Here is a 72,089-nt window from a genome sequence, read left to right on the forward strand (position 1 = left end):
AGGTTGATACAAACTGCAATCTCTTCTCCACCTCTTTGTCCCATCACAGGTCAAAGCCACTTACTGCACAGACTTCCCTCCAAAGCCCAGTGTGTCATGTGCTCAGGCCAGGATTCCTTGATGCAGGAGACACTGGACCAGCAAATATTCTTCCCCTTTATTCACCCTCTTCCATTCAAACAGTTTCATCAACAAATCCCCCAACATCCACAGCTTCTCTTCTGAGTGAAAATATAGGCAGAAATCATTTTAAATTGTCTTTACAACTACTCTTCCAACTCGGAATCAAAGTAGGTAATCCTTAATTTCTTTACGTCTTCTTAAGCATGTTCTCCACATATGCTTAGTTTTTACATCTCTGACATGAAATTTAAATTCCTTTCTATTTCCTGATAGTTGTTGAGTAATGGATTTCAAATATTAGTGGCTGAGTGGGTAACCACTACGATAACCACAATGCATTTTGCTATAACTCTGGGAAGCATTACCAGGGAAGTTAAAATTTTAAGAAAACAATTATAGAAGTGATGATGGTTACACAAGAATCTCCCACAAAGCTAGGAAAAACTCAGCTGCCTGAATCTTTATAATTGATAGATATAATATGTATGATGGATAGATAGATTGATAGATACTCAAATAATTTATGTATGGAGGACACTTTACTTCTACAACATCCTTTTTCATATGCCTTACATACATGGATCATTTGACTTTGAAAAAAACTCACAAAAGTTTAAGGAAACTATGGAGCAGACAGTGTAAATAGGTTACCCACATCCAGAGGGTAGGTGTGTGTGTGTGTGTGTGTGTGTGTGTGTGTGTGTGTTTATGCAGGCAGATCTAATTCTTAAATTTTGGACTTTTAACTTCTGAACTGATGATCTTTCCCTTTAACTATGCTACAAATCTTTCCTCATATGCAAAGCTGCCTTTAACATTAGGAAAATAAGTGAAAAGAAACTTGTATAGAATTCTCCATAGCCTACTGTCCGATAGGTTTTGTGTACAGATTTAAGATTTGCTCAACTTATGAAACTTAAAATATGACACAGTGACTTTTGTGTAGTAAACCTAAGCAAACAATTATGAGAGCCATTAAAAGCCCTATTTAAGAAATATGGGAGGAGGAGTTCCCGTTGTGGCTCAGTGGTTAACGAATCCAACTGGGAACCATGAGGTTGCGGGTTCGGTCCCTGGCCTTGCTCAGTGGGTTGAGGATCCAGCCTTGCTGTGAGCTATGGTGTAGGTTGAAGATGTGGCTCGGATCCTGCGTTGCTGTGGCTCTGGCGTAGGCTGGTGGCTACAGCTCTGATTTGACCCCTAGCCTGGGAATCTCCATACGCCGCAGGAGCAGCCCTAGAAAAGGCGAAAAGACAAAAAAAAAAAGAAAGAAAGAAAAAGAAAGAAAGAAAGAAAGAAAGAAAGAAAGAAAGAAAGAAAGAAAGAAAGAAAGAAAGAAAGAAAGAAAGAAAGAAATATGGGAGTATGGGAGTTCCTTTTGCGGCTTAGCAGGTTAAGAACCCGACATACTCTCCATGAGGATATGATATGATCCAGGGCCTCACTCAGTGGGTTAAGGATCCAGAGTTGCCATGAGATGTGATGTAGGTCACAGATGTGGCTCAGATCCGGTGTTGCTGTGGCTGGTGGTGTAGGCTGGAAGCTGCAGCTCTGATTGGACCCCTAGCCTGGGAAATTCCATATGTCACAGGTACAGCAGAAAGGAAAGGAAAGGAAGAAAGAAAAGAAGAGAAAGAAAAGGAAAAGAAATATGTATATAAAATTAAGACTAAAGAGATAGAAAGGAAAACTAGTAAGATAAATGGATGGCAAGTATAAAGAATATTGATATTTTAAAACTTCATCCTTGGAGTTTCCATCATGGCTCAGAGGTCAACAAATCTGACGAGCGTCCATGAGGATGCAGCTTCCATCTCTGGCCTTGCTGTGAGCTGCGGTGTAGGCCATAGACATGGCTCGGATCCTGTACTGCTGTGGCTGTGGTGTAGGCCAGCGGCTACAGCTCTGATTCGACCGCTAGCCTGGGAATCTCCATATGCCATGGGTGTGGCCCTAAAAAAAAGACCAAAAAAAAGTTCATCCTTTATTATAAAGGTTAAGTACACATAATTCTGTTTAAGACAAGAAATCTGAATGGTATGGATTTATATAGTGTTTGTAGGTTTGTAAACACATGCACTTTGTGAATTTTTATATTTATATATTCATATTTTTATATAGAAACAAAATAGTATTATTTGATGCTAAATCCATTGGCTGATTGATACTAGCTTACTAAATTGATCAATTACCAATAATGGGACAAACTTACATCATATGTCTATTAATGTGTTGCATGTGAAGAACACATCACTGAAAATGTTGAAACTGAATCTAAGAACAGGAAAAATAATAGACAAAACAAAATCAGATTAAGGGTCATGCTGTAAACAACCAGCCTAAACGCCTTTAAAAAAAAAAAAAAGCCATCACAAAAGACTAAAAAAAAAGAGAGAGAGAAAGAGCTCAACCATTTTATTGAAAACTAGATAGAATTGGTAACAAAAGGCAGTGTGTGGTCCTTGTTTGATTTCTGGGTCAAAAATAAAGCAGTTTTAAAGGACATTATTGGGAAAAGAGGGGAAACTTTAAATATGAACTATATATATATTAAATAATATTGCTGTATTAGAATTAATTTTTTGTGTGAAATGATGGTGTGCTTATTTGGAGATTCATATGAGATACATGCTGAAGTATTTAGGAGTGAAGTGTCTTAAATGCATGATATCTGCAACTTTCAAATTGTTCAAAAAAAGCATTGAGTGATAGAATTGAAGCAAATATGGTAAAATGTTAAGAACTGGTAAAAATCTGGGTGAAAAATATAAAAGGGTTCATTATATTACTTTTTTGCTTTTCCGTAGGTTTGAAACTTTTGAAACTACTTTGGGAAAAATAACACCAAAGGAAATTCTTCTTTAAATTCTTTATTTCATGTGCCCATTTCGGAAATACTGAAATACAGGTTTAACATACACGTACTTACTATTTTTAAAGATTTAAAAATAGAACATGTTGAATGAATGTTACAAATTATAATCAAAATTTACCACAAAGTACTTTGATAGTAAGACAAAATAGTCAAAAATTATGTTAAATTTCTAGTGCACATTTAAAACAAGAATAAAGGATATGAGTGACATTATTGTTCAGATGAGGCTTTCTCTATCTTAATTCCTCTGCTCCCTTCCCACTTAAAATCTTAAAAAATATTCATTATAAATTGGAAGTATAGATTTCTTAGAAAATCACTGGATGATGAGTTGTATGGTTCTCCTTACAGGTACAACCTACTCTTCAGTAACCTGTAAGCCATTGAAAGTGTAACTCCATATCCCAGGAAAAAAGCCAAACCACGATTTGGCTGGGGAAGGGGTGTCAAATACGCAATCGTGTGGTAGATTCGCGCGCCAACAAAGAGTCTGAAGTGCAGGATGGCCGTAGAGAGATCTGGACCACTCAAGGAATACAGAAGGCCAATGCCAAGGAATGGCACGATATTTTCAAGGTCATTCAGGTGGGCTCTGTGGAAAAGATGACTTATAAAACACTAATTTCAAAATCAACAGAAATACATCCCTTTTCCCCTCTCTTCTGAAACTAAATATGTGTTAAGGAATCATAAACATGTCAAGTAAGATTGATTTAGGGAGTTCCTGTTGTGACTCAGTGGAAACGAATCCTACTAGTGACCATGAGGATGCGGGTTTGATCCCTGGCCTTGCTCAGTGGGTTGAGGACCCTGCATTGCCATGGGCTATGGTATAGGTTGCAGATGTGGTTTGGATCCAGTGTTGCTGTGGCCGTGGTGTAGATGGACCACTGTAGCTCTGATTGGACCCCTAGCCTGAGAACGTCCATATGCCGCAGGTGCAGCTCTTAAAAAAAAAAAAAAAAAAAGATTCATTTTCATTCTCTTAAATTCCCTTGCTTCCTTACCCACCTGGCTTTTATTTAAAATGTCTCATTATTTTTGTTTCTTTTATTGTTAGTGTAACTTAACATAGAGAAGGCATCTTGCATTTTTAAGAATATCCAGACTGCATCTATCTAACAAAACTCACTTCATTTTTTTTTTGGTCTTTTCTGGGGCCACTCCCGCTGCATATGGAGGTTCCCAGGCTAGGAGTTGAATCAGAGCTGTAGCCACTGGCCTACACCAGAGCCACAGCAATGCGGGATCTGAGCCGCGTCTGCGACCTACACCACAGCTCATGGCAACACCGGATCCTTAACCCACTGAGCAAGGCCAGGGATCGAACCCGCAACCTCATGGTTCTTAGTCGGATTCTCTGACCACTGCGCCACGGCGGGAACTCCCAAAACTCACTTCATTTTTATAGACATAAAATACCTTTTCTTCTCAGGTTCATACAACAGCAATTCATGATTCTACTTATAAAATCTCTTCTTCCCAAAAGCAGAAGAAGAGTTACAGTCTTTCTTAAGGCTCCACCCTCACTTCTGCTAGTCTGCAAAACGATTACTGACAACAGCCTTGTCCACTCACCCAAACCACCAGGCTGCCAAGAATCAATTTACCAATTTAATATCAAGAATTTCATGCTCTCCACATCCAAATAACAGGATACATAACCAGTCTTTCAAAAAATGAGAAAAATCTGAGCCAACCTATCCTAAAATTACAAAAATGATTAAGTAATAGCTATGGAACACTGTACAGAGTACACACAAAAATGATAGATAATAAGGAGAAAGCCATATTTCCTGCATTTGAATTTTATACCACAGCTAGAAAAAAACAGAAAACATGGTTTAGACACAAGTTTTCCTCCAATTCATGGCACCTCTGGCAAGGATCATGATTAGAAGGCACATCTATTCTTGATAGATATCTATGTCAAAAATTTCTTGATATAGACACCTTGATAGATGCCTATATCAAGAATATCAATAATCTAGATCTCTATTCTTGATATATAGACTTGAGTTTTTTTAGAACTTAATTTTCATATCTGGTATCTTGGTTTAAGACTCTGGACTAAAAATTGAGATTCTGAAACATATTTCAAAGTGAAAAAATATTTATGTTACTCTATTTTCTTTTAGCAAAAAAAATGTTAATTATTACATATTGCCTGCTCAATGACCACAATTCTCCTCCCCTCCTTTCCTTTCTCCTCTTTTCTATAGATTTATCTTGAAAGCTCCTGAAAAATATGATAACAAAAGCTATGAAGAAAGTAATGGTAACCTAAATAAGCAACAGTTTGGAAAGATTTAAATAAGCAATGATCTGTTCCTGAATAAAAGCCAAGACAGAAAGGTATGAGATTTTTTTGTCCCTTCTCTTTCATGGGACAATCCAAGGGTTACTAAGAGTGAGGTGAGCAAGAATGGACAGGAATATTATTTTCTGCTAAAGAAGAGCCTGCTTCACAAATTGCACAAAGAGTATTTGGTTTTTTTGAATTCTCTGCTGGAGTGCAGATAAATCTTCATCTACCACATTGGCCATGTTAGTTTTTGCCTTCAGAACATTTAGAAGGACAGACATTTTAAAGTTGGGAAAGAACCTATAATAGGGAGACCCTTGGAAAACAATGCTTATTTCTAAGCCTACATTAAGCAACTGGCAAATAGAATGTGGTGTTAGCAGTTCCTGTCTGACTAGCATCCATGAGGACGCAGGTTCCATCCCTGGCCTCTCTCAGTAGGTTAAGGATCCAGTGTTGCTGCAGGATGTGGTGTAGGTCACAGACGCGGCTTAGATCCCTTGTTGCCATGGCTATGGTGCAGGCCAGTGGCTACAGTTCCGACTGAACCCCTAGCTTGGGAACTTCCATATGCTGTGGATGCAGCCCTAAAAAGATGGAAAAAAAAAAAAGAATGCGGTGTTAAAACAGAGGAGAAAGTCAAGGAAAATAAGGAGTAAAGAGCTTCAGGGGGGGTGGGGAGGTAGAGGGGAGGAAGTTCAAAGGCAGGGCTTCCTTGTACCTTACTGGCCCCTCTATTCTTTCTGTTTTCCTTCTTTATTTCTTTTTTTCAATTCTCTTTCCTTGTTCTCAGCTCTCAAAATGGTCTCACAAATAACAATCCTCATTGTCCTGGTAAGGCCTGTTTTCAACAGAGCTTTATACACTACGTTAATTTATGACACTTTATATACTTTTCTCTTTTATATCCCACCCCAGGCACATGCTTACCCAGCTCTCCAGTGGGCAGCATCCTTCCACTCCAACCCTTTCTCTGCTTGAATAATAGGAACTCTTCCTAGAAGGGCTGCTTCCTTCTTTTTTGTGTCGTTTCCCACATTGAAAAGCCAGAGTCTGATCACCAGGGGGCATTGTACACACAGTTGCTGCACCTCCTCAAGGATCCTGACTCCTTTCTGAACAAAGGTCAATTGGTCTTCCCAAATTTTATTTGTTGTTCACAACCTTTTGAGATTGCCTTACATGATGGCTTTCTCCTCTAGAAGTACAATCTTGTGGGCATGGAGCGGTAAAAGTGGGGCTTGGAAGGAAGAGTGGGAAGGACTATAAAAGCTTCAAATAAAATACCTTTTCTAAGTTTTCATACATGAGACTTAACTTTGATTTTCCTTTCACACTTACTAATGCTGCCAAAGGTTTAATTGTTGTCCCTCTCAAGTTCTGGGCCATTTTATGACTGTAGGGTCATGATTAGCATCATGTATGCAATTACCTTCCCTAAAAGGGATGCACAAATAGGATCAGACAAAGCTTTAAACTGCTTACTGTCTCTTTAGTAGTTTTGATAATGCCACAAAGCTTTATTCACCTTTTCTAATTTTTATTCTTTTTCATCACGACACTTAGAATTTTCCTCTGATACTGTCTGAAATTTTCACATTGATTCTTTGTCCTGAGACTATTTTAGATCCACATTCTCAGCACAATTCATTTTCATATCTGGCCAGTTAGCATAGTAGGGTGGCTGAATTAACAAATATATAACTAAATGAAATCAAAGATAAAATTTTGTACTATATGGCAGAGACTTCCTCTTAGGAAAAAAATCATTCTTGCTCGATAAAGAACTTGAGGTTAAACTTCTTTGCATAAACAAAAAATTTAATTTAATTTTAGTATCGGAAGAGCAGAAAAGTATATAGGGCAAAAGAAGAGCCTGCACAATGGCATAATGCTGGCATTTTGTGAGGTGCAGAGGAGACAGTGTAACTTCCCCAAGGAGAGGATGCTGAAGGACATAGTCAAGGCCCTAACACATGACCTGAAGTACTTGTGTGCCATAGTGTAAACTCTGCACCTCAGTTTAGTTAAGTCTATTTTTTTTGGCCATGTCCACAGCAAATTAAAAATCCAGAAAATCAAAAGTGATCATGCAAGTATGGTTTAGATTCTAAAAGGATTAGCTGCTGCAGCTAATACCTGAAGTAAATTTTTTTTCTTTCAGTCTCATTTTTGCTATCTATCTACACCTACCAAATTAAAGAAGTGTAGTCAAAAATACTCATGATGTTTCTTATCTTAACTATTCATCACAACACTAAGTATCTGTATGTCTAAGTTTGGTTATGAAAACTCTCCACTGATTCTTTAATTTTATATAATTTTACTTATTCCATGAAATGTATCTAGAATTGTACTACAGTTTGGATGTAGCATTAGAAAGTACTATATGAGAAGAAAGTACATAAATTTAATATTCCACGTGTTAGAAAAAGGTAACTAATGGATTGGCAATGGAATCTCAATATAAAAAATTTTGCATTGGGGAGCTAATTGACCAAGATGGTTACATAGAAAGCTCCTGAACTCCCCTCTTCTCACAGATACACCAAATGTACAGTTACACATGGAGCAATTATCTATGAAAGAAATCCAGAAACTAGATGAGCAACTTCTATACATTGAGAGAATAAGAAAATATCCACATCGAGATGGGGAGGAAAGGCTGAAACATAATCTTGCCATAAATCCCACCCCCAGCACAGCACCATACAACTGGAAGGGAACTTCTAACTCCCAGGTTATCCTGAGGAGAAAAGGGTTTGGACTCCACATTTAGTGTTCCAACCTTTAGAACATTCACTGAAGAAACAACCCTCAACAAAGCACTTAGCTCTGTAAGTGAATGAGGATTGTATCCTGGAGGTCCACAAGACTACAGCAAACATAAGAGAGGTTGTTAACAGGTGCATGAGACTTGCTGTAGTTCTCCCCCCAGGGCTCAGCACTGAGGGAGCAGACAAAATGTCAATCTCCCGGTCTTTCCCTAAAAGGAGTTCATCTGTGTGTGTTAATTTTTTTTTTTTTTGGCCACACCTATGGCATATGGAAGTTCTTGGCCAGGGATTGAATCTAAGCCATAGCTGTAACCTCTGCCATAGCTGCAGTAATACCAGATCCTTAACCTACTGTGCTAGGCTGGGAATCAAACCCACATCTCTCATCAGCGACCTAAGCCACTGCAGAGACAATGCCAGATCCTTAACCCACTGTGCTACAACAGGAACTCCCATCTTTATATTTAAAGGCTGTTGCAAGGAGCAGGCTTCTAATTCAGTATGCATCTGGAGGCTGGCTATAATTCTCATCAGAGACTCTCTAGCCAGAAGACATCACTCTGATCTCTTCCTTCTAGCCCACTCAAAGTTGCCAGCATCTCCTCAGAAGGAGCTTGTACACACTTCTGGCATGCCAACCTTTGCAGATACTACTGAAGGGACAGGCTCCTGGACTGCCTGGCTTGGGACAGCCAGTGGGGCTTACATTCATGAGCTCCACAGGACTATAGCAAACAAAGAAGCAGTTTCTTAATGGGTACAGAAGAGCTCTCTCTCCCAACAGCTATACATCTGGACCCAGCAAAAAGAGATCAAACAAAAATGTCCAAATCCAAGTTTCTCTCTGGAAGAGGCTTAACTACATATTTTCCTAAACAGAGGATCTGGCTTCCAGTGAGCCTGAATCTAAGTGCTGACTGTAATCCTCCCCTTTAGGACACTTGAAAAGTCTTGGCATACCCTCAACAATGTGGAGCCAGTAAAAAATAAAGAAGGTAGTTTGGATAATCATGAAGGTTGGAGAGACAACCAGGAGCTCAGGCAGGCTAACTGACATGGTTCATCTCCCACATGAGACCACTCTACTAAGACTGGGAGAGAAGGTTGTTTTATCTAATGCACAAAAACTAACACAGAGAATAAAGAAAAATAAAGAAACAGGGAAATATGTTCCAAACAAAGAACAAGATAAATCTACAGAAAGAGATCTTCATGAACTAGAGAACTAGAGATAAGTGATTCACTTGATGGAGAGTTCAAAAAAATGGTCAAAAGATGCTCACCAAGGTCAGAACAGTAATACATGAGCAAAGTGAGAATTTTGATAGAAATGGAAAATATTTTAAAAGTACCAAACAGAAATCACAGAGCTGAAAAATACAATGACTGAATTTAAAAAGTCAATAGAGGAGGTCAATGACAGATTAGATCAAACAGAAGAAAGGATCAGCAAACTTGAAGACAGTGCAGTAGAATTCATGCAATCAGGAAAAAAAAGAAAAAAAGTAATGAAAAAGAGTGAAAATAGCTTAAGGGACTTACAGAAAACCCACAAAAAAATATCAACATATGCACTGTAGAGGAACCAGAATTATGAACATGAAAAGGGGGCTGAAAGCTTATCCAAAGAAATAATGGCCAAAAATGTTCCTGAGACACATTATTAAATTATTAAAATTAAAGTCAAGGAGAGAATATTAAAAAGAGCAAGAGAAAAATAACTTGTTTTATACAAGGGAACCCCCATAAAATTATCAATAAAATTATCAGTAGATTTTTTTTATCAGAAACTTTGCAAGTCAGAATGGAGTGGGATAATATATTCAAAGTGCTATAAGTAAAAAGTACCAACCAAGAATACTCTACTCAGAAAAGTTTTCCTCCAGAATTGAAAGAGAGATAAAGTTTCCAGACAAACAAAAACAAATAGAGTTAATCACAGCTAGACTAGCCCTAAAAAAAGTTCAAAGTAGTTTTTCAAGCTGAAACGGAAGGATACTAATTATAAGAAAAAAAATATGAAAGTATAAAACTCACTTGTAAAAATAAATATACAGTTAAAGTCAAAATACTCTAATGTAAGAGTGGTGGGTAAATCTCTTAAAACTCTAGTATAAAAAGACAAAAGTATTAAAGCAACTGTAAATACAATAATTTGTTGATGGATACATAATGCAACAAGATAGACAATGTGACATTAAAAAACATAAAATGTGGGGGGAGGAATATAAAAATGTAGAGCATTTGAATGCATTCAAAGTTAAGTTGCTATCAGCTTAAAATAGAATGTTATAAATATAAGATGTTTTATGTAAGACTTAGGGTAACCACAAAGTAAAAACTTGTAGTAGATACACAAAAGATAAAAGAAGAAGCAATCAAAGCTCACCATTAGAGAAAATTGTCAAATCACAAAGGAAGAAAGAAACAAAGGGAAGAAGGAATTCCAAAACAACCAGGGGAAAAGATTAACAAAAGCAATAAGTACTTACTTATCAGTAATCACTTTGAATGAAAATGGGCTTAAACCATCCAATCAAAAGATACAGAATGATAAAATAAATTAAGACCTAGCAATATGCTGCCTATAAAGAGATTAACTTCAGCTTTAAGGACACACATGGACTCAAAGTAAAGGGATGGAAAAAAGATATTTCATGCCTGTGGAAGCCAAAAGAAAGCTGTAGAAACTATACTTATAGTGGGCAAAAGATATCTTCAGTATAAAACTGTAACAAGAGACAAATAAGGTCATTACATAATGATAAGGGGATCAATTCATCAAGAGGACACAACATTGGTAAATATTTATGCACCCAGCATAGGACACCTAAATATATAAAGCAAATATCTGATCTAAAGGAGAAATAACAATACATAATTGTAGGGGATTTCGATATCCCACTTTCAGCAATGGAGAGGTCATCCAGAAAGGAAATCAATAAGGAAACATTGGACCTAATCTATATGTTAGATCAGATGGACCTAAAAGACATTTACATAATTTTTCATCCAACAGCAACAGAATACAATTCTTCCCAAGTTCACACGGAACATTTTACGGGAGAGATCATATATTAGGCCAAAAAGCAAGCCTTAATAAATTTAACAGGTGTGAAATCATCTATTCCAACCACAACAGTATGAAACTAGAAATCAATTACAAAAGGAAAACTGGAAAATTCACAAATTTGTGGAGATTACACAATATCTTACTAAATAACCAATGGGTCAAACTAAAAATCAAGAGGAATAAAAAAAAAATCTTTAGACAAAGATAGAAATAGAACATACCAAAACTCATGGGATTCAGAAAAGGCAGTTCCAAGGGGAAGCTTATAATGATAAACACCTACATTAATAAAATGAAAGCTCTCAAGTAAACAACCTAACTTTACACTCCAGAAACTAAAAAACAAATAAAAGCAAATTAAGCCCAAAATTAGTAAAAGGAGGGAAATAACAAAGATCAGTATAGAAATAAATGAAATAGAGATTAAAAAGAGAATAGAAAAGATGAATGAAGCTTAGTTGAATTTTTAAATGATAAAATAGGCAAACCTCTAGCAAGGCTTATCAAGATAAAAAGAAAGAAGACTCATATAAATAAAATTAGAATTAAACAAGGAAACATTCCAACTGATACCATAGAAATATGAAGGATCAAGAGAGACTACTATAAACAATTATACACCTAGAAGAAATTATTAAATCCTTAGTAAAATACAACCTACCAAGGCTGAATCATGAAGAAACAGAAAATCTAGACAGACTAATTACTACTAAGATGACTGAATCAGTAATCAAAAACCTTCCAACAAAGAACCAGGACCAGATAGTTTCACTGGTGAATTCTACCAAATACGTAAAGAAGAATTAACGTCAATCCTTTCCAAACTCTTCCAAAACATAAAGGAGGAAGGCATATTTCCAAACTCGTTTTACAAGGCTAGCATTACCTGGATATCAAAGAAAAATGAAAATATCCCTGAGAAACATAGAGGCAAAAATCCCCAAGAAAATATTAGCAAACCAAATTCGAGAGTTTAATTAAAAGGATTAAAAGGATCATATACCATTATCAAGTGAAATTTATTCCAGGGATGCAAGGACAGTCAACAACTGCAAATCAATCGAAGTGATACTCCACATTAACAAAATGAAGGATAAAAATGATTTCAGTAGAGGTAGAAAAAGCACTGACAACTCAAAAGCCTTTCATGATAAAAACTCAAAACAAATGTTATAGAGGGGATGTACTTCAATATAATAAGGACTATTTATGACAAACCCACCGCTAACATTATACTCAATGGTCAAAAGCCAAAATTTTTCCTCTAAAATCAGGAACTAGACAAGGATGCATACTCTCACCACTTCAACTCAATATAGTACTGGAAGTTCTAGCCAGAGCAATTAATTAAGAAAAGAAAAAAGAAAAATGGGCAGAAGATATAAACAGACAGTTCTCCAAAGAAGATATGCAGATGGCCAAAAAACACATGAAAAGATGTTCAACATCACTCATTATTAGAGAAATGCAAATCAAAACCACTATGAGGTACTACCTTACACCAGCCAGAATAGCCATCATCAAAAAGTCTACAAACAATAAGTGCTGGACAGGGTGTGGAGAAAAAGGAACCCTATCACACTGTTGGTGGGATTGTAAATTGGTGCAACCACTGTGGAAAACAATATGGAGATTCCTCAGAAAACTAAAAATAGAACTACTATTCGATCCAGCTCCTGGGCATCTATCCAGAGAAAATCACAACTCGCAGACACATGTACTCCGATGTTCATTGCAGCATTATTTGCAATAGCCAAGACGTAGAAACAACCTAAATGTCCATCAACAGAGAAGTGGATCAAGAAGATGTGGCACATATACACAATAGAATATTACTCAGCCATTAAAATGAACGAAATACCAGCATTTTTAGCAACTTGGATGGACTTAGAAATTACCATACTAAGTGAAATCAGCCATACAATGAGACACCAACATCAAATGCTTTCACTGACAGTGGAATCTGAAAAAAGGACAGACTGAACTTTGCAGAACAGATGCTGACTCACAGACACTGAAAAACTTATGGTCTCTGGAGGGGACAGTTTGGGGGGTGGGGGGGGGTGCACTTGGGTTATGGGATGTAAATCCTGTGAAATTGGATTGTTATGATCATTATATAACTACAGATGTGATAAATTCATTTGAGTAATAAAAAAAACCTGTAAAAAAGAAAGAAGGAAGGAAGGAAGGCAGGTAGGCAGGCAGGAGGGAAGGGAGGAAAAGAGAGAAAGGGAGGAAGGGAGTCATCCCAAAAGAAAGAAGTAAAATGGTCTCTATTTGCAAATGATAATGACATTACAACAAAAATATACACCTAACTCAACAATAACAAAAAAACTGTTGGAACTAATAAATGAATTTAGTGGAGTTTCAGGATACAAAATCAATATGCAATAGTATTATTTTGGAGAGTTATTAAAGCAAAATTCTTAGTCAAATTTCAATAAAACTGCTTCCTACCATGCAATGAAAAAAATCAATTGCATTTCTATACACTAACAATGAGCTATGAGAAAGAGAAAGTAAGAAGAAAAAACAATTCCATTTACAACAGCATCAAAAAGAATAAAATACTTAGGAATAAATTTAACCAAGGAGTAGAAAGATCTATACAGTGCAAACTATAAGACACTGATGAAAGAGAAGAAGAAACAAATAAATGAAAAGATATTCTCTACTCATAGACTGGAAGAGTTAATACTGTTAAGATGTCTGCACTACCCAATGCAATCTACAGATTTAATGCATGCACTCCCTCTCAACATCCCAATGGCTTTATTTATTTATGTATGTGTGTGTATGTATGTATGTATGTATGATCTTTTTAGGGCCATACCCATGGCATATAGAAGTTCCCAGGCTAGAAGTCGAATCAAAGCTGCTGCTGCCAGCCTATGCCATAACCACATAAATGTCAGATCTAAGCTGCAACTGTGACCTACACCACAGCTCACAGCAATGCCAGATCCTTAACCCACTGAGCAAGGTCAGGGATCAAACCCAGGTTCTTATGCATACTAGTTGGGTCTGTTACCGCTGAGCCACAATAGGAACTCCCCAATGGCATTTTTAGAAAAACGGAAAAACCAATTCTAAAATTTATATAAAACCACACATCCAAAGCAATCCTGAGAAATAAAAACAAAGCTGGAGGCATCATACCTCCTGATTTCAAAATACATTACAAAACTATGGTAATCAAGGTGGTATGGTATTGACCTCAAAGCTGACACAAAGTTCAATGGAACAGAACAGAGAGCCCAGAAATAAACACATGCATGTACAGCTAATTAAATTTTGACAAAGGAGCCAAGAATACACAATAGGGCAGGATAGTCTCTGTAATAAAATGTGTCGGTAAACCTAGATTTCCAAACACAAAAGAATGAAACTGAACCTTATCTTACATCATACACAAAAATCAAATCAAAATGGATTAAATATTGAACATAAGACTTGAAACATAAAACTCCTAGAAGGAAAACAGCAGGTTCTTTGACAGTGGTCTTGGCAATGATTTTTTGGATTTGACATCAAAAACAAAAATAAACAAAATGGAACAATATCAGAACAAAAGGCTTCGGCTCAGCAAAATAAACTATCAGCAATATTAAAGACAACTTACAGAATGGGAGAAAATATCTGCAAACCACATAACTCACAAGGGGTTAGTATTTTAAAAATATAATAAACTCATACAATTCTACAGATAAAGATAGATAAATAAATAGAAATAACCCAACTGAAAGGGGGACCAAAATAGCCATTTTTCTAAAGAAGACATGCACATGGCCAAGAGGTACATGAAAAGGTGCTCAACATCACTAACCATCCAGGAAATGTCCGTCAAAACCAAAATAAGTTATCACTTCACGCCTGTTAGGATTATTGAAAAGACAAGAGAGAGCAAATGCTTGCCAGGATGTGGAGTACAGGAAACTCTTGTACACTGTTATTGGGAATGTAAACTGGTACAGCCACTATGGAAAACAGCATGGAAGTTCCTCAAAAAAGTTAGAAAATAGAACTACCACTATTTCAAAGAGATCTCTGCACTCCCACATTTATTGCCACATTATTCACAAGAGCCAAGACATGGTAACAATCTAAGTGTCCATCAGCAGATGAATGGATAAAGAAAACATGGCATATATGTATATATAATGGAGTGTTATTCAGTCCTAAAAAGAGAAGGAAATTCTGTCATTTGGTTGAAATAGTACATCAACTCTGAACTATGCTAAATGAAATAATTAAGACAAAGAAAGACAAATATTCCATGGTATCACTCACGTACAGAGTCTACAAAAAGAAAAAAAGTGTTGAACTTATAAAAACGATGTAGTGGTTGCTAGGTGATGGGGTAAGGGAAATAAGGTGAGGTTGATAAAAGGTACAAACTCAGTTTTCAGATGAACAAGGTCTGAGGATATAAAGTATAACACAGTGACTATAGTTGACAACATTTCACTGGGTTATTGCATAACTTCATTGTAACACTTTATTGTGTTATTGTATTGAAATTTGCTATGAAAGTAGAACTTAGATGTTCTCACCAAAAAGAGGGGAGAGTAGGTGAAATACGTGTGGTGATAGGTATGTTAATTAACTCAACAGAGGGAATTTGATAATGCATATATGTATGTCAAGTGACGTTGTACACTTTAAACACCTTAATTTTATTTGTCAGTTATACCTTAGTAAAGATAAAAAAAAATGTTTGCAATTTACATCACTTTATGACAAGGACTATGAAATCTACTTCCAGAACTCAAGTTCAATGTGCTTTTAAAATAAGTATATGAATGGCATTATTAAGAATCTGTGTAGATGGTATCTGGGCTTATTGCTTTTCATTGTTCATTGAATTCTCAGTACGTTAAACATAATATCTACAAAGGAGAGAGGGGGCAGAGAGAAAGGAAAGGGAGAGATTTCTCAAGTTCATATTTTGAATCTTCTGCAAAAATACCTAGCTCTTCAACCTTTGGCCCAAGCTAACAGTCTCACCTCTGGAGAAAGATGACAAAACTGCAAGAATCTACTGTCCTCACTTCACCTCCTACCTGTCATTAATTTTGATAAATCCCTACACAGAACAAAGTCGTTAACCCCAGCAAAGTGCATAGAAATGCTAAATTAGAAATATGTGCAATCACAGTGATAGTTGGAGACTATTCTAGGGTGCTAATTTTCTCTAATTACATGGCCTAGGTAAAATGATTGACTTTTCTTCCTTCTTCTTCAAGACCTAACATCCTCAACTTAACTTTGTAACCAAAATTCTTGGGTCAAGTAAGTAATTTCAGGAGACAGTGGGTTCACCTTCGTACACGTTCCACTCTTTCATCTGTCCGAAGATACTTCTTGGCATTTTCTCCCTTGCCAAAACTTGAGCAGTCTTCTGGGTTGGCAAAAACCTATCCAAATACCAAGGAGAAAAACTATTTCAAATACAAAATTACATGTGGGTATTCTACCTGAAAAATTATTTGCATTATAATGGAAGAAATACAGGCATTTTATTATGAAAAAAAAAAAAAAAAGGAAGCAACAGATCAAACCCAAGGTTAAGAAAAGGCCTCTATACTTAAAATCTGAATTTTTATTAACAGTGTAAAAATATTTTTAAAGGGAAGCATAAATAAGAACTTAAATAAAAAAGCACTGTATAGGGAGTTCCCATCGTGGCACAGTGGTTAACGAATCCAACTAGGAACCATGAGGTTGTGGGTTCGATCCCTGGCCTTGCTCAGTGGGTTAAGGATCCGGCGTTGCTGTGAGCGGTGGTGTAGGTTGCAGACAAGGCTCAGATCCCATGTTCTTGTGGCTCTGGTGTAGGCCAGCAGCTACAGCTCCAATTCGACCCCTAGCCTGGGAACCTCCATATGCCACAGGAGTGGTCCAAGAAATGGCAAAAAGACAAAAAAAAAAAAAAAAGCACTGTATAAAAATAGTGAAAAGGAAGCAAAAATGGAAAAAAGAGCACAATTCTAAGTCCTCATTGACTACTATGATGGTGAACTGGCATTTTTATAGTGATGTTGATACGTCTTCTCTCAAGAATATTAATATTTCCAACTGAATGGCTCCTGTGAAAGTCGTAAGTTTACTTGGCAGCGATATTAAGAGAACGGACATGAAGCATAAAAAAGTGAGGGGCAGGAAAAGCATGTTGTCCTTTGTTAGAATAAGTGTGCCTCTTTTCTCTTCCCGGATTAACTAAAACTTTGGGTTGAATAATTCTGTGACATAAAAGAAGTTGAATTGGACACAACTTAGAATAGATTTACAAGGAGATCCTGCTGAATAGCATTGAGAACTTTGTCTAGATACTCATGTTGCAACAGAAGAAAGGCTGGGGGAAAAATGTAACTGTAATGTATACATGTAAGGATAACCTGACCCCCCTTGCTGTACAGTGGGAAAAAAAATAATAATAAATAATTTAAAAAAAAAAGAAGTTGAATTGCTTTACTATCAATACCAACTATATGTTCTAGGGGATAAGTTCATATTTCCTTCCTGCGATTATTATTCTGTTTGAAATGATTTCCCCATTTCCTGAAGCTTGAAATATGCATTTAAAAATATTGAAGTATGTTCTACTATTTAATAATTTATAATAAATAAAAACATGAACTATAAAATTAGCCTTAATTTAAGCTGAGATACCTCATAAGTATTATAATATTTTTCTTTATATGACATGAGTATTTATTTCAGATAAAGATGTTCAGGAGAACAGAGAGACAGGGATGTGATACTGTATCAACTTTTAAGGTCAGATCTGTCTGTCTGGTTCCTAACTAAATGCCTTGCACACACTGGATGGTCAATAAATATATTTTAAATAAGTAAACACATGCATTACAATGGAAAGTGCATGAGATTTGATTTTAAACCAATCCGAATTTGAATCTCATCCTCGCCCTTTATTGGTGTGTCACCTTGGGAAAGCTACTGAACCTATCTTTTATTTTCTCACCTATAAAATGGGAAGAGTAATGCTCATCTCACTTGATAATGCTAACAGCTAAAATGCTGCCATGATCTGGCATAAAGGAGAGTGAGGTGGCTCCTAGCATATATCACTGGCACACCCTATAGTTGAATTCCCCTCTCTTTTTCTTTTAAAATCAGGTACATTTCTGCTATCTTTAGTGCCGCTACACTTCCAGAGGAGAGTGTGGACCTGGTGGTAACAGATATTTAAACACATGTGTATGTGTCCCCACTACAATGCAAACATCCTTGGGAAAGAACGATGCCTCAAGACAATAACAAGGGAATACCTTAGGGAGGACAGTGACTTCTAGATAAAAGCAAGTCTCTGGAGGACAAAAACTCAGGATAGGCACTAAGAGAGAAATGATGGTTTCCAGGAAGAAGTTTCTGAATAGTCGTTGGGACCACACCAATGAAAAGTGTTTAACTTTGCCAAGGTAGCCCTGCTGAACCCCTATCACTGTCATCATAAACCCTGCTTGAATACAAGTTATATGTTTCAAAATCATTTTCCACCTTTCCCAAGCCTCTAGTTAAAAAAAAAAAATTATTATTAGCATACTGGGTAGAAATACTATGCACTTAAGAAGTCAGCCACACAAAATCCAAATGCTTTGTCCCAGTCATAAGAGACTCTGCTGATAATATTAACTTTAATTCTAACCCCAAAGGCATTTTCTTGACCTGTAATAGAGCTGAAAACCCCAGATAACTGTCTAGAAATTAATTGTTTTTTAAACTCTGGCAAAATTAACATCAAAATCACAAAAAGTTTCCTTGAAAATGTTGCTATTCCAGAAATCTCATATGCTCGACAGCATGACAAAAGGTAAAAGCTACAGTGGAAAAAAAAAACAAAAAACATTTACTAGTTTCTGGGAGAAAGCACCTATTCTATACATGAGATCCAACTATACCAAATGATTGCATATTTCATTTACAGTATTAAACAATACCCATTGGGCTTTATAAAAAATAAATTAAGAAAATTGCTTTCCAGAATCTCAACTCTTAAAAGAAAATATTGCCTCCAAGGTCTTACCTTTCTTGTCAACCTATAGAATGCAGTTGCAGTACTCATAAACATCATTTTTGAAAGAACGATTGTTGCATAGGAGGCAAAGGCCATGAATACTTCATTTTTCATTAGCTCCGTGAGGTCGGCCATTTTTTCAGTTTTGGTCTAGAATCTTAAAAAGATTTTAGGCAAGACAGGAAAAAGCAGACATAAATACCCTCAAAGAACTCAATGGTCATTTGGTGTGCTTGCATATATTAACCCTACTGTTCTCAAAAATCTCTTGAGTTATTTTCAGGAGAAGGAGTCATTTCGTTTTTCTTCATTTCAAAATGAATAGCACTATGGTTTTTTCACCTAGTTCTATATCATTAAGCTCAAAGACATCAAATAAGTACCGATTAGAAAGGAAAATGTAGGGGCTATGCCAAGCAAAAATAAATAGGCAAACTCCTCTAAAGAGAGAATAAAATCATTTTTTGCATTGAATTGAGCCACAAATTGGACACACAAAAAAGAGACTTCATGACTCTCTTCAGAAACATCAAATTAGGTACATAGTAGTACCATTAATATTTTATTAGAAATGCCTAAATTCTATACTTGTGGTTGCCGAGGGAGAGAGTGTATGAAGCAGGGATGGATTGGAAGTTTGGGACTAGAAGATGCAAACTATCATACATAGAATGGATAAACAACAAGGTCCTACTCTGTAGCACAGGCAACTGTATTCAATATCCTGCGATAAACCATAATGGAAAAGAATAAGAAAAAAATGTTATATATACATATAATTGAATCACTCTGCTGTACAGCAAAAATTAACACATTATAAATCAAATATACTTGAATAAAATAAAATTTTAAAAAGGAAATGCCTAAATTCTAATATATGTTCTCCTTTGCAAACCCAACTTTCAGCCTTTTGTCATGTCAGTATTCAAGATCTCAGCTTCCAGGATTTGGCTACTAACCTTAATTGAGAGATTTAGCCTCTGTGAGACTAAATTTCTTCACTTATAAGACCAGGAGTAGTTATACCTCCTAATACAGTGGGTTGCGGCCAGGATTTAACTGAGATAACATGTGGAATATACAGTGTCTGGCCCATGAAAACCCTCAATAAAGTTTATCATCACTGTCACCACAACCGACTCATCAACACCAACACAGGCACAGAGGGTGGAGTAGGATAATGGAAACGTACAGGAACAGGCTTACAAATGCAAGGTAAGAAATTGGCACTTAGAATATTTTCATAGAAGGGACAAGGGGAGGAGGATTAGCTTTACAGAAATCATTTGGTTATTTCACATTCCATATTTACTTCCTTCTAAAAGCTTCCTTCTTCCTTCTGTCAAGAGTAAACTGAATGTAACTCTCTGAGTCCAGAGTTGGAAGTATAACTGGAAAAGTGCTCAGAAGAAAGCAGAGGCACCCTGGTGATCCTGAAGTCCAACTGGATAGGAATCTAGGGTAAAGCTGAAACTTCACACTATCGGACAGGCATTCTTTTAAACCTCCTCTGTTCTATTCTCAGCCCCATTATCAGCTTCTTCTGTCTCTTCCACATAAGTATGCATTTTTTTCTCATACCCCAGCTTAAAAGCAATTTTATCAGCTTAGCATAGAGTGCCATCTCTTATAGACATATCTGTTCCTGCCTTTAGAACACGACCCCTGCAGGCGACCTAGAGTGACATCTATCAAATTCTAATCATTCTATCCATCTACCAATAATCTACAAACCTATATATCTTTCTACACTCTGTACTGGCCATGTAATTATCTCTATGTTACTGTTCAACGTGACATAAATCACATATATAATACATATATATTTCATTTTATAAGATTTGACTATATATCCAATTATACCACATACTTTGTAGGCATTACCTTACATAATTTTTGTAACTATAATATTATAGTCCTCATAAGTTTATCTATTCTACAGATGATGAAAATGGAAATGAGAGATATTAAGCTGCCCTGCTGGGACGCAAACCCAGGTCTCTGACCTCACATCTCATACAGTAAGCATACTGCACTGTTTCCTTCAAGAGACTATAAACTGCTTGGTTCTGATTCAGTTAACATTGACTGAATGGCCACCCTGCGGCTGGCAGTGCTGGCACCCTTCCCATCTGTTATCGTCATTCTTCTTATGCTACAAGATAGGTATTACTCCCATTTTGCAGATTTAAAAAAAAAACCCAAGGCTTCCTATGCAACCTCTATTTTAAAATGGGGGCTAGGAGTTCCCGTTCTGGCTCAGGGGAAACAAATCTGACTAGCATCCACGAGGACCCAGGTTTGATATCTGGCCTTGCTCAGTGGGTTAAGGATCTGGTGTGGGTCACAGACATGGATCGGATCCCACATTGCTGTGGCTGCAGCATAGGCCAATGGCTACAGCTCTGATTTGACCCCTGGTCTGGGAACCTCCATATGGCGTGGGAGTCTCCCTAAAAAGACAAAAAGTAAAAAAATTTTAGAAATAAAATAGGAGTTCCCGTCGTGGCTCAGTGGTTAACAAATCTGACTAGGAACCATGAGGTTGTGGGTTCAATCCTTGGCCTCACTCAGTGGGTTAAGGATCTGGCATTGCCATGAGCAGTGGTGTAAGTTGAAGACGTGGCTCAGATCTGGTGTTGCTGTGGCTGTGGTGTAGGCTAGTGGCTACTGCTCCAATTAGACCCTAGTCTGGGAACCTCCATGTGCCGTGGGTACAGCCCTAGAAAAGACAAAAAAAAAAGAAAGAAAGAAAGAAAGAAAGAAAATAAAAATAAAATTGGGGCTAAAAATATATTCCTTGGATTTTGGCAAATTGAAATATACAGTTGGAGAATCGTATGGAGGTACCTTAGAAAACTATACATAGAACTACCATATGACCCAGCAATCCCACTCTTGAGCATATATCCAGACAAAACTTTCCTTAAAAAAGACACATGCACCCGCATGTTCATGTAGCTCTATTCACAACAGCCAAGACATGGAAACAATCCAAATGTCCATCCACAGAGATTGGATTAGGAATATGTGGTAAATACACAATGGAATACTACTCAGCCATAAAAAATAATGAAATGCCATTTGCAGCAACATGGATGGAACTAGAGACTCTCACACTGAGTGAAGTAAGTCAGAAAGAGAAAGACAAATACCATATGATATCACTTATATCTGGAATCTAATATACAGCACACATGAACCTTTCCACAGAAAAGAAAATCATGGACTTGGAGAATAGACTTGTGGTTGCCAAGTGGGAGGGGGAGGGAGTGGTGTGGGTTGGGAGCTTGGGGTTAATAGGTGCAAACTATTGCCTTTGGAATGGATAAGCAATGAGATCCTGCTGTGTAGCACTGGGAACTATGCCTAGTCACTAATGATGGAACGTGATAATGTGAGAAAATAGAATGTGCACCTGTATGTATAACTGGGTCACCATGCTACACAGTAGAAAAAAAAAATGTATTGGGGAAATAACAATTTTTTAAAAAAGAAAAAATATACAGTTGATCCTTGAACAACACAGATTTGGACTGTGTGGGTCCACTTATATTTGGATTTTTTTCCACACTAAATACCAAAGTACTAGACAGTCAACAGTTGATTGAATCTGTAGAGGCAGAACCACAGATACAGAGGAACTGTGTATATGGAGGGGTGATTATAAGTTATAAGTGGACTTTGGACTGTGCAGAGAGCTGGCCTTTCAACCCCTTAATTGGTCAAGGGTCAACTACATTTTGGTTTAAACACACACACAAAGAGTAGGAAATTAACCCACCTCCACAAGTTAGTAAACTTGAAAGAAACTATGTTAGATAGATTTGCCAACTAAAGAAGGTCAGTCACTGTCTGATTATATAAGAGTGTAGTTGCTAACCAAGGCAGCTTCTGACTTCTAATACTCCCTGACAGGAGTTCAGGGTGGATCAGAACGAGGCACTCTGTGTTTTGGGGACAACTGCCAGGTCTGCAGACAGTTGGGTATTTTCAAGGGAAAGTTTTATGAGTCCAATTTCTTGCGTCTCCTCATAATTAGAGAAGCACTAAAATGATTAAAGAAGACATCTGTTCCTTGTAACCAGCAGCAACCTTCTACCAAGATGTGTTTACCAAAATCATATATATACTGACCTCCCCCACTACTTCTGCAGAGAAGTTTCTCGGGGCTACTGAGACGCTGTCTCCTGGGCTACAGTCCTTAGAAAGCCCCCAATAATACTGAACTCATCATGAGTCCTTTTCCAGTCAACAATTCTCACTGCAAGATAAAACTTTTAGCAACACTTAATGTGCCTGCTCTTGTTTTAGTATTAGGGCTGGGAGGAGTCAGAAATAAACTGTACTCTCCTCCAGAGTGCATGTAGAGTCATTAGCTTAAAAAGGAATCCCTAAGTCCTGTGCCTCTGGACAAGGACCTGAAGAAATGCAGTAGGGATGCTAATTTTTTAAAAAATTAAAAAAAGTTTATCAAGAAGGAAGTGCCGCCATTTCACAATAATTTTAAAGGTAAAACAGTTTCCTGCAGGTCCCCGCTAGTGTCCTCAGAATGAAACGTATTTTGCCATGGAATAAAAGTCCAGAGAATGATTTCCTTTCAGTGAAAATGGGTACTGAAAGAATAGAGAAAAAGTGGAAGACTTCCAGAACTGTTGGTGGGAAAGGAACACAAAGGAATGAGCAGTCGGAGGCAAAGGGCAACAGGAAACTTTTCCTCTGAAGGCGAACAATACACTGAGCGTGCACTTCACACAAAGAGGGTTTCTCAGTCACCAAGAATGTGCCTTAGCTCCTCAAGCCTGTGGTTCTGGGAGACAGACCAACACTGGGCTTTTGTTATCACACACCCGATGGGCCAAAGAACTGCCCCTAGGGATCAACATGGTCTATTCCCAGCATCTGAGGGCAAAGTCAAGAAAGTGAAAGGTAAGACATTAAGAAATAGGAGTCATTTGCAACATGAAATTAGGCAATACTGATCTAGACTTTCTTTTTCAAGGCTGATTAGTGGATAAGTTACCCTGAACCTGCAACATGGCAGGGCACTGTACTCCAAAAAACATTACTGGAAGCTTTGTACCAGGAAAGGTCTCCAGGAGAGAGGAGAGCAGTATAGGAGTAATAATAGTTCAGAGGGTAACGTGTTTAGTGATTTGAGGAGTCTAGGACGGCAGTAGAAAGAATCTAAGAAAAGTAGGCAGAGCAAAACATGAAACTTAGTGATGAGTTACAGAAAATGAATTATTTCAATGATGAATTCTATTTTTATGGTGTGTTGTTTCCTTTCTTGCCCATCATGGGTTGGCCCAGTAGACAATTTCTCTAACTATCTCACCAGAGAGTGGGGCTCAGTTCCCGAATGTGGAAGTGAAGTCTTTACAAAGGACAAAGTGTGGCGTGTCAGGCTCACAAAGACTCTGGAATAGCCTACAGTACAAGTAGAACCAACTCTGCCATTTACAGCCATGATTAACTTATCTTACTTTAAAATCAGGTTACTAATACTTCTTGCCTCACAGGAATCCTATGAGCATTAAAAGAATAAAGTATTAAGTGCTTAGAAAAGCACTGAGACCCAGCAAATGCTATGTAAGTATGTGGTAAATAAATAAGCTCTTAGCTTGGTACCGTTCTAGGCGCCAAGGATACACTTTGAGTTTTCAAGGTTATCCCATTATCTCACTTGAGGATTGGAGAACTCTAAGGTAGTCAGTGCAAATAATATCTGCCACTACCTTTAACATATAAGGAGGGAGTTCCCATTGTGGCTCAGGAGATTATGAACCCGAATTGTAACCATGAGGACGTGGGTTCGATCCCTGGCCTTGCTCGATGGGTTAAGGATTGGGCATTGCCATGAGCTACAGTGTGGGCTACAAACACCGCTCGGATCTGGCATTGCTATGTGAATAACCCCAATTCAACCCCTAGCCTGGGAACTTCCATATGTTTTGGGTTCAGGCCTAAAAATATAAAAAAACAGCAATCGAAACAAAACAAACAACATATATAAGGAAACTGAGGCCCAGAGAAATAAAAAGAGTAATTTGACCCAACTTCACAGTGGAGGCAGACTGGAACCCAGTTTTCTCAAGTGTTTTACTTGTGGGCTATCTACCATCAAGGCTAAGAGTTCTAGATTGACCTGGCCTTCTAGGAGCCTCTTTCTTCTAAATCCCTTTCCTGTCTTGTCCCCTCATCCTCTGGAATCCCACCCCATCCCTATAGTATCCTTCACCATTGAGTAATAGATTCTATTAATTAAGAAATATTCCTCTTCTCTTTACAGGCTCTTGGCCAAAGAGAGCAAAGTTCTCTTGTCTGTAGTGGCCTTTCCACATCAACACTGTAAAACACAGAAAATGTGAGCACGCACTCTCATGGTCATGACTCTGCAGTTTTCTTCCCTCTTAAAGCAAAAGAACACTACCCACGAGATAAAGAAGAAAAAATAAGTCAGTGGTCTTGTTGCTGTGTGTGAGTTCTAGAATTTACTGAACAGACGGAGGTGACTGCAGACATGGCTTCAGAGCCCAGGTGCTGGGAGGAAAATGCTGCTGGGTCTGGGGAGAGGTGGGGTGAGGCTGTGCTCAGGCGACGGTGCTGACCTCCATTTCTAGTATCAGCAACTGAGAAACAGCACTCTGAAACAAACCCTCAGAAACAAACAGAAAAACTGTACTTGTCTGCCACAGAGAGTAAGACTCAAATTTGGACTGATTTGTCATTTCTAAAGATGACCAGAGACAGTCAGCACACAGAGGCCTCTTATTTTGGAAACAGCAGAAAAAATCAGCAAAACTCAACACCCAGCCTAACTCCCAGGGAATGCAAAGGGTGGGTCTAGTTTGGTATTCACAGCAGACTAGGGCTCTGAGAACACCAGGCTAGACTGGCTGAAAGGCTGTTAGCTGGGGGGCCTGGAGAAGTTTCCAGAGCCGTTCAACATGTTTGATTTCAGCCCACTTGGCACTTTCTTGGAGAGAAAACAGGCAGAAGGAAAAAGAGGGGGGGAAAAAAGTGGTGCCCAGATTACCAAGAGGCCTTGGGACAATTTCAAAGGATGCAGGGAGATGGAGGATCTGCATGTACCCTTGTTCCCACCATCCCAGTCCAGCAATAGCAGTAATAACTGAGGCCTTAATTCTCATGGGAGGTTTCTTTCTCCTTTACTCCTTCCACATGGCTCTCCCCCTCCACACTGCAGGGTGGGGACTAAGAACCTTCCCGGGGAGTTTATCCTTTGCTTTCCAGTCAGCTGACTCTAACAATGTCTAATTCATCTAACAGGGTCTAATTCATGTCCTCCTGCACTATTATTATTATTACTAATTTAACTTCCCGATGTTTCTCTTGCCTGTGGTTTTGAACCAAGAAGAGCAAGTCCTATTCTTCAGGAGGTACAAAAGCCAGCCTGCCCTGGAACTTAGAGCTGAGGCAGGATTTTATACCCTGAGGATGAACACAAGTTGCTTAAACTGCAGCCACTTCCTCTATCACTGTTACTAGCACTTACTATTTATTCCCCCAAAGCTTGGTGGGTTGGGGGCAGGCTTTCAAACCGGATGCTACCTCGGTTTGAGAAAAAAAAAAAAGTGAGTAAAATCATCACTTAAACATGAAAAGACTCGTTCTCTCAAGTTTTATTCCTGGAGTTTGACGACTTACCTACAAGGGGACAGGAATGAGAAATTCCCTTTTAAAAAGTGATGGACCGAAAAGCAAACGCTTAGCAACAAAGAAGTAGCAGGTCCGCAGAGGCCCTCAAGCCTACACCTGCCATCCACGTCCCCTTCCCGCCGCCACCCTTCCCTTACCCTCTGCTTACACACCCCTCCCGCGCACGTACTGTGGATCTGAGCAGGAGGAAGACCGCAAAGCTGTCCCAGAGACGAGTAGCAAGGGCGCTGGGTGACTTTCACCCCTCGGGCTTGGGGGCGGGACGCCAGCGCCACGCCCCCTCTGGTTATTTTCCTATGAATTTGCTCTCCGGTGCAGAAAGCAAGACTCCTACCCTCGCCAAGCCCCTCCCATGAGTCGCCTGATTCTTGTGGGAGTAACTACTGCCCATCTGTTTCCTTGTTTGAGCCCTTCTTTTTAGCTGGCGGAAGCGTAGGTCACTGAGAGGACAATTCCTCGCGTTAGCAGCTCCAGGACGGTAGCAATTGTATAGGAACATTTCGAGGGGAAAAGCAGGTCAACTTTTATTTAGCGGGAAACAAAGGTTTAGAGCATATTTAAATCTCAGGGAGGGGGCAGAAGCGGGGTGGGTGGGGAAAGGGGAGCCTGATTAGAAATCATTGCTAAAATTACCATGTTTTGAACTTCACTTTCCCTGCCAGGGGACAAGTCTTCCCAGAAAGGCTGGCACTGACACAGTATAACGTTTGGTGAAGATCACCTACAGTCTTCCAAATCTGTGATCCCAGACAATTTGCTTCCTCATTCTGACCTGTCCTGTTCAGGGTACAAAATGGAACTGGAAGAGATTAAACTGGGTCAGTTCATTATACAATCGGTTTAGTATAGTTTTTGTTTTGTTTGTTTGTTTGTTTGTTTTTTGCAGGGATATTTAGGGGAGTGTCTTAGAAAGGCATAGTCATTCTAACACCAGTATCTAGGTTAGGGGTATTTCCAAGCTTCTTAGTGAAACCTGACATGGCCCTGTAGGGCTCCTGGGAGCAAGAGCTTTTCTGTGTCCCCCATTTCTTGTTCCTAGGAAATGAGCCTCACTCAGCCACCATGACCTTCCCTGAGTTTCTAGGGACAGGTTCAGACAGTTGCTGATTAGGGAATGGAGGTACAGTCAAGCAGCAATAGTACATCCTTGGGGCAGGATCCTGGTTCCCTCTCAAGGAGTACACATAATAATACAGGCATCTTATACATGTAAGAGAAAAATTATATTCCTTATGATTCTTTTAGGAATGAATACTTTAAAATTAAACAGCTTCGAGTTCTTCCTTGTCCTTCTCCCTGACTTAATTGCACCTGAAACACAATCACCCATAAGCTAAAGATTAGGCACCCTGAGCATAATTGCCTATGGGTTAAAGATTATTAGGACATGAGGTTTTTCAGGAACTTTCCTAGTTTGTTCTCATCTCTGATCAATATGCTCTTTGCTCAAGCACAGTCATTCTAAGCAATAACCCAGGAGACCACTATCATGAACAGCTCCTGACTTCAGCTTTGATGACTAAGATCCCCCCAAAGAAAGAAGACTGCATGTTTGTCCCAATCCTGATTCCTATCTGAAAACCTGTTTTTCTCCCTTTACTATAAAACTCCTTGCAATTCTTTCTAAGGAAGGAGGGCGCACAGTCTTAAAGGCACTAGCCTGCTATGACCCTCCTTTACCTGGCAAAGCAATAAAGATATTTTTTTCTCCTTTACGCAAAACTCTGTCTCTGCGTTTCAATTCAGCACCTGCAGACAGAGGCCGAATTCTGGCAACACTAGTCCCCTCAGCAGTATTTATGAATCTAGCTTCCACGACTTTATCTAAAAATGTGTAAGGATTTATGGTTTCCATCTTTGTTACTTCTCACGCGGTCATCATTCTCACACATTTACCACCTGCTATGTGTAGACTACTTCCTCTTCTTTTATTAGCTCCTTTAGGCTTTAAGGGGTGCATCCGGGACTAGCTATCTAGGATGTGATGGGCAAATTCTTATTCTACCAAAAAAGGAAGTGAGACTTATCAGTTTGCTCTCATAAAGAGAAATTAATCACAGGCCTGAGAACAATTTCTACATAAGCCTTGCAATAGAAGTATTAGAAAACCCAGCATCAGCAGACATTAGTGCTTCATTTTCTGTGTGTCTGTTGGCAACTATATATATATATATATATATATATATATATATATATATATATATTCACCTATCTTGGTAAAGTACACTGGAACCTGGCTATGACACTAACTGGAATGAATAAGACAAAATTTGAGATAATTCTGAGTTCTTGCCAAGGGATTTTAGTACTACAAGTATTTAAAAAACTCTTTTCATTTATTATGAGGTAATACAGCTCTAATCTTATGGATAACATTACAGAAGAGGGTATAGAGACCTATTATTTAAATAATTCAATATGTAGAATTCCAGTTGAGCAGTTCTAACAGGTTTTTGAAAAGAGCAGCTGACTCATCTGAAGCTCTAATTATGAAATGAATTCAAACTATTAATCAATTGATGAATAAATACTGTGCTCCTGCTATCAATAAACTATGTATAATTATTGTCTGTCTGTTACATATGTGGCACTGGCTTTGGCACAATCATCAGGACTAAACTGTAATGAATTTAGTTCTATAGACAGTTATGAAGTGAATACAAGGCATTAGGTTTGATGCTAAAATCTAAAACAGAGATAAATAACATTAAGTAATTGTGCTCAAGGAGTTTACAATCGCATAAACACAAAAGCCAAAAAAAGTAAGAAGCTGCCACTAAATTTAAGGAAGAAAAGATTTAGAAATGAGGATGATTATTGAGGTAAGATCTAGGGCAGTAACAGGAAAAAGGTTGTGAAAGCATTTATACTTTCTGTTCATCTTTGTTATGTGCTTCGGAATGAAGTGAGGAAGAGAGTTATTATTCAGCTTGTTTTAGTTTGGGTAAAGGGAAGACTTCACACTTTGAACTCTTCTGCCCGCTGCCACTTTAAGCCAATAATGGAAACCTAATCCAAGGTTTGGCATAAGTAATTCCACAGTAAATATTAAAACAAGTTTAAAAGGTCATCAATTTGGGGTAAAGTGAGCAAAGGTCATTTAGCAAAGAGTAGCTGCTACAACAAAGAAAAAGGAGATCGAATCAGAAAGATCTGGAAGAATAAAGCATTAGAAATCAAAGAGCTAGAAATCTAGCAGTTCTTGCCTTTAAAAAACAGACAAACAAAAAAATATTGGAAAGGATTGCTACTACCACTAGTCTAGGCTTCCTGCAGTTCAGAAGGAATCAGGTCCCCATCACTCCTTTTAATTGTCTTAGATCTTTGTTTTTTCTGTAAATCCATAGGATAGGTGCACCCACAATCTGAACCTAAGGCTACATACTCTTCTTGGAGATTTCAGTAAACATATGTGAGAACATGTCTTAAGATTAAGGAAGCAAAAACACACAATTATAGGAAGGGGTTAGCATACTTAAAAAACAGGGCAGGGGAGTTCCCGTCGTGGCGCAGTGGTTAACGAATCCGACTAGGAACCATGAGGTTGCGGGTCCGGTCCCTGCCCTTGCTCAGTGGGTTAACGATCCGGCGTTGCCGTGAGCTGTGGCGTAGGTTGCAGACGCGGCTCGGATCCCGCGTTGCTGTGGCTCTGGCGTAGGCAGGTGGCTACAGCTCCGATTGGATCCCTAGCCTGGGAACCTCCATATGCCGTGGGAGTGGCCCAAGAAATAGCAACAACAACACAACAACAACAACAACAAAAAGACAAAAGCCAAAAAAAAAAAAAAAAAAAAACAGGGCAACCACAAGCCAAAACCAAACATTGCATTCGCAAAAAATGGAAAAAAAAAAACAAAACACTCAAGCAGATAATAACCGGAGACCATCTAACCAAAAAAAGAAGGGAAGAATGGAGAACCATAGAATCAACTGGAACATAAGGTTCAAAATGGCAATAAATAATCATCTATCAATTATCACCTTAAATGTCAATGGACTGAATGCTCCAATCAAAAGATTAAGAAAGTAAAAGGTTAAATAAAAATAAGTAACATTCCAAAAACACAAATATTATTTTATAATTATAATGTACTTTTTTTGGCCACACCCATGGCATGTGGAAGTTCCCAGGCCAGGGATCAAACCCAAGGTACAGCAGTGAATCAAGCCACAGCAGTGACAATGTCAGATCCTTAACCACAAGGCTACAAGGGAACTCCTAGAATTATAATACACTTTTAAAAGGTATACTTGATTGTTTATCTCTCCCAATAACCCTATAAGGGAGTTCTTTTTTTTTTTCTATGTTATAGACAGTGAGATTCAGAGGAGTTTGGAAGTGACACTAGCTTCTGAAATAAACTGAACCTAATCCATGCTGGAGTTAAAAGTATCCACAATGAGAGGGACTGGAATAAAAAAATAAAACTCATGAGACTAATCAAGAGAATATTGTAAAGGTTTAGGATAAACAAATAGGTCAAAGAACAGAATAGAATACAGAAATAGAATCACACATAATTGATTAACTAATTTTCAACAAAGGATCCAAAGCAATTCAGTAGAGAAAGTTTTCAATGAATGGAGTTGGAACAACTGGATAGCCATATGGAAAAAAGAACTTCAACCCCCAGTTCACATAGTACACAAAACATAATTTTAGATGGATCATAGACCTAAAGTTTAACAATATAAAACTTCTAGAATAAAACATAGGTATATGTCTTCATGGCCTTGGAACAGGCAAAGATTTCTTAGAACAGACACAGAAAACATTATTAGTAAGAGGAACAAAATTGATAAATTGGACCTCATCAAAATTCAGACCTTCTATTCATCAAAAGACATTATTAAGAAAATTTGAGTTCCCTGGTGGCTCAGCAGGTTAAGAATCCATTGTTGTCACTGCTATGGTTCTGGTTACAGCTGTGGAGCAGGTTGGATCCCAGGTCTGGGAATTTCCACCTGCCATGGGTGTGGCAGAAGAAAGAAGGAAGGAAGGAAGGAAGGAAGGAAGGAAGGAAGGAAGGAAGGAAGGAAAGAAGAAGAAGAAGAAAGAAGAAGAAAGAAGAAAGAAAGAAAGAAAGAAAGAAAGGAAGGAAGGAAGGAAGGAAGGAAGGAAGGAAGGAAGGAGAGAGAGAGAGAGAGAGAGAGAGAGAGAGAGAGAGAGAGAAAGAAAGAAAAAGAAAGAAAGAAAGAAAGAAAGAAAGAAAGAAAGAAAGAAAGAAAGAAAGAAAGAAAGAAAGAAAGAAAGAAAAAGAAAAAAGGAAAGGAAGGAAGAAAGAAAATGAACAGATAAGTCATAGGGAGAAAATATTCTCAATACATTGACCTAAAAAAGAACTTGTATGCAAAAGTTATAAAGAATTATATACATACATATGCAAAGAACTTGTATGCAGATATATAAAAATATATAACAGTAATTAAGAGACAAAATATGCAATTAAAAATAGAAAAATATGCAAAATATTTGGAGAGACAGTCCACAAAAGAAGATATTTGAATAATTAAAAAAAAATACACAAAGGTGTCCATTGGCATTAATCTTCAGAGATATGTAGTCAAACCACAATGAGATATTTCTTTCTGAACATTAGAATGACATGAATTGAAAAAGACGAGACTGTGAAACAAATAGGATTCTCTCATGTTGCCTGTGAGAGTAAAAATGGAATACCCACACTAGGAAAACTGTCTTGTAGTTTCTTATAAACATAGACCTAGGCTATGAACCAACATTTCCACTCTGAGGCATCACTCAAGAGAAATGAGGACATATGGACACAAAAATGATTGTTTAAAAAATTCTTCACTACTTTATTCATAATTGGCAAAAACTGTGAAAAACCAAATCTCCACCAACAGAAGAATGGAAAAATAAATTGTGGTATATTCATATAAAAACACTACATACATCATAATTTTAAAAAAATAATAGACTACTGATACACACAATAACAAGACTGAATGTCAATACTATGAAAGAAATGAAACACAAAAAACTATACACACTATGATTTCACATCTATGGAGTTCAAAACCAGGCAAACTAATCTATGATAATAGCAATGAGAAACATGGTTGTTTCTTGTGAGATAGGGGTGGTGATTAGCTGAAAAGGAGCAGAAGAAAACTTTCTGGAGTGATAAAGATGTTCAGGATATTTGAACATGAGACTATATATTGGTCAAACCATTGAACTATATACTTAAAATCTATGCATTTCACTGTATACAAATTAAACCTCAATAACAAATTATTTTTTAGAAACTCATGAACTCTGTGAAAGGCAGTGAGCTAAACCTGAAATAATTACATATCTGCCTCTGTCAATTCCATTTTAATACTGGATTGAAAGTGTTGAAGGAAAATGTAGGTAAATATATTATTATAGAGGAGTCTGTGAAATCCTGTTTTGTTTCTGTGTTTCTCCCTCTTCTAAGGAAACAATAGATATGTCTATTGTTATTCCCAGAAGTGGGATATTCTTCAGTGCAACTGTTTGCCAAGGTTAAGAAGGACATCATTGTTTTCACTCAAGCAGTTGAGCGGTAACACCGCATCTTGCCAAGATTCTCTGGCAAATATTTCAGGCAACTTGGAGAGATAACTCTTCACGTCTGAGATTAATGTTGACTTTTCCTGTGTGTACCACTACACTAACCCATGCCTACAATAGGTCTGGGGGAGGCACCCCACCCAACACTCCGGTCACAAAAACTTTGTTATATATACTCTTAAGTTAATTTAATCAGTCTCTTCAGTGTAGATTTTATATACATACATATAATTTAGTATGTATTATATATTATATATATATATACATTTAAAACATTGAATTCACAGAAGCAAAACTGAAAACATTAAGTTTAAAAACAAGCTATAGGCACCATGTGCTATCTCCATAATTGCTTTTGTCTCTTTGGCATCATATAAGCTTACTGACAACAATTGACAGGACATACTAATAAAAGGGACTATCGTTCCTATCATGGAGGCTCTTTTAGAACTACCAGAGCCTTCCACGTGCTGAGAGAAATCACTTGACAAATCTTGTAGAACCTATTTTTGTTTCTGCCAAGGCTGTTTAAAATTCTTCTTTTTCTCAGTTTTGATTTAGTAACTTTAGATCTCTGCATTATGTTGTGTTTTGCACGGAGCTATTGACTTCAGCTAAGGAACCGTGAACAATAATTATTTTGCATGACTAAGCTCTGGTACACCATTGTCAGACAGGCACTTTACAGTACCACTAGTTTCAAATTTTAGAACAGAACTGTCAAACAAGCAAATGCCTACACCAAAGAATTCTATTTTCAAGCTACAGGCATGAGTTCTATGATGTGCAATAATAGGGTGAATCTTTGTGTTCTTGTGAAAGCTCCTGACTTGACAGTCTTGGAAATGAAAGCCTGTTTCTTTCTAGAAAAGATATATCAGTGGAGCAACAGTACAAATTTTCAAGAAGGGCTTAAGTATGGCATTAGGGCTAGAAAAGGGAGCCTCAGGCACTGAGATTATTAAATGTTATTAAGAAAAACTGGTTTTATGGTGAGCAAAGAACCACTTACCCCAAACTGTTCATCTCGCGTGGACATGTTTCTGATCATTCCAGAAAATTTTTATGGAGTTACTAACTTATACAACTAAAATTAGTCCTAGAAATAATATAAATCTAACAGAAATATTTCTGGACATTTAACAAAGCCCAAGAATGGAGCATATTACAGTAAGCATTCATAGGGCAAAAAATTTATATAAATTAAACGTCTTCTACCCTTTCGGTACAGCCAGATATTGCATGTTAGGAGCATAGGGCCAAACAATTTCTGTTCATAAAGTTAAACTTTAATTCCTTTAAATTTTTATAACACTCAAAATCATTTTTCCCTAGTGTCTTTTCTTCTACTAAAATTTTATTCTTTTTCTTTTTTCTTTTTAAGGTTATACCTGTGGCATATGGAAGTTCCCAGACTAGGAGATCAAATCGGAGCTGCAGCTGCAGGCCTACGGCACAGCCACAGCAACACCAGATCTGAACCACATCCATGACCTATGCCACAGCTCACAGCAATGCCAGATCCTTAACCCACTGAGTGAGGCCAGGGTTCGAATCCAAATCCTCATGGAAACTAGTCGGGTTCTTAACCTGCTGAGCCACAACAGGAACTTTGATAATTTGATTCTTCCTTGCATAGATTAGAAAACCAAAGAACAGAAATTAATGACCTTGAAATGGCATATGGCAATTAAAAAAATAAAGGGGAGGGTGGGGACATGGCTGAATAAAATGCCACACAGATGCCTCTGTCTTTAACAATTTTACATTTATGTATTTCATTGACTATTATAACATTTTAAATATTTCCTTTTTATTGGACTATGCAAATATTTGGTCTCTCCAAAATGAATTCATACTAGTAGATTTATTATGGCTAACTTATAAATCAGAATTCTAATGTATTAGGTGAAAAAGGAGAGATAGGCCTTTCCCCTGATCAGATTACACAAATCTTCTCTACAAAGTGTTCCTTTCCTAGGTAGAAAACAAATAGGAAATAAATTGTCCAGAACAAAAGAAATAACTTGTCCAGTCTGTCTGACTTATTTCACTTAGCATAGTACCCTCAAATCCATTCATTTAATTGCAAATAGCATTACTTCATTCTTTTTTATGGCTGAGTATTACTCCAAGGTGTGTATGTGTATGTGAGTGTGTGGTGTGTGTGTGTGTGTGTGTGTGTGTGTGTGTGTGTGTATACCACGTCTTCCTTATCCATTCATCTGTTGATGGACATTTGGGTTGCTTCCATATCTTGGCAATTGTAAATAATGCTGCTATCTTAACTGTACAGGCATACTCTGGAGATATTGCAAGTTCAGCTTCAGCCTACCATGATAAAGTCAATATCACAGTGAAGCAAGTCACAGGAATTTTTTGGTTTCCCAGTGCATATAAAAGTTATGTTTGCACAATACAGTAGTCCATTAAATGTGCAATAACATTATGCCTAAAAAAAGTACATACCTTAAGTAAAAAAAATAGTTTATTGCTAAAAAAAAATGCTTACCATGATAGGAGACTTCAGTAAGTTGTAACCTTTTTGCTGGCAGAGGCTTTAAAATATGTGAGAATTATCAAAATGTGACACGGAGACATGAGGTGAGCAAACGCTGTTGGGAAAATGGTGCTGAGAGGCTTGCTTGATGCCAGGAGGCCACACATCTTCCATTTCTAAAAAGCGCAGTGTCTGCGAAGCGCAATAAAACAAGGTATGCCCGTATAGGAAATCCCAAGCCAGGCAGAGAAAGCAGAGACTAGAGGGAGCGTCCAGATGTACTGTTTACTCTGGGGTTGGTCAACTGGCAATGTTTCCCTGTTTCCCTTGCTGTACCCTCTCCTCTGCTGTCTTAGCTGAGAATAGCTTCTCTTACCAGTCTATCTAAAATCCATAGAGCCTCTTTTTCCTTATTTCTGAAGCTTTTACCCAGTTAAAAGTGGTTTCATTCCCTGCTGAACTTTTGTAGCAGATTATATCTACCTCCTTTATGGCATATCTTGCAAATTGATTACTTTTGTAATTTTTTAACATTGTTCCTAGACTATTCTCACTCATCTTTAAATGTATAGTATATAAAGATAGGATGCACACAAACACAAAAAGACTAGAAGAAAATAAACAAAATGGTGAGAATTATTTTCTCTGGCTTAAAGCCCTCCAAGTGATTTCCATTTTCTTCCTTCTAATTCCTTATACTTTACTGTTGAAAGTGTTCATCATAACATGGTTTACTCTTTAATGTAAAAGACAGTAATAAATATATTTGATCAGAAATCCAAATATTTGATCATGGCCTTTGCCAAAAGTGCTTTAGGCCATTTTTTTTTCCATAAGACACTCTTAAGTGATGTCAATAAAACACAAATCATGATCATTTAGGCTTATTTGTCAGAAGGATAATCTTAGTTCATAATATGAAAAAAGACCCTAGTAGCATCTGATCAAGTGGTTTGAAAATGATTTTTTTTCCAGTAGAATTCTATTTTCTCTTTTTATTATTATTATTTTTAGGGCTGCACCTGAGATATGTGGAGGTTCCCAGCTAGGGGTCATATTGGAACTGTAGCTGCAGACCTACACCACAGCCACAGCAATGTGGGATCCAAGTTGCATCTGTGACCTATGCCACAGCTTGTGGCAATGCTGGCTTAACCCACTCGGCAAGGCCAAGGGTCAAACCCACACCCTCGTGGATACTAGCTGGGTTCTTAACCAGCTGAACCACAACTCAAAATTCTATTTTCAAATGAAATCTTATACAAAATTTTAATATTAAAAAAATTCACAGCAAGGTTCAGATTTCTCAGATGGTCTAAAGTCTGACTGGAGCAAATATGCACTTCCTTGGTTAGAAAAATCCCCAATTCACCGCCCCCCCCCCCCTTGGAACCTTGGGCTTCATGTAGTCCAGCCCTCTTATTTTACCAGAGAGGAAATTGAGGCACAGAGAGGTTATAACACCTGTCCAAGATCAATCAGCTAGTAGCTAGAACATACATTTTATAAGTCTAAGGTTCTGGTTATTATATCATACTGTCCTGATTCTTATTTGGGATTATTTTAGAGCATTGCATTTCTCTGGCTTAACTCTAGATTGCGATGTACATCCAATGTGAATAGGAGAATCTTTATCCTCTGCTTATACCCCAGTCTCAGTGTCTGAAGTCCTGATTTCATTTCAGACCCCAGGAAAGGCTTCCCTGCCAAGAACTTCTGTCACCCCATGGCTATTCCCTGACTTCCCAGGGCTTGTTCTCAATGCCTGATCTGTTATCAGACCTTGTGCTCATCACTACATCGCTGATAGACAGTGCAAATGAGTTGGAACTTGAGGTATTGACATTTTTTCTGATAGTCGACATGGGCTGACTTTGCAGTTGAAAACATTCCAGTCTCTGAGTATCTGTCTCTAAATTTACCACCCCAGGCTGAGCAACACATCTAGGTCTTCCCCATTCTGTTTTTCCTTTCTTGCCTGATCTTTAGTATGAATCTTTGAGTATGTTCTATCTTGGTCTAAGAATCAACTGGAGTGGTACGTTTCTCTCTCTTTTCCTTTCATGGACACGAGTCTACAAGGTAGTGATGTAAAACAACAAATGACTAAGTGCTTGGATGAGTAGAACAGGAAATAGCATCTTTGATGGTTTAAAAAAGGGAAGATTGATATGGATGAAAATAAACGGGAAAATGCTTTTGAAGAAGATAGCACCTTCCGGTACCATGAGATAGACAGTTGGGAGGGGGGGGACAAAGTGAGAAAAAGAATAATCTGAAATACAGTGAGATTGACTAGGACTGAGAAAAAAAAAAAAGGAAAAATGATTGTAGAGGGTATTGTGAAAGGTTATTTTTGCTGAAGCTTAAGATGAATTATTTTATATAGAGTATATTAAAAATAATTTTAGTCACAAATCCTCCAAAATTTCTGGTTTTGATGTGACTGATGTATGGCCACATCCTTCTCCTTATTTAGTCTTTAAGAGGGCCTGAGGTGAAACTATGAAGTAGGCAGTAGTTGATCTGGCAGAAAAGATCAGCCAGGCTTTTCTTTGAATGTAGAAATACATGAAAATGTCTTCAGTTCTTTCCTGGATCTGTCTATATAACAGTCAGAGGCCACAGTGTTTTTGTGAAAAATCATGGTAAAATGATTTAAACAGGACCGAGAACACAGAAAATATTCTATTGTGTTTTTATTATTATTATTATTATTATTATTATTATTATTATTTATCACCTTCCTCCTCCTTCTCATCATCATCTCCTTTGACCCCTACTTCTTCCTCTCCATTTATTGACTTCCCAGTTTCTTCACATAATATTGCCCAGGGTTCTCAACTGAACTTTACTGAACTAGTTTCTTTAGGTTCCTTCTGGCTCTTCTATCATAATTTACTCTCACCAAGATTTTTACCAATGCATTCTTTCTGTAATTTACAAAGCGGAACAGGCAGCCAAGAATCATAGTTTTTGAACTTGTAGAGATCACCTAGTCCCATAGTTTACAAAGTGGGGTACACAGAAATCTTGATATTTTGATTTGGTCCTGAGGGGAAAATATCAGTATTTCTATTTTTTATGTAAAACTTAAGAAAGAAAAAAGATTATTATTTAATAAATGTATTCATAGTGTGTATATATATATATATATATACACATAGTGTATATATATATATATACACATAATAAATATGTATTACAGGATAATTGATCAATTTTTTTTTTACTAATAGAATAGTATAATCAAAAAAGTTGAGAGACCAGTAATCTTGTTTATTCTTCTTACTTCACACAGGAGGTAAGTGAAACCAAAGAAGGGATAACTTACCCAAGATCTTAAATGGGAGTAGAGGAATCTGATTATCAATGGGAAAGAGTGTGGAATGCCCAGAGTTAAGTTATTTAAGCCCATTGGTTCTCAGTTTTCTCATCTTTGAAGGGGGAATCATGAGCCCCATCAAAGAAAATTTTTATGCATATTAAGTTAAATGATCCTCTTACATTGCTGGTGGAAATGTAAATTTTGCATACAGCGTCCTCAGAAAACAAAAAATTGAACTACCATATGATCCAACAATCCCACTCCTGAGCATCTCTCCAGAGAAAACTATAATTCAAAAAGATACATGCACCCCAATGTTCATTACAGCACTATTTACAGTAGCTAAGACATGGAAGCCATCTAAATGTCCACTGACTGAGGAATTGATAAAAAAAAAAAAAAGATGTGGTACGTATACACAATGGAATATTATTCAGCCATAAAAAGAATGAAATAATGCCATTTGCAGCAGCATAGGTGGACCTAGAGATTATCATACTAAGTGAAGTAAGTCAGGCAGAGAAAGAAAAACATCATATGATATTACTTACATGTGGAATCTAAAAAAGGATACAAATGAACTTATTTGCAGAACAGAAACAGTCACAGACTTTGAAAACAAACTTATGGTTACCAAAGAGGACTGGTAGTGGGGAGGGATGGACAGTGGTTTGGGATTGACACATGCACACTGTGGTACGTGAAATGACTGGTCAGTGCGGACTTGCTGTATAGCACTCTACCCAACAGACTGTGATGATCTATATGGGAAAAGAATCTGAAAAAGAATGTATGTGTGTATACATACAAATGAATCACTTTGTCGTACAGCAGAAATTATCACAATGTTGTAAATCAACTATATGTCAACAAAACTTTTTAAAATACGCAAAAAAATTAAGTGATAAATGATAGCATACTTAAAGAGGGTAACACAGTGAAATTCAAGGGCTCGATTAACTTTAGTTCTCTGCCTTTAGTGTCTCAGAGAGGGAGGTCTTTCTATTGAACAATAGTGCCTTCCAAAAACTGGAATAAAAGCAGTGCATAATTTGCTGCTAATAAAGATACACGTCACTAAGACAGATCATTCCAATTCAAAATACTTTTAAGGATGTGAAGACAGTAATAATAATAAGCCCAAGTACTACAGTAGACAGGTAGCTAAGGAATGTAGGGGTAACAGGCTCCTTTGCTACCCTCCCTGCAAATTGACCATATGGGTCAACATTGTTGATAGTACCAGGACTCTCTATTGAGTTTTGGAGCAATTATCTGTCTGGAAAGGGAAACCAGGGACTTGTCTTAAAGCTGGTTATATGGAAAGTGCACTGTTTACCTAATGAGTATTTATTTGATGTAGTATTAGTAAGGGGGTTGTTCTATTGCTCCCCCCTCACCCCAACCATCGCTGGTTGTTGTCACTTGTTGTCACACACGCCTGTATTCTTAGCCTAGCCGTCCTTCCACCTCTTCTCAAAATCCTATGCAAACAACAGTAAATCTCCTTCATATTCCTATGAGCTCTAAATAGCTGCTATACTATGTGGACTATCCACTTTCCACTTAATAAGTCTTCCCATCCCTAAATCAAAACTAATTAGCTTTGTTTTTCAAATTGCTGACACTGGGGGTCTTCGCTATAACAAACCTGTGTGTGATTAGTGATATAACGGCTGGTGCTGAGCTTGGGCAAATATTTATAGAGTAATCATATTGGATAGGGTTGAATAACCTCTCGGATTAAGTGTGAGCTTCTGCCAGGCGGTGCTGCAAAATTGTGCTAATTTAATGGTACAGTCCATTGTTCTGTCTGCTGATACAACCTCAACGACACGGATCCAAATATAACCAGGGATATCAGGGCACAGTATGATGCCTTTATTGTCACTCTTGGCAATAATGTGCCAGAAGAATCCAAATACCACTTTGCAAATATAAATTGTGTGGTAGGTCAGTGGAAGCTCATCAGGGAAAAGATTAAGTATCTACCCACCTAGCTCGGTGATAAGTCTCAGGTAACTAGTCACTGAATAAAGAGGTATTATATTATTAGTATATTAGATACCAGAGGAACAATTTTGCTTTTATTTACTTTTAGGAAGAGTAAGCAGATCCTAATTAAGCAAGACACCTTTAGTACGAAAGCAAGATTTCTTCTATAACAACCTGTATTGATATTTACTCCAGTGCCTCACAGAGACACAGCAAATAAATCTGAAAATATACAGTTAATTCTTAATATGTAGTCCTTAACCTGAAGTCTAAAAGGAGACACAGATCTTAGAAAGGAAGAGATGAAGGCCGTAGTTTTTTAAAGGTCATGCAGTTAAGCAGTGGCCAAACAGAAACTGAAATCCCATCTTCACGCACCCTGCCCAATGCTTTCCCAATGTGGGCATAGGGACCTAGTAAAACAAAATACTGTGGATATTGACATACAGATGACTTTAGGAAACTGGGTCATTGTCTTACACTTATCCCTTACTCATATTGTTATATAATTTTTAGTTTAATAAAGATTTTATATTTGCCATGTATAGGCAATAAGACATTGAGCTTTTTACTTGTATAGATTAATTGCAATTGCACCATTTTAAAGACATAGCTCTGCACTATCTGCCTTAGACACTCAAACCAGTTGGCTATATTTAGATGTGAGGAGGAGGCAGAGTAATTCTTAAAGAGTTCTATGTTTCTTACAACTGACTTGACTGACAGTCCTTAAGTGCTATTTCTTTCAAAGCAAATATGATTCACAGCCCTTAGGTAGAGTGTGTGCACAGGCTGGAAATATTGATCTGTCCACATCCCAGAAACATTAAGACACAATAAAAAAGAATTTTTAACTTAATTCTGAATAATGCAATAGGAAAAACATAGGAACAGTACAGAATCGACAATGGTAATGTATCTGTAATGCTTTATCATGTCAAGGATTTAATTTAAACTCGAGAAACAGAAGCTGTCTTTCCAGCCTGAACTCACCCCCTTCAGCTTAACTGTGACAGTTCTTAGAACAGTGGGTGCCTAAAGAAACTTATTTAAAGATATAAATAATTATGCATTATTTAAGTCATTGAGGACAAGGTACCCACCTTGTAAGTCACTCTAGTCATCAGCTCAAAATTTAGAAATGAGAGCAACCAAGAGGCGGTTTGGTAAGCCTTCTCTTTAGAGTTTGCTAATAATGCAAGAAAAAAATGTTCCCAATTGCACCATGCCAACACTGGCCAGAGGTAAACATAGGGAGGAAGAGGCAGTTGCTTGCAAAAGGCAACCAGGGGTTGCGAGGTCCCTGTGGGTAGGTGCTCCCCTTCCTGGTGCTTCCTGAACTACTTGGAAACTCCTTTTTCTATTTGCCCCTGGCCAGCCTCCTTGCTACAATCATTTCTGGTCCCCACAGAAGGCAGCAGAAAATAATCAATACTGCTGTGGGTTGCGAAACATGAGGTTTTCTCAATTTTGGCTCCAGTAGCTCTCCCAGCCCCACGGAAGTGCCAACAGCTGGGTTCTTCCTTCCAGCAGCAGTTAAATGACAGGGTTGTAGGCAACACTGCTGTCACTGCCTGAAGAGTACTATTTTCAATGTATTTTTAAAAGTTAAGTTTTCTTCAAATAGCTCTGTTTCCATTTAATAAATGTATTTAATACTTTCCCAGGGCAATGGAGATAGGCTTCCATGATTATATTATTTGGGGAGCAAATGTCAATGGATGAGAGAAAAATGAGCTAAAGACAAAGAGCTGGTGAGTGTGGGAGTAAGAAGACAGACAGGTCTCTGAAGGACATTTTCCTAACCTGCTGAGCTCTCCTCTTTCCTTGGCCTGCCCCTCTGCAAAGCATTGCCATCGTTTCTCACCCACTCCTTTGCCAGTATCACTCTGGAGTTTGTAATAATGTGCTATATCTCTTGATGTGTGGGTCAGAGTGTTGCTTGAAAAATTGGCTGCTGAGCCTTCATCTGCAGGCTAAGACTTGTCCCATCCAGTGAAATCAGCCCAGTCCTTAGGCATAAGGGTTCATATTTAAGAAGTTTTATCTTCAGGAGTTCCTGTCGTGGCTCAGTGGTTAACAAATCCAACTAGGAACCATGAGGTTGCGGGTTCGATCCCTGGCCTTGCTCAGTGGGCTAAGGATCCAGTGTTGCCGTGAGCTGTGGTGTAGGTTGCAGATGTGGCTCAGATCCTGCGTTGCTGTGGCTCTGGCATAGGTCAGCAGCTACAGCTCCGATTAGACTCCTAGCCTGGGAACCTCCATATGCCATAGGAGTGGCCCTAGAAAAGGCAGAAAGACCAAAAAAAAAAAAAAAAAAAGAAGAAGAAGTTTTATCTTCATATTAAATCCACTTGCTTGCTACACTGATCCTGTGACTAGTGCAACCAAATCTCCCCAAAGCTGGGTTCCAGTCCTTGAGCCATCTTTATCACCTAGTCTTTCACCTAATTTTCTCCCTACAAGTAGGTTCTTGACATCTACAGGTGAATATCTGAATACCTGTCTCTTTAGATTTTTTGCCAGCTCTCTCTATAGGGATGGAGTCTCTGTAGACCCCACAACCATCTGCTCTGTTTCTGCTTAAGATGACACATGAGATTTCCTCTAACTTTGGTTCATATCCACGCCATTTTCCCCTCTTGGAGTCATCTCCCCATTTCAGATTTCTTTTATATATTCACATCCTTGCCCTCCTAAGGCTAGATTAATAATATGGTTATAACACTATCCTAGAAGCCCTAGGAGTGTCTATGGACTCTTTGTCATGACCTTCCCTGGTCTGGCTCGGCCCACAAGTATAATACATGCAATACATAATAAAAAGCATGAATGATAATAGTAACTTCTATTTGTTGAAGAGTTACAAAGTCCTAGGTACTGTGATGTTAAGCATTATTTTCTTTTTTTAATGTTTTATTTTATTTATTTATTTTTGTCTGTTTAGGGCCACACCCACAGCCTATGGAGGTTCCCAGGCTAGGGGTCGAATGCGAGCAGTAGCTGCCAGACTGTACCACAGCCACAGCAATGTGGGATCCGAGCTGCATCCGTAACCCACACCATGGCTCACGGCAATGCCAGATCCTTAACCCACTGAGCAAGGCCTGGGATTGAACCTGAGTCCTCATGGATGCTAGTTGGGTTCATTAACTGCTGAGTCATGACAGGAACTCCCACAACCATCTTTTCAGTTGTATAGAGCTGCTGGCCTGCTGATAGCACAAGGACATCACCTTCCCAATTATGGAAGTACTGTCATATTTTCTCATGGGTTAGTAAACAGTCACTGCCTCAGTCTTCCAAGTGCCCCCTACCTAACTCCTCAGCTCCCCAGGTGCTCTTGCCATCAATTGCCCTCCCATGAATGGGAATTTAAAAGTTGATGCCTGCTACAATGCTCTGGCCAGTGTTGATTCTGATTGGTGATCTCCATGCAATTCTGGTTTTCAAATATCTTTAATCAGCCTCTATTAATATTATCTTTGATCTACAATTAGAAAAGCAAGGCTCAGAAGAGTTTACTTGCCAAGGCCACAGAGCTAGGAAATGACAAAGCAGAGACTCAAACCCATGTCTGCCTGTTTTCATAGACATTTTCTCCCCTCTATACCAGTAGTTCATAGACACAGACAGGTGTTTCTCAAGTCTGTCTAAATAGCAAAAGTAAGTTTTTGTTAAAATTACAAATTCTTGGAATTCTCTTGTGGCGCAGTGGGTTAAGGATCCGGCATTGTCACTGCCGAGGCTCAGGTGCTTGCTGTAGCGCCAGTTCTATCCCTAGCCCAGGAACTTTCTCATGATGCAGGCAGAACCCAAAAAAAAGATTTACAAATTCCTGGGCTTCTCCCCCTGGAGATTCTGATCCACCTTAATCTAGTTTCAGTTCTAGAATCTACATTTTCAAGAAGGTGATTCTTATGGTAATTCAAGACTTGGTAACCATGTCCTAGGGCATTTTTTCCAGAACACAATTTGAGACTGACTAAAATTACTGTGAAATCTGCATGTGTTAAATGAGCACATAAAGACTTTAATACAATTCCTGAATCATATAAAATGTTTTTGAACAGAACAGCATACATGTTTCAGGCAGTGGGCTAGTCGCTGCTTGTTTTAGGTGAGATGGTATAATTCAAAAGCAGAGTCATTCTTTGTCATCTCTGGATATCATTAGAGATAGTCAATAATTAGAATGAAGAAAGATTACAGTTTACAAACAGGCTCCAAGGACACAGAAGAAGAGTTAAAACAAAAATTCCATGTAACCTAGACAAGGGATACTGAGTTTACTAAGAAAAACATGCTGGCTCTAAAAACTATCAATTTACCCAAATAGCATTCCAGAATCTGCTCTGTAGAACCATCACCTGTGGATAAAATTTAAACGAACTTAAATGCATGTTATCTGTGGTGGCCACTGGTGGTCCCCACCCCGCAACCTCTTCCCCTTGCCCCTCCCAACACACGCCAGGTTTTGTCACCATTCTGCAGCCATGTTTTTTTCTGGAAATGTTTGACAATATGGTTTGTTACATAAATCCTTTCCAGTAGCTTCTCCCTCCTGACATCCTGGCTCCCATTTCTGCCATTAGCAAAAGCTAATCATGAAACATAAAAAGATGTTCACAAAAAAGGCAAGGATCATATATTAATTGTGCACAACAAATATATGATGCAATTCTCTTTCTCAGGAAAAGGTCTGAAAGAAACAAGAAAAAAAAAAGAGCAAAATACATGAGCAACTGCCTACAGTCTACTCTTACAATGGGAACAGATTCATTAAATATTTCTGAGGACAGCAGAGTCATCTAACTCAATAGAACTCCTAGATATTCTTCCTGACATGTAAATCATCGATGAGCAGGAGAAACCTACCGTGGAGCTGAAATTTACTACCACAGGACATGGCCCAAGCTGGGCTGGTTCTCTTCCAAGTGACAAACCCTGCCAAGCGCTTAAACACCTGCCGCAGTTATCAGTACACATATTCCCTTAGACAACTGAGAAACAGCTCATCGGATAAACCAATAAGTAAAATAAAGTGCCAAATATACCCTCCGCAGAGGCTGATAAAATAAAACATTTAAATAAATTTAACCGAATACTTCCAAATGGCACACCTGACAACAAGGAGAACGCGCAGTGGTGGAAACCACGGAGAGAAAAACAATATTGGGCAATTTTTCTATAATTCTGGAAAGCCAAATCCATATCAAACTGCACCCTCATCATTTACAAAGAGCGCAACTTTCTACCCCAGAGTGAAGAAAAATGAAATAAAATAAAACGATAGCAACAACAGCAATAACAAACCTTAGAATTACATGGTGCCAAGGAATTGGAATAAGGAATGCTGTCTTCCCTTATGTATTTGGGTGAAGAATAAAGCTTTTCTTCATTTACTTGTTAGGGTTTTTTTTTTTCCCCTCCAGTACTTAACACCTGTATGAAAGTCTCTGACTTAAGAGGTAGGGCTTAGCTAATGAGGTGTGTCAACACGATTGGAAGCCCATTTCCAAATGAAAATTGCACTGTGCTGTGAGCACAATTTCTTCAGGTTGAAGAGAGCATTTATAAAGCAGCAGGGGCAGTAGCCGGGGCTTTCTCTGTAAGAAGGGGCCTGGAGGGTTACCCCAGCTGGGGGAGAGAGGGGCTGAACTAGAGCTATGGGCTAAGGTGATAATTCTCCTCCAAATTAGTCACATTTCTCCAGGTTACTTTCGATAGTGAGCAAAGGCAGATATAATCCCTCTCCTAATTGTAAACCAGCACCAGTCTAATTATATTCCCATTTACCCCAGATACTCTAAAATCATAGGCTTTCTGTTTGCTAATTCCTCTTATTCATGGTTTTATGGCTCCAGAGGAGGCTTTGGGGAGTACGAATTGAAAAACAGTGCAGCAAGTTAGTTCCACATAGACATTAACTATGAAAAAGTAATGGAATGTAGGAGAAAAGAGGGAGGGGAAAAAAGCCTTGTATTTAGTTTAGACTGATTTGAATCAGGACTGGAGAAGGATTGAGGCCTTGCCATATATGCATGGGGGTCAAGGTCATAGCTGCAAGAGTACAAAGTATGTTACAGCCATCAGCCTGTGTTTCTTATGCACTCAACACAGCCCTTCTGTGATAAGTTCCACTCCTTTTGTCTTAGAATGTGTTTTATCTGTATCCTAGTTTATATTTAAGATCTTTGTAATTATGAGTATTTTTTGTCAACTCCTTAACATTAGTCTCGGGAGGGATCTATGCACCAAAGCTCTTGGGATGATGCTGAAAATCATACAGTGTTGGAAGCTGACAAGTAGGACAAAAGGTGAAGGTCACCGTGGTAAACAAATTCATTTAAGTCTTTCAATAATGTTACCCCCATGCTCCTTTCCCCAGTTCTCATCCCATATGACACATGTGGTTAGAAGAATGATAACTTTGGAAGATTATGTAATTGCATGTTGGGGGAAGGCAATGTGTGTGTGTGTTTGCGTGTGTGTGGGCACATGCATGTTTGTCTGAGTATGTATGAGAGAGAGAGAGATACATAATTTCTGATTGAAAACAATCTTAAACCAGGCTTAAATGCTTTATTCATCTATAGGTTTCTGATGGCAATAAACAATAAAAATCTTTCCAACTACAGCCATGATCACACAACCTTTGTCTCTCAAGTTTTCTCCCAGCCACAACCAAGATGAGGATCGTGGCACCAATATAGTGGTGTCACTCTCATGGAAGGGTCAAGCATTATCTTGGTCATTAGTTGGAGAAATGTTCATTGCTGGTTCACCAGGTCAGTACCAGTTCCCAGGGTAGAAGAGGAGGAGGAATTAAGGTTGAACAGGTCCAAGTGAACGAACTCTCTAATAGGGAAAGCTTATGCCTTCCCTTGAAACAGGGGCATTTAAGATGGAGACATATTAATTACTCCAAGGCAGTTTGGGGCCAATATTTGATCCTCCATGATTACAGGCCAAAGAATTTAATGGTCAGCTCCTCTAGATGCTAAGACCCACATTTATACCAAAAATGAACACCCTCAACAAGTGTTTAAGTTATCTGAGAACAAACTGTTCTAGGCATCTTCATACCACACCCACAGCCTAGAAGAGTTCCTTGCAAAGGTGAAGTGCTCAAGCAACATTGTTTGAACTGGTAATCAAGAGAACAATTAATAACTTTCCCTGAAATGCTTTGCTTTAAAGCAGACAGATCCTTTGTGTTTTTGGTTTCTCATACCTTTCTTATCCAGATCAGGAATCACTGAGAAACTGAATTTAAATTTGAAGTTTGCTTGGTAAATACAGTTGGCTCTCCATACCCCAGGCTCCACATCCACAGATTCAACCAACTACAGATTAAAAATATTCGGGGAAAAAAGAGTCCAGGAAGTTCCCAAATGCAAAACTTAAATTGGCTGCACCCTGGCAACTATTCACATGGCATTTACATTGTATTTACTACTATTTACACAGCATTTACATTGTATTAGGTTTGGTAAGTAATCTAGAGATGATTTAAAGTATATAGGAGGATGTACATGGGTGATGTGCTAATATTATGCTATTACATATAAGGGACTTGAGCACCTGGGAATTTCTGGTATTGTGGGCAGGAGGCGGGCAGCTGAGGGTATCTGGAACTAATCTCCTGTAGATGCCAAGGAATGACTACAGAATCAGAGAAATGGAAACTGTGTAGCCTCAAGAGATGATATTTTCATCAAGCTATCAAGCCTCGTGGGTCATTCCTCTCCACTGAAGGGTTATGTTTGCCAATTTTATCATATGTTTGTGGTCCCTTGTCAAGTTATCCTCTTTCCTTTGAATGTCATTCTTTTCCTGGAAATATATTCATTCTTATCCTTTTTTTTCCCTGGATTCTATAAAAATCTTATTGTTTGTATTTATTATCATTTTCCTCATTTTTATGTAATTGTCATTTTTTTTCCTGCCAATTTCTAGAACATTCTCTCAACGAACTTCTTGATTTTAAGGTTTAAGATCTGTATTTCCTTGCCTACCCTGCTGATATTCTGATTCAATTTGATGCATAGCCAGGAATTAACTGCAGAGTGGAAATGACCATCCACGGTCCCTGCTTTTATCCTATAGTGTCAGTGCTACGTTGATGAGCTTTAGAGAGTCACAGTGTGAGATGGCCATGTGCACTAGACTTCTTGGATTCACATCCTGCCCTGACTTTTGCTAACTATGTGATCTTGAGCATCAATTTTCTAAATCCCTCTGTGACTGTTTCCTCATCCATAAAATACAAAAATGTTAATAACAGCTTCTACTTGGTGGGATTATAGTGAGAGTTAAATGAATCAATATGCTTAAATTTCTTAGAATAGTCCCTGACAAACAAAACACACAAACAAAAACAATGTGTTTGCAATGATTATGCACTATTTTCTCAACCAGTAAAACCTTTATTTCTTTTCAACTACCTGTAGGCACAGACACATCTTCTATGTTATCATCATGTGGGTAGTCTTCATTGTCACCTCATTTTCTGACTCTGTTAGTCATGGAGATGTGGATGAACAATAATACTTCCTCATGTTCATTTGCTCATTCATTTGCTTACTAAACAGATATTACTGAGTACATACTCTAACCCAGGCTTTAAGGTTGGAGATACAACAATAAACAAGATATGGGAATAAGGCATCTGACCTCATAAAGCTCTTATAGAAGAGAGAGGCTTATACAAATGAAGTAATAAAGAAACAAGATAATTACAAGAAATTGTGATACAAGAGCTATAAAGAAAACGAAGGAGATGATCATTTGTGAACACAAATTTGTGACTCATCACGAGCAGGGAGACAGCATTTCAGGCTAATGAGGCCAGTGAAAAGATCCAAAAAGAAAACAACCAAGAAAGAAGCCAAAAGGGCTTGATGGTTTGAGAAATAGAATAAAACCCTATGGCTGTTATTTTATAAGATGTGAGAATGTGCTAGAAATCTACTAATGGAAGATGATGGAAGCCATGCTTAGGAGTTTGGATTTTACCCTAATCAAAGCAGGCATCAACTGAAGGGTTCTCAATATGATCTCTATGTTGAGGGGAGAACAGGTTTTAGGGGAAAAAAGCAAAGATTGGAGTCTCATCAGGAGGTTATTACCATAGTCAAGGCATGTAGATGATGAGAGATGGACAATTTAAAGCATATTTTGGATGTGAAGCAGACCATCCACTTTCCAAGGAAATGGGTGTGCACCTTAACACTGAGAAGCCACTTTCTCTGGGCTCCAAACAGCAAGGCAGGTAGATGACATGTCCACTGGTGTGGGGGCAGGAGTCACTTAGAATCATTCTGTTTATTTAAATTATAAAGTATATGAATTAAGAGAAAAAAAACTGGATCCCAAATCTAAATTTACTAACAAATGATTATATGTGATCCAAAAGTCCTTTTCCAGCCAGAATTATAAAGTAGGTAATGTTTGTCTTTGGCTTCACAATGCATACTTTTAAAATATTATTAATAATTTTTGAGAGTTTACTATAAACAAAGTGCCCTTCACCCTTTTTTCCATTTAATTCACGTAACAGATCTTTAGGCATTTACTCTTGCTTATGCCCAATTTTATAGATGTGGTGAAACTGAATCTTAGTGAGGTAACTTTTCTAAGATGACGAACCCGGAGACAACACAGCTAGGATTGAATCCTGGTGACTGACACAGGAGTCTTAATAGAACCACTATTTTATACCATTGATAGCACTCCCTAACTCACTTTCTCTCTCTCTCTCCCTCTCCATCTCTCTTACACACACATACACACGCACAAGCTTGCCTCAAAGAGAATCTATTACTCTCAGTCTCTCCAAATCTACTAAAGACCTATCGAGTTTTGATAAATTACATCTTTCATCCCAATAGTAGAAGCACTAATTGTGAAAATCAAGCTTGAACAAGGCAGTAGAATAGATACTTCCTGAAACAGAGCAGCCTTACTGGTACCTCTGAAAGCACATCATAGCCAGCCCTGTGGATAAATGTGGCCTGAGCCAGGAAAGGATAAATGATAGATGATTTGGAAGAAATAAATGACAGGAGCGTTAAAATGTTTTAGGGCAGGGGACATTCAAATAAATGCTATTGGATGATTTATTTTCCAATAGGTGTTATATTCACTGCTGAAACACACCTCCATGTCTGCCAGAAATGTGGCCATAAAAAAATCTATGTGTATAAAAAATTTACACTGTGGTGAGCCAACCTCAACCTTTCATTTACTAAGCCACCACCTTCATTCCAAAAACACATTTCCAACTTTCTCCTACACTTCAGCACCTGGATGTCCACAGCCACTACCTCAAGCAGGATTTAATTCAAATTCAGCTCATTATCTTCTCTCCAAACATTTAATATTTGAAATCTGAGTTAATGCCTCATTTTGGCAGTTGCCAATGCTATAAACTTCAAAGGTTTCATGACTGCCTCCCTGATCCTCACTCAGCTCTCCAATTCTAACCCAACACCATAGCAAATAGGGAGAATTCTCCTCTCCAATTATCTCACACATCTACCCCTCTTTACCATCTGTACTGTGATTCATGTAGTTCAAACTTCAATATGCCTCAAAGACAATATCTCAGGCCAGGTTGCCTAAAAATCAAAGGCAAAGCCAAAATACTAATGCTTTATTGAGAGGAAAAGTGAAGGGAAAGGAAAAGTGAGGCAGGGAAGAAGGAAAAAGAAACACAAGATGATCTATTTCTGAACTGGCACAACTTCTCAAGGAAATCCAGGCCCTTCCTCAATTCCACAAGACAGGATGAAAATACTGCTAGGAAGAGCCTATGGGAGAGGAAGGGTAAGCAGATTTGCTGCTAACCCTGTCTTCCATCTCTCGTGGGTCAAAAGTCCACAACTTTGGGCTTTAACTTTCTCACACACCCATCTTGGTTTCCAGGTACCTCTGGACAGCCACTGAGTAGAACCTCCAAGGACCCACTCAAGTAGGAGCTAAGCATCAGGGCCACCACGGCTGCCCAATTGCAGTGGGCATGAAGGCTGTGCTGAAGCCCAGCCCTCCACTCCTGGGTAAGGTGTAACAACTGGAGGTTTGGGGCAATAATGTGACTCAGATCACAGCACAGAACAGTGTGAGCAGTTGCTGGGACCAATCTGGACAGAACATAAAGCAAATTGTTGAGATCAGGGTAGGGAGCAAGATGATTTGGGATGACACAAATGGAATCTGATGAAGTTTACTCAGTGATATTCAGTTCTGCTCACAGCCTCTGATACATTATGGATCTTAGATGTATAGAAGATGCTCTCACTTCCTCCCCAAATCCAGTCATCCAAGATTGTGCCTGTTGCCATCTCCTAAAACAGCTCAAAAAGCATAAGAAGCCCAAGTTACATTCCCAGCTGCTATTCTGACATTTATCATATCTCTCTTCTACCCATTTTAGATTTTCCTTATCCTTGGCCAGAACACCAGCTAGTCTGTATTTCTTATCTGGGGAGTGACCTCGACCTCCATTCTGGAAGAGTGTGAGCTATAGTTTCCTTGTCCTTGTCAGGATGTAGTTGCTACAATAGCCTGTTCAAAATTAACAGAGGCACAGAGGCAGCAAGGGAAGACCCCGTGGACCTCCTCCATTCCAGATCTGTTCCTTCCTGCCCTCCTTTTACAGTAGAAGCTGTATGATCTGAGAGTAGTCAGATCAGTTACCTTGGCCTGTAGAGTTCCTTCTTTTCACCTGCTGATTTATTGGCACAGAAACCCCACAGGGACCAAGCAGTATTTATAGCTTTCAGTTCTAACCCTATAGAGCCTAAATTTTCTAGGATAAGAGGTAAATGAAAGAAAGAAATGTAGTGAAAATAGACAAACCCAACTTCTGTCCTTTCATTCTTCATCCTAAATAGTTTTGCTGTAAGGGACATGGCTCCATATCCACACTGCCCTAACCCCTCAAAAAAAAAAAAAAAAGATTCCTCTAAGCTGATGCCTTAACTGACCCTTCAACAGGTTATTCCACATTTTATCAAGCTGCCTACTTATGAGTTATTGGGAACATACATGTATTTCATGGGAATGAGCCCAGTGTTAGACCTCCTTTGTCAAACAACGGCTCTTTTAGCCTAGGGCAATAATGCATGAGCTATTATGTCAATGGATCAGGCTTTCCAGAGAGGACTGAAATGTATGCTGGCATGGGAACTGCAGGCAGGGAAAATAAACCTATAATACAGTTGACCCTTGAACAACACAGGTTTGAATTGCATGGGTCTACTTACATGCGGATATTTTTCAATATATTCATACTACAGTACTACATAATCTGAGGTTGGTTAAATTCATGGATGTAGAACCACTGATCCAAGTGGCTGGCTATTAAGTTACATGTGTACTTTTGACTGCACAGAGGTGAGCACCCCTAAGGTCCATGTTGTTCAAGGGCCAACACTATGAGTCTTCTATTTCAGCCATAGCAAATCATCACAATTAGCCACTTAAAACAACACAAATGAACTGTCTGTCAGTTCTGTAAATCAGAAGTCTGCCCTGGATCTCACTGGGCTAAGGTCAAGGGTACATTCCTTTCTGGAGATTCTAGGGGACGGATTTGGTGTCCTTGTATTTTTCGCTTTCTAGAAGCTGCCCACATTCCTTGGTTCATGGCTGCCTCCCTCCTTCTTCCAAGACATCAGTGTTGCACTGAGTCCTTATGCTGCCATCTACCTGGTTCTCCCTTCCAATTCTCTCTCCTACTTATAAGCATCCTCAGAATTAACGTTGGGCCCATGTAGAAAATCTAGGAAAACATTTCTTAAGGTCAGCTGATTAGCAATATTAATTCCATTTGCAACTTATTTCCCATTTTCCATATAACCTAACATACTCATGGGCATCAGGGATGTAGACATGTTTGCAGAAAGGGGTAATATTGTTCTTCCTGCCATATCTACATCCACAATAATGTACTTGGTTGAACCACATAAAACTGTCACTTATGTAGGTAGAACAGAAGTGGTCAAATATTGACAAATTCATACCCTTCAATCTATTACCAACTCTGGTAGAGATGAATCACTGCCTCCTCCAAGAGGTAGGGGTTCAATGTAACTGGCCTGCCACCATGTGGCTGGCTCTTCTCTTCAAAAAATGGTGGCATACAAGGGCTAAGTGTTGGTCATTGCTGCTGGTGAATTGTGCATTCAACAGTGCCAGTGCTCAGGTTGGTCCTGACTCTACAACTTCCCTCCTACAATGATTTGCAGCTGAGCCCATTTAACATCATGATGCATGAGATCACAAAACACTCAGTTCATGAGAGGTAGCTCTGGCTCCATTCTCTTTTGCTGTTTCTACTAGGGCTCTGACACATACAGGGAGCTATTTTTAAAAAGAGAGAATGTCCCCATTCCAGAATCCTAAGAGTCTACACTGCTACTCTCCTCCTGGGGAATCCTTATTCACCATGATGGTTACCTCTAGCACTGTTTAAAATAGTGTGTCATATAGTCTAAATGGCAAGGTGGCTTGTGCTGCAGCCTGCACTTCTGATGTGCATCCTTGCACTGTGCCCAGACAGAAACTGGTAGATTTCCAAATCATGTTGATAAATAATACATGCTGCGATCCAAATCCAAAAGGGCCCATCAAGCACTAGCCCTCTTTCTTAGTGATAAGAAGTATAAGATAAAAAGTGTATCCTTCTTAGTGATAAGAGGTGCAAGTTCTTTATTAATGGTTTTCACAACATGCCCCAAACCTGTGGGTCCCTAAATGGTTCACTGATGTCTTAAGCCCATGAATTTTCCTGGGGTTTATCTTTTTCCCTTTGTCACATAATGTGTTTTATGGAAGCATCTGGGTCACTTGCCACCTCTTGCTCCAGAGGTCCATTTAACATGATGTTCTCTAGAAAGATGAGTTGCATGACAGCCTAAAGAACATCAAGATAATCCAGATCCCTGTGCTATGGCTGAAAGGGGGAAAGTTGTAAAGTGCTGTGCAAGCAAAGACGGTATGTATCGATGGGATCTAAAAGGATTTATTACATCAATAGCTGCATGCCACATACTAGAGGCTATGCTGATATGTGGACCCACTGCTACCAGGGCTCCAAATTCATGGTAATCCTATTATGATCTGTCTTGTTATTGCAGAAGTCAGACAGGTGAACTGAGTGAGCAGGAAGGGATTAGGACCCAATCCTCACTATCTCTGTATCCTTCGACTCTTGAATGAAGGTACTAAACCCTGCAGACCCTCCTGGGATGCAATATTGCTTCTGATTCACTATGTTGTCCAAGGGATGGAGGCAGTGATATGGACTCCCCCTTGGCCCTTCTTATCTCCAAGATGTTTGGACCTTACTCCACAGACCTGAGGACCACTGAGAGGGGTCTGCCAGTACCTAAGCATATCTATTCTAATTATACCTTAGAGGAGTGAGGAAATAATCACAGGATATATCCACCAACCCACAAAATCCACTGTGAAATCAGTAATTCAATTTTCACTGGACTTCCATAAACCTCCATTCAAACTTAGGTATTAGAATAGAAAGTCACATAAGATCACAAATCTAAGATCCTTGAAAACATTTTATATTCCTCTTGCACTGTTCTCTGGTAAATGGGAACATGATCTTTTCTGAAGGTTCAGAGGAGTTTTTACCAGACATACTCTTGGTGGTGTTGAGGGGTCTTTTCTCAAGGATTAGAGATCAATGTGATCTATGTCTGTGCATGACTTAGATTTGGAAACTGAATGAGGGCTTTGATTTTCCATTATAGCAACTAACTTCTACTTTCCAGCTCTATTTTATTTTTATTTTTTATTGCATAAATTGAGTAATACCTTAGTTAGCTGTTCCTCTATCTCATTCAGAGGATTACCATGGCCTATTGGCCTTTACTACAGATTCTTGCAAGTAAAAGAACCCTGAGGGTCACAGCTGATTTTCTAACTTTACTTCCTTTTCTATAATTAAATCCATTTTATCTCCAATGGTTAAACACTGATGTCAAGCCCCTCACATTCTGACATCTCAACATCCTTAGAGATAACAGGGAGTCTGGCTCCATGACATAGTTTACTGTCAACCCCAGCCTGCAGAGAACAGCCACCAGTTTCTCCAAGATGTTTGGTATCTTCTCCAGTGGATTCCTTATTATCTACTTTAGTGAAAGAATATCTTCTTTTTCACTTCCCCATCAAGACCCTTCCAGGGACCAAAGTCAAATGGTGGATCTTAACAAAACTTCCCTAACAATGCCACTCCATGAGCTTTCTCTCTCTTTCCTCAAAATGCCAAGAAAGTTCTTGCTTCTCCACTTCATTTACTATAGTCTATTATCATGTCTAAGCTTCTAGGCATCATTTTGGCAAAATACCAGAACCAGCCTCAGGCAGTCTTAGTACAACACTGATCCTGAGTCATTGTTTTCTTTTCTTTTCTATGGCTGCACCTGTGGCATATGGAAGTTCCCAGACTAGGGGTCAAATTGGAGCTGCAGCTGCCAGCTTACACCACAGCCACAGCAACTCCGGATCCAAGCCACATCTGTGAGCTATGCCACAGCTTGTGACTACACTGGATCCTTAACCCACTGAGAAAGGCCATGAATTGAACCTGCATCTTTGTGGATACTAGTTGAGTTCTCAACACACTGAGAAAACAATGGGAACTCCCTGAGTCATTGTTGAGTATCCACCATTTCAACAGATTTTTCCATATTCTGATATCTATTTCATATCTCCAGGCCAGCATGTCAAGATCCACGGTTATATATATTATCCCAACCCCCGATGAATGACAGTAACAAGTTCTAGATTTTCTTGGTCTTATAGTCTTTGTCTTTCTGAAATAGTACTTTTACTTCCCCGTTGAGACTCCACCTGGGGACTGGGCTACCAGCAGTTGAGGGGGGTGGTCACACATCTTGAGAAGAGTAAGCATCATCTCACATGGCAGCTTCTCAGTGGAAGCCAGTGAATGGTCTTTGGATAAACAAAGGCTGTTCTCTACCAAAGGAAGAAGGAGTGTCTTCTGTCACTCAGAAGCATCTAGAGGAACTACTAGGTCTACTGTTCTCAGGCCTGTCTACTCAACTCAGGGACCCACTTTCTCCCTATCAGACATCTAACTTTGATATAGGACCCCTGTCAAGGCTATGCATTTAGTCTTCTTTGTAGCACTGCTTTATAATAAAATCCTAGACCTGATTTACAGCGCAATCTATGTGGCAACATGAACTGAGACTCTCCTTTGAAGCTGCCTGTGTCTTTAAGGTGTGTTTTGACTTGGCAAGGAGGTGGCCTAAGCCTATCAAAAATAGCTCTCCTGCACAACTACCAATGCTCCAAGTGTAACAGCGACTTCCTTTCCTAACACCTTGCTTTGCTGATGCGTCCTTTTCGCAATTAACCATAGTAGTTAAGCGCCAACACTGTGATGCTGCTGGATGACCAGTGGGCAAATCAACCTCAAAATTCTATCCCAAAAGTCTGCTTTCTGGTATCACTCCTCATAGCCTTGTCTCAACCTATCTCAGAGATTAGGAAAAAATATGCATGCTGGAGTTTTATTTTGGTTTGGGGAGGATAAGGCAGAAGAGTCCTAGGAAAGTGAAGTAGAAGATGAAAGAAAGCAAACATAAGGTGAGGGAGTCACAATATCTAACAACAACAAGAAGAAAACACAAAAAATCCTGCACCTAACTTGCAAGGCCAAATAGCATCTCTACTCAGAAATTGTCCAAAAGAGGAAGTAGTTTATCGGCCACCTCTTACATGTCTACTGTCTTTCATTGGATAAAACCCTATGTGATAATTCCCTATCCTTCTGGGTTGTGTCACTTGCCCCTCTGGGCAGCTTCTGGGAAAGTCAAATCTCCAGGTGTGGTTGTTTGCCACTGAGGTAAGTATAATGAAGGTTATGGCAAAGGAAGTCCTTGCTCCAGAGGAGGCTGAGCCAGTTGGTGGTATTAGGGAATGAGATGACTGGAGCTGTGGTTAGGCCTCAGGAGTCTGAAAGTGACATTGCTGGGGCTGCTCAGGGACAGGTAGAGCATCTGGGCTAGGGACAGGTAGAGACACGTGGACCTGGGCTAATGAGTGACTTGGGTCTAGTACAATAACTATTTCAGCAGCTTTCTATGACCTTTACTCTAGCCTATCCTTGTGGCCAGAACTACTTTTTCTAAAACATATCCATCACCTACACGTTTTTCTAAAATAATAAAACTTCTAAATGCCTTGCAGCCTGCCCAGGACCTCCCCCGAACCTATCGACTTTCCCTGATAATTTCTGTAATTTGCTGTACTCCCTCTTTTCTATTTTTGAGTACAAGATATATTGTTCCTTCCACCTAGAATCCCCACCACCATCCACCTTCCTATATTTGAAGGATTCCAACTCTTTGATCAAGGCCCCTAACAAAGGATAACATCTCAATAAAACCTTGGATACCCAGGCAGAATTTGGCATTTCTCTCCTATGTCTCCTAGTAACTTAACCTAGACCTTAAAACCCAAGGCAAGTGACATCCATTCAGAAAATGCAGCTACGATGTGGTAGAAAGGACATAGGTCCTCAGTGGTCTGAGTTGGAAGCTGTATTAATTTGCCATCAGTGGCTTAGCTTAAACCACAGAAATTTGTTGCCTTATAGTTCTGCAAGCTAGAAGCCCCAGATCAAGGTGACAGCAGGGCTGCTTCCTGTGAGGAGCTCTGCACTATGCCCCGCGGCTCACTGCTGCTGGTTTGCTGGCCATCTTGGGGATTCCCTGGCATATGGAAGCATTACTTCATTCTCTTCCTTAGCTACATGGCAATCTCCCTCCACATTTCCCTTCTGCAAGGAAACTGGTTATCCTAGATTAAGGGTCCACCGTATGGACTCAACTAGATACATGTGAAATAATCCCATTTCCAAAGAGGGCCACCTTCTGAGATACTGGGAATTAGGACTATAGCACATGAATCTGAGGGACACAATTCAATCTGTAACAGAAACCCAGGGACTCTAGGGAAGTCTCATCCATTTCCATGGGCTCATTCTTTTTATTAGAAAAACAAGAATAACAATAGAGATATTAGTCTTCATTAAATGAAGACCAATAGCAATATCTGAAAGCTACTACATGGAATAGCAGAGAAAGGGAAAGGATCAGAACAAAAGGAATGTTGCCTAAGTATTAGAAGAGTGTCTGCATCTGGACAACTCACTATATTAGAATAGAATCTGCAGTTAAAAGATTAGCCAGCAAAGAGGTATCCATCATGGCTCTGTGGTAATACACCCAACTAGTATCCATGAGGATTCAGGTTCAATCCCTGACCTCACTCAGTGTGTTAAGAATCCAGCATTGCCGTGAGCCATGGTATAGGCCGCAGACACGCCTCGGATCCCACATTATTGTGGCTGTGGTATAGGTTGGCAGCTGCAGCTCCAATTCGACCCCTAGCCTGGGAACTTCCACATGCCGTGGGTGCAGCCCTAAAAAAAAAAAAAAGGAGCAATAGTATGAAATATATAGATAGTACGGAATAATGGTCTCCTCATTCATAAAGAGTTTTTCTTTAAATAGTGAAGGGAGAGAGTGCAAAATCCAGAACAACAAAGTAAGAGAATTAGAGCATATCACGTGGTCATTCTGAGTCTCAGTTTCCACCTCTGAAAAAATGCTTATACTCTACAGGTATGAGAAAACACCTTGAGAGGTAAGTTAGCCCTAGCTGGAAATAGGACATTAAATGTAGATTTGCACCATTTATTCAAATGCATGGGCACTTTCCTTTCACAGTTACCTTTCTTTCTACTTTTTTTTCATACCTTTCTTTCATTATACAAGTACTGAATTCAAATTTTCTACCTGTATCCACAGATATTCTGCTCCACTCCTAAACAACTTCCTTGAAAAAAAAAAAAAAAAAGCATTTCTTTGTAAAAACCATATTATGCAAGTAGGAAACCAAAATCTTGAGAGTCAAAATCATTCTCAGAAACTGCTTGCATTGAAAATACTTTGTATTCATTAATTGGAACTGTTGGAAAAATTGTACACTGGAATTCCCAACAAAGGCATTCTGCATTATTCACAATGTTTAAATGAGGCTGTCAATCTCATCACACAACAAATACGGAGGTTATAATGGTTCTGCATAGTCACAGCTATTAATGCTTTTAGCAGAAACTTCCCAAATTTGATTTAAGTATTTAGAACCCCCTCAAATGTGTACAGGCACATGTGCATGCATGCATACACATGTGTGCATGTTCACACACACACACACACACACACACACACACGATAAGAGAGCAGGCGAGAGAAAGAGATTCTTCCATCAGTTCTCCAGGGGATCACAACTCAACATCTCTATGCTTCACTTCTGCCTTGGATTTTCAAGTCTTTCACTATCAACTCCATGAAGCACTCAGTTGTGTTCTTTGTCACTGCTATTTATGGTCTACATTATGCTAGTTGCTATAAAGGAAATGAGAGGAAAGAACAAAAGTTGAATACAATAATACAATAAGAATTTCTTGAATCTCTTATAATCGAAGAGATGGAAAGCATATATGTACCTGCATAACTATAAGACAGAGACACATAGAGAGCAATAAATTACAGTATAGTGTGAGGAAAAAAATCCTACTATGTATGGGAGTGAAGAAGGAGCTTCACAGAGGATCAATATCAGAAAAGCGTTTTTAGCAATGAGCAGTATTTTTTAAAAAGATAACAGAAACAATAAAGAAGTCAAGCTTGACTAAAATTGAGTATATTTATGGAGTAGAGAGAGATGAAGTTGTGTGGTTGAAACATGTAAAGATGTTATTTTTATAAGTCAAAACTATATGTTGGAGCCAAGCTAAAGAAGATCTCAAATGTCGAAGTAAGGAGTCTTGAGTCTATTTTTTTTTTTTTTAATTAGAACTTTACCAGCAGAGCATAAATGTGCACTATTTTAAAGAAAATTTGCTTGATAATTTCAGCTCAAGCTGAAAAGAGGAAGAGCAGTTGGGAAGTTCTTGCAATACTGGGTACCAACTAAGTCCCTAAAGCTCCACAAGACTTGATGCCACTCAACAAATATTTCCCCTTTCCTCTATCTACTTTTCATTCAACATCCTTCCCAGTTCCTTTGGCCTCACCTGCTATTCCTGTCTAGTCAGAAAGAGTCTTGCCTCTCCACCTGGTTAGGTGAAGCCCAACTCAGCAGGAAGCTGGGGTTCCTCAGCGTGAACCTGCAGCAACAGTTTATCCAGATGCTTCTTCCATTCTACCATCCTATCTGTTTGCATGTCTCCCTCCTACCTGACTATGCTCATCTGAAGGGCAGTCATAATGCTTTATCTATGTGCCTCAGGCCTAGCAGGACACCTGGCACACACCAGGTGCTCCATAAGTATAGTTCAGTGAGTAAAATTTCCACCATATCAACTTTCAATTTTCTTAGGGCTTGTCAAGAGCAATCCTAGCCACATATAGGTATTCAATAATACGTTGTTTATTAATCAATTAAATAAACATTTCAGAAATTTTAGTTACCAATCAAGCAAATAATTAAGTCATATTTTTCAAACCATGTGTTCTACTTTGGTGTCAAAAACAACTACTATATTTATTGTTTATTCTAGATAAATGATCACTTAGCTATTGAGTGTCCTGCTTCTTTCAACATTCTTGAAATGTGAATATGACTAGCTCTAGCTCTTAAGACCAGTCTAAGCCTTATTTGCAAACCTTTCAACAAATCTGACTTCAAAAGCTTTGAAGAGAGAGATTGTTATTACAGATTTCTTGGAAAGATGAGGAGATCTGTTACCTCACACATTACAAAGCAAGAGTTTCTGAAAAATGTATTAAGCATTTCTTCCTGAACCCAAAGACTCTCTTCGTAGAGCAACTTCTCTCTTTTACCCACACCACCCTCTCCTACAAAACGCAGCCATTCGGGTTTTCTTCCTCCATTCTCTGGCCATTTTTTTTCTAGCCTCATGCCCCTCATGTGGAAACTTTTCCTACAAGAATTTTCCCTTTTCTTAAGTAACTTGGCCACTCTCAGTATATACAATATTCCTCTCCCAAACTAGCTAAGCAACAAAGGATACTTCTTCCTGGTGTGGGTGGGAGTAAAAATGAGAATTTCAGAGACATATTTACTATTTCCCTTATAATATTGTCTCCTAGAAGCACATTTAATGAATCTTTAAATTTTTTCTTAGGTCTGGTCAGACACAATCCTGGGCACATATAGGTAATCAATAAATATGTGAGTACTGATCGGTTAAATAGACATTTCAGAAATTTGAATTACTAGTCGCCCAGAAGTATTTTAAATACTAATCTAATAGATAGCCACTGGATGCCTACTATGTGCGACACTGTACTGGGGGTCAAGGAAGCCTTGGATGGCGTGAGGAATGTGCCAGAATCCCAGAAGTAGCTCCTACTGCATCAGCCTATTTGCACCACTAATTAAATAAAACTTAGAAACTGACCTAAAGAGGTGATCTAAAAGTCTCTTTAGGCTCATAAATTTCCAAGGCTCATTATACAATTTCACATTAGAGTTTTCAGCTCTTTAGATCAAAAAGTAATAGACCAAAACCAAACTAAGAATATAAGCAATATTTAGACCACTGTAGGAAGACTTGTGCCCCCCTCAACTCATTGAGCCCAAAAGCCTAATTACTGCTACCATCCCTTCCTACTGGAAAGTGTTCACTGTACCTTAGGATAGCCTAATATTAACCAACATTGCACATTAAACCTAGATCTTGTTCACTAGTAAGGAAATCATTTTTAATGGAAAGAATTCAGTTTTAACGTTCTGTAATGGGCCATTTATTAGGATACAAGAGGGTCAGAAGAACCAATTAGGTAGTATTTGAGCAAGTGTAAGTAACATGGTTTTCCCAGGTTGCCAATTGGGACTCCAAATCCCAGAGCAGAATACTTCGATGCAGATATAGTATCCGATTTTACATGCCTGTGGGATTATTTGTGTGCCCCACAGCTCAATTTAAATGTCAGGTTGTGAAAATTTGCTTCTGTAAAGCAAGTTTAAGTCACATCCGTCCTTTTGATTTTTATGGAATCTGAGCAGCTAAAAGCCTGCGTAGTTTTTAAAAAATTAGCTGCATGGCATTCTTTTTTCATGTTGTGCACTTCAGTATAAACAGTGAAAAGCAGATCTTTTTTTTTTATACAGTCCAGCATTCATGACAGTAATTATCTGAATTCTTTAATTCCTTCTCCCTTCCTGTTTGCATGTAACACACTGTACCCGAATTTCCTCAATGTGAGACCTTCCTAACAGTTTCTTTTTTCGGCAGTTGTGAGGAAAGCTGTCTGAGGAGAGGGAGTAATTTTGGAATTTGATAGCAAGGCCCCTGAGGACATGAAAACTCACTCAAAATGCACCGTACAACTGCCTCAGGCAAGTAAGGTATACCCATGCTCTGAACATCTGGCTTGCAACTATTATTTACATAATGAACTCATTCTTTCCCACTCTCAGTATTTACCTCAGGATCCTCTGCTCGCTCCCTCAGGGAACACTCCAGAATGCAGCAGAACCATCCTAAGCCAACCCAGGGCCAGCTGGTAGCCAGCATGGCCTCCACTTCCTCACTTTGCTCCTCAACATCAGGTACAAGCTCTGCTTCTCACGTTTATCTTTTATGACTTCCATTTTCATTGTTTCCATCCAAGATATTCTTTTTTCTGAAAGGTATAAATTTTTTCCGTTCAGCAACAACAAAACTCTCTTCTTTTCTTCTTTTTTAAAAATAATTCTTAAGGATTCGGCCTTGCCGTGAGCTGCGGTGTAGGTTGCAGACGCGGCTCAGATCGGTTGCTGTGGCTCTGGCGCAGGCCAGTGGCTATGGCTCCGATTCGACCCCTAACCTGGGAACCTACATATGCCGCAGGTGTGGCCCTAGAAAAGGCAAAAAGGCAAAAAGACAAAAACGTAAAATAAAATAAAATAAATAAAATAAAAATAATTCTTGACCGGGGACCCCTTTACTTTCTCTATTTAATTTTGAACCCAAACTACAAGAAACAAGGAAGTTTGAAAGTCAGGCTTTTAAGAAACTTACATAAAACAATGTTTAAGTCAACTTAAAAGCAAATAAAGAACTAAAGCCGAAATTCTCCCTGGCATTAATCTATTAAAAAAAAATAGAATGCAGAAACACAATGGAACAACATGACAGCTGGTTTCTGAAGTGAAGACAGAATAACAAAGAGACAGGACTCTCCAAGATAATCGTGGGTAAGAAGAGCGAGGACTGGGAAATTTGTGTCCTATCTGTCACAATATTTTTATTAAAGCTCTAACAAGACAACATGGCATGGGGATTGGGTTCAGTAAGCAAAATAAAAAAAAGAATAGAGTCCTGAAATGATCTCTCACAATTAACATGGAGTAGAAATTAGAGATCAGTGGGAGGAATAATAATTAATCAATGGATCTGGGAGAATTGAATATCTACAGGAAAATTGGGTAGTTCCCATTATGGCTCAGTGGGTTAAGAACCAGACTAGTATCCATGAGGGTGTGGGTTTGATCCCTGGCCTCACTCAATGGGTTGAGAATCCTGTGTGGTTGTGGCTATAGCATAGCCTGGCAGCTGCAGCTCCAATTTGACCCCTAGCCCAGGAACTTCCATATGCCAGGTGTGGCCCAAAAAAGAAAAAAAGAAAATTGAATGTTTGCTTTTTAACCCAGATCATACCCACGAAATCAGTTGCTAGTTGCAGATTTAAAATAAATACAAAAGGAAAAAACTATATAGATGGTACGGAATAGAATAGAGAATATCTTTATAATCTCAGAGTACAGAGGATTTCTTAAACAGTAATAAAACTGGCACACCATAACGTAAAAGTTAGGTAAATCACTACATTGAAAGTAAAAACTTGATTTCATCAAAAGGTCTAAGAAGTTAAAAAGACAAATCACAAAGTGGGAGACTTTTGCTATAAATTTTTTTTTTTTTTTTTGTCTTTTTGCTATTTCTTGGGCCGCTCCCGCGGCATATGGAGGTTCCCAGGCTAGGGGTCGAATCGGAGCTGTAGTCTCCAGCCTACGCCAGAGCCACAGCAACGCGGGATCTGAGCCGCATCTGCAACCTACACCACAGCTCATGGCAACGCTGGATCGTTAACCCACTGAGCAAGTGCAGGGACCGAACCGCAACCTCATGGTTCCTAGTCGGATTCATTAACCACTGCGCCACGACGGGAACTCAAGCTATAAATATTCTTAACAAAGGATTTATACATAGAATCCATAAGAAAAAAGATAACCCAATAGAAAAATGAGCAAAAATGTAAATGGCACTTCACAGCAAAGGCAACACAAATAGCCTTAAGCATATTAAAAGATTCCTATTCTTATTGGTAATCAGAAGACTACAAATGAAAGCCACCGTGAGAAAGGATTAATTTTGTAAAAATTAAAATGATGATACATTTAAAAATTAAAATTTAATCACAATAATATGTGACTCTTACACTGCTCATGGTGACTTAAACTACTGAAGACACCTGGGGAAAAGTCTAATCAGACCATACTAAAGAAATTGAACATAGACATATCTATGATTCAGCAATTCCATTCCTACACTAGGGCCTGACTGTTTGTGTCCCTCTAAAAATTCATATGTTGAAACCTAACCCCCAAAGTGGTGATATTAGGTTATGGAGGGCAGGAGTCTTTGGGAGATGATTAGGTCATGAGGGTGGAGCCCTCAGGGATTAGTGCCTTTATAAAAGCAGCCTGGAGGAGTTCCCATCATGGCACAGTGGTTAATGAATCTGACTGAGGACCATGAGGTTGCAGGTTTGATCCCTGGCCTTGCTCAGTGGGTTAAGGATCCAGCGTTGCCGTGAGCTATGGTGTTGGTTGCAGACACGGCTCAGATCCCGCGTTGCTGTGGCTCTGACATAGGCCGGTGGCTACAGCTCCAATTTGACCCCTAGCCTGGGAACCTCCATATGCCATGGAAGCGGCCCAAGAAATGACCAAAAAAAAAAAAAAAGAAGAAGAAGAAAAACAGCCTGGAAAAGCCCCTTGCCCCTTCCCCCTTGTGAGGACACAGAGAAAAGACAGCCATCTAGGAAGCAGGCCCCCATCAGACACCTCATCAGACATCTGCAGCTGTCTTGACCTTGGGCTTCAGAATGGTGAGAAAAAAATGTTTGTTTACAAGCCAGTCAGTGTATGGTATTTGTTTGCTTGTTTTTGTTATAGTGGCCCAAACAGACTAAGACAGAAAATATCATAGAGCAACTCTATGAGGGAAGAAGAACTGTATGAGAACATTCTTAACAGCCCCAAATAGGAAATGATCTTAATTCCATCAATAAGACTATGGATAAACCATGGTGTCATCACATAATAAAATAACATGGAGGAGTGAAAGTTAGGAATTACTATTATATGCATCCCATAAGGCCACTGGCCCAAGGACCGTGACACTTTCCCCAGGGTACAGTGTGTGTCCTCCAGGTTAGGACTGGATTAACAGGTGTTACATCCACATTCCAGCATGTGGGAAAGGGGAAGGAGAAGACAGGAAGATAAGCAACTTAGAAGTCACACACATCACTTCTAATCACACTACACTGGCAAGAATTTGGTCACATGAGTATACAGCGACTGCAAGGGAGATTTAAGGGAAAAACATAATCTCTAGCTAGGCAGTCATGTGCCCTTTTAAATTCAGGTGAAAGTTCTGTTCCTACAAAAAAGAGGGAGTACTCAGAAAGGAACTAGAAAATATAAGGAGGAGCCAAGAAAAACTAGAACATTCATTTGCAGAGATACAAACTGAACTAAGGGCAGTAAAAACCAGAATGAATAATGCAGAAGAACGAATCAGTGATATGGAAGATAGAATAATGGAAATCACCCAATCAGGTCAGCAGACAGAAAACCAAATCAAAAAACAGGAAAGCAATATAAGAGACCTATGGGATAATATAAAGTGGGCCAATCTACACATAATAGGAATTCCAGAAGGAGTAGAAAAGGATAAGGGAATGGAAAATATATTTGAAGAAATTATCACTGGAAACTTCCCAAATCTAAAGGATACTGGGTTCAAGATACAAGAAGCACAGAGGGCCCCAAACAAATTGAACCCAAATAGACCCACACCAAGACACATCATACAGCAAGGGGGGTCAGGTTATCCTTACATGTATACATTACAATTACATTTTTTCCCCACCCTTTGTTCTGTTGCAACATGAGTATCTAGACAAAGTTCTCAATGCTATTCAGCAGGATCCCCTTGTAAATCTATTCTAAGTTGTGTCTGATAAGCCCAAGCTCCCGATCCCTCCCACTCCCTCTCCCTCCCATCAGGCAGCCACAAGTCTCTTCTCCAAGTCCGTGATTTTCTTTTCTGAGGAGATGTTCATTTGTGCTGGATATTAGATTCCAGTTATAAGTGATATCATATGGTATTTGTCTTTCTCTTTCTGGCTCTTTTCACTCAGTATGAGATTCTCTAGTTCCATCCATGTTGCTGCAAATGGCATTATGCCATTCTTTTTTATGGCTGAGTAGTATTCCATTGTGTATATATACCACCTCTTCCGAATCCAATCATCTGTCGATGGACATTTGGGTTGTTTCCATGTCCTGGCTATTGTGAATAGTGCTGCAATGAACATGCGGGTGCATGTGTCTCTTTTAACTAGAGTTTTGTCCGGATATATGCCCAAGAGTGGGATTGCGGGGTCATATGGAAGTTCTATGTATAGATTTCTAAGGTATCTCCAAACTGTTCTCCATAGTGGCTGTACCAGTTGACATTCCCACCAACAGTGCAGGAGGGTTCCCTTTTCTCCACAACCCCTCCAGCACTTGTTATTTGTGGACTTAATGAATGATGGCCATTCTGGCCGGTGTGAGGTGGTATCTCATGGTAGTTTTGATTTGCATTTCTTTTATAATCAGCGATGTTGAGCATTTTTTCATGTGTTTGTTGGCCATCTGTATATCTTCTTTGGAGAAATGTCTATTCAGGTCTTTTGCCCATTTTTCCATTGATTGATTGGCTTTTTTGCTGTTGGGTTGTATAAGTTGTTTATATATTCTAGAGATTAAGCCCTTGTCGTTTGCATCATTTGAAACTATTTTCTCCCATTCTGTAAGTTGTCTTTTTGTTTTCTTTTTGGTTTCCTTTGCTGTGCAAAAGCTTTTCAGTTTGATTAGGTCCCATGGGTTTATTTTTGCTCTAATTTCTATTGCTTTGGGAGACTGACCTGAGAAAATATTCATGATGTTGATGTCAGAGAGTGTTTTGCCTATGTTTTCTTCTAGGAGTTTGATGGTGTCCTGTCGTATATTTAAGTCTTTCAGCCATTTGGAGTTTATTTTTGTGCATGGTGTGAGGGTGTGTTCTAGCTTCATTGTTTTGCATGCAGCTGTCCTGGTTTCCCAGCAATGCTTGCTGAATAGACTTTCTTTTTCCCATTTTATGTTCTTACCTCCCTTGTCAAAGATTAATTGACCATAGGTGTCAGGATTTATTTCTGGGTTCTCTATTCTGCTCCATTGGTCTGTCGGTCTGTTTTGATACCCGTACCACACTGTTTTGATGACTGTGGCTTTGTAGTATTTCTTGAAGTCTGGGAGAGTGATGCCTCCTGCTTGGTTTTTGTTTCTCAGGATTGCTTTGGCGATTCTGGGTCTTTTGTGGTTCCATATAAATGTTTGGATTGTTTGTTCTAGTTCTGTAAAAAATGTCATGGGTAATTGGATAGGGATTGCATTGAATCTGTAGATTGCTTTGGGTAGTATGGCCATTTTTACAATATTGATTTTTCCAATCCAGGAACATGGAATATCTTTCCATTTCTTTACATCTTCTTTGATTTCTTTGATTAAAGTTTTATAGTTCTCGGCATATAGGTCCTTTGCCTCCTTGGTCAGGTGTATTCCGAGGTATCTGATTTTGTGAGGTGCAATTTTAAAAGGTATCGTGTTTTTGTATTCCTTTTCTAATATTTCATTGCTGGTATACAGAAATGCAACTGACTTCTGAATGTTAATCTTATATCCTGCTACTTTGCTGAATTGATTAATCACCTCAAGGAGTTTGGGGGTTGAGTCCTTAGGGTTTTCTATGTATAGTATCATGTCATCTGCATACAGTGACAGTTTGATCTCTTCTCTTCCTATTCGGATGCCTTTTATTTCTTTTGTTTGTCTAATTGCTGTGGCTAGGACTTCCAAAACTATGTTGAAGAGCAGTGGTGAGAGTGGGCATCCCTGTCTTGTTCCAGATTTGAGTGAGAAGGCTTTCAGTTTTTCCCCATTGAGTATTATATTTGCTGTGGGTTTATCATAAATGGCTTGGATTATATTCAGGAATGTTCCTCTATACCCACTTTGGCGAGGGTCTTGATCATGAATGGATGTTGTCCTTTGTCAAATGCTTTTTCTGCGTCTATTGAGATGATCATATGATTTTTGACTTTTTTTTTGTTAATGTGGTGTATGATGCTGATTGATTTGTGTATGTTGAACCATCCTTGTGAACCTGGGATGAACCCAACCTGGTCATTGTGTATAATTTTTTTGATATGTTGTTGGATTCGGTTGGCTAAGATTTTGTTGAGAATTTTTGCATCTATATTCCTCAATGATGTTGGGCGATAGTTTTCTTTTTTGGTGGTATCTCTGTCTGGTTTTGGAATGAGGGTGATGGTGGCATCATAGAATGTCTTTGGGAGTATTCCTTCTCCTTCAACCTTTTGAAAGAGTTTAAGGAGAATGGGCACCAATTCCTCTTTGTATGTTTGATAGAATTCACCTGTGAAGCCATCTGGTCCTGGACTTTTATTTGTAGGGAGTGTTTTTATGACCTCTTCAATTTCATTTCTAGTGATCGGTTTGTTCAGTTGGTCTGTTTCTACTTGACTCAGTTTTGGCAGGCTGTAAGATTCTAGAAAATTTTCCATTTCTTCCAGATTGTCAAACTTGTTGCCGTATAGTTGTTCATAGTATTCTCTTATGGTTTTTTGTATTTCTGCTGTCTCCGTTGTGATTTCTCCTTTTTCATTTATAATTTTGGTTATTTGGGTTCTTTCTCTCCTCTTTTTAGTGAGTCTGGCCAGGGGTTTGTCAATTTTGTTGACCTTTTCAAAGAACCAGCTCTTGGTTTTATTAATTTTCTCTATTGTTTTTTGAGTCTCTATTTTATGGATTTCTTCTTTGATCTTTATAATTTCCTTCCTTCTGCTGACTTTAGGACTTTTTTGTTCTTCTTTTTCTAATTCATTTAGGTGGAGGGTTAAGTTGTCAATTTGGGATCTTTCTTCTTTTTTGAGAAAGGCCTGTATTGCTATAAATTTCCCTCTGAGCACTGCTTTCGCAGCATCCCATAGATTTTGAGCGGTTGTGTCTTCATTATCATTTGTTTCAAGGTAGTTTTTAATTTCCTTCTTGATTTCCTCATTGACCCATTGGTTTTTTAGTAGCATGTTGTTTAGTCTCCATGCAGTAGGTTTTTTCTCTTTCCTTTTCCCATGGTTGATTTCTAATTTCATGGCATTGTGGTCAGAGAAGATACTTGAGATAATTTCTATGCTCCTAAATTTATTGAGATTCGCTTTGTGTCCCAATATGTGGTCGATTCTTGAGAATGTTCCATGAGCATTTGAGAAGAATGTGTATTCTGCTTTTTTTTGGATGTAGTGTCCTGAAGATATCAATTAAGTCTCACTTTTCTATTGTTTCCTGTCTTTGTCTTTCTGACTTACTTCACTCAGTATGAGAGTCTCTAGTTCCATCCATGTTGCTGCAAATGGCATTATTTTGTGCATTTTTTTAATGGCTGAGTAGTATTCCATTGTGTATATATACCACATCTTCCTAATCCAATCATCTGTCGATGGACATTTGGGTTGTTTCCATGTCTTGGCTATTGTGAATCGTGCTGCAATGAACATGCAGGTGCATGTGTCTTTTTCAATGAAAGATTTGTCTGGATATATGCCCAAGAGTGGGATTGCTGAGTCATATGACAGTTCCATGTATAGTTTTCTAAAGTACCTCCATACAGTTCTCCATAGTGCTTGTACCAGCTTACATTCCCACCAACAGTGCAGGTGGCTTCCCTTTTCTCCACACCCCCTCTGGCATTTGTTACTTGTGCACTTACTAATGATGGTCAAGAATCAGCATCTGAATGGAAGTCCATCTGGCTTCAAATCCTACCACGTTTTCTTTCCCCTATGTTAAAATCCTTCCTAATGAATACAATATGTAACTGCGAAGAGGCAGAATGAGAAAACTGTCCCCTATGCTCATTGCAGGGATGCAAATTTGCCACCCTAAATTCTGTTTCTTTGGCATGAGGATTAATTTAGGCTAATTTTTTTTAAGGTCCCAAAGACTCAGGAAGACTGGTTGACCTTCCTCCTGACTGTCTAAAAGAATACAAGTAGAAGACCTTTTCTAGGAAGGGTGGTGTCACCATAATTACAGCATGAACTAGATGTGGAGACAGGGGGAAACCTAGCAAAGTCTGTTAAAATTCCTTCCTGTGTCCCTTGGTCTCTGCATTGCCTATGGAACATTTGTTTACCAAACACTTGCTTCTCCATCTCCGTGTCAATTGTCATTCTCTCCTTTAAGGTTCCAAACCATTACCCCCAACATCTCTTTTGTCTTTAGCTGAAGATGGTACTGAAGGTGGAGGCTTCTGCCATTTTGGTAAACTACTCCGTTTTCTTGGGTCTCTTTCATGTATACATGCTATTAAACTTTTGCCTGATTTTGTCCTGTTACTCTGTCTC

General features: G+C 38.7%; 1 protein-coding gene across 4 annotated transcripts; it reads right to left on the minus strand.

Moving 5' to 3' along the window:
* Positions 1–2,977: 2,977 nt before the first annotated feature.
* On the minus strand, positions 2,978–27,203 carry MGST1 (microsomal glutathione S-transferase 1). 4 transcript variants are annotated; one of them, XM_047787469.1, is made up of 4 exons: positions 27,050–27,203; positions 19,207–19,354; positions 16,482–16,576; positions 2,978–3,590 (listed from the first exon to the last, which is right to left on the minus strand). In XM_047787469.1, the coding sequence occupies exons 2-4, from the start codon at positions 19,330–19,332 to the stop codon at positions 3,344–3,346; spliced, it is 468 nt and encodes a 155-aa protein (XP_047643425.1). In that variant the 5' UTR covers positions 19,333–19,354; positions 27,050–27,203; the 3' UTR covers positions 2,978–3,343. The 4 variants fall into 4 exon arrangements, with proteins under 4 accessions (XP_047643425.1, XP_047643427.1, XP_047643429.1 ...); XM_047787471.1 differs by having other exon boundaries at positions 27,033–27,151; XM_047787473.1 differs by having other exon boundaries at positions 27,029–27,151.
* Between the last annotated feature and the right edge of the window lie 44,886 nt (positions 27,204–72,089).

This window comes from Phacochoerus africanus, chromosome 7 (assembly GCF_016906955.1).
Source record: "Phacochoerus africanus isolate WHEZ1 chromosome 7, ROS_Pafr_v1, whole genome shotgun sequence".
In the NCBI taxonomy this organism is placed as follows: domain Eukaryota; kingdom Metazoa; phylum Chordata; class Mammalia; order Artiodactyla; family Suidae; genus Phacochoerus; species Phacochoerus africanus.

Excerpts from the sequence above, each read along its gene's own strand:
- MGST1 (XM_047787469.1), bottom strand. The coding sequence starts at position 19,332 with ATGGCCGACCTCACGGAGCTAATGAAAAATGAAGTATTCATGGCCTTT. Across the intron at positions 16,577-19,206 it reads TCTATAGGTTGACAAGAAAG|GTTTTTGCCAACCCAGAAGA; the intron begins GTAAGACCTTGG and ends GTATTTGGATAG. Across the intron at positions 3,591-16,481 it reads AGAGTGGAACGTGTACGAAG|AGCCCACCTGAATGACCTTG; the intron begins GTGAACCCACTG and ends TCTTTTCCACAG.